The sequence below is a fragment of the Pseudophryne corroboree genome, assembly GCF_028390025.1.
Source record: "Pseudophryne corroboree isolate aPseCor3 chromosome 3 unlocalized genomic scaffold, aPseCor3.hap2 SUPER_3_unloc_63, whole genome shotgun sequence".
Classification (NCBI taxonomy): Eukaryota; Metazoa; Chordata; class Amphibia; order Anura; family Myobatrachidae; genus Pseudophryne; species Pseudophryne corroboree.
The window spans coordinates 226409-298031 of record NW_026967556.1 but is presented as its reverse complement, the minus strand read 5'-3'; the positions used below and the strand labels follow the sequence as shown (position 1 = coordinate 298031).

At 48.3% G+C, this 71623-nt stretch overlaps 1 protein-coding gene across 2 annotated transcripts; it reads right to left on the bottom strand.

Moving 5' to 3' along the window:
- Nucleotides 1–27040: 27040 nt before the first annotated feature.
- On the bottom strand, nt 27041–70915 carry LOC134984556 (zinc finger protein 665-like). Of its 2 annotated transcripts, none has more exons than XM_063950112.1 (7): nt 70836–70915; nt 64329–64477; nt 52665–52856; nt 51353–51431; nt 51137–51234; nt 50636–51038; nt 27041–29566 (listed from the first exon to the last, which is right to left on the bottom strand). In XM_063950112.1, the coding sequence occupies exons 2-7, from the start codon at nt 64404–64406 to the stop codon at nt 27309–27311; spliced, it is 3108 nt and encodes a 1035-aa protein (XP_063806182.1). In that variant the 5' UTR covers nt 64407–64477; nt 70836–70915; the 3' UTR covers nt 27041–27308. The 2 variants fall into 2 exon arrangements, with proteins under 2 accessions (XP_063806182.1, XP_063806183.1); XM_063950113.1 differs by having other exon boundaries at nt 27041–29563.
- Nucleotides 70916–71623: the final 708 nt, after the last annotated feature.

The window sequence follows — 71623 nt, the reverse complement described above, 5'->3', positions numbered from 1 at the left end:
GCAGAAGCTGCTTCTGGTAAATGGACCCTGGTCATGTAGGGCTGGGAGAGTCAGTAAGATTATGTAATAGGGGCCTACAGTAAGTCAGTAAGGAGGCAGAAGCTGCTTCTGGTACATGGACCCTGGTCATGTAGGGCTGGGAGAGTCAGTAAGATTATGTAATAGGGGCCTACAGTAAGTCAGTAAGGAGGCAGATGCTGCTTCTGGTACATGGACCCTGGTCATGTAGGGCTGGGAGAGTCAGTAAGATTGTGTAATAGGGGCCTACAGTAAGTCAGTAAGGAGGCAGAAGCTGCTTCTGGTACATGGACCCTGGTCATGTAGGGCTGGGAGAGTCAGTAAGATTGTGTAATAGGGGACTACAGTAAGTCAGTAAGGAGGCAGAAGCTGCTTCTGGTACATGGACCCTGGTCGTGTAGGGCTGGGAGAGTCAGTAAGATTATGTAATAGGGGCCTACAGTAAGTCAGTAAGGATGCAGAAGCTGCTTCTGGTACATGGACCCAGGTCATGTAGGGCTGGGAGAGTCCGTAAGATTATGTAATAGGGGCCTACAGTAAGTCAGTAAGGAGGCAGAAGCTGCTTCTGGTACATGGACCCTGGTCATGTAGGGCTGAGAGAGTCAGTAAGATTATGTAATAGGGGCCTACAGTAAGTCAGTAAGGAGGCAGAAGCTGCTCCTGGTACATGGACCCTGGTCATGTAGGGCTGGGAGAGTCAGTAAGATTATGTAATAGGGGCCTACAGTAAGTCAGTAAGAAGGCAGAAGCTGCTTCTGGTACATGGACCCTGGTCATGTAGGGCTGGGAGAGTCAGTAAGATTATGTAATAGGGTTCCTACAGTAAGGAGGCAGAAGCTGCTTCTGGTACATGGACCCTGGTCATGTAGGGCTGAGAGAGTCAGTAAGATTATGTAATAGGGGCCTACAGTAAGTCAGTAAGGAGGCAGAAGCTGCTTCTGGTACATGGATCCTGGTCATGTAGGGCTGGGAGAGTCAGTAAGATTATGTAATAGAGGCCTACAGTAAGTCAGTAAGAAGGCAGAAGCTGCTTCTGGTACATGGACCCTGGTCATGTAGGGCTGGGAGAGGCAGTAAGATTATGTAATAGGGGCCTACAGTAAGTCAGTAAGGAGGCAGAAGCTGCTTCTGGTACATGGACCCTGGTCATGTAGGGCTGGGAAAGTCAGTAAGATTAAGTAATAGGGGCCTACAGTAAGTCAGTAAGGAGGCAGAAGCTGCTTCTGGTACATGGACCCTGGTCATGTAGGGCTGGGAGAGTCAGTAACATTATGTAATATGGGCCTACATTAAGTCAGTAAGGAGGCAGAAGCTGCTTCTGGTACATGGACCCTGGTCATGTAGGGCTGGGAGAGTCAGTAAGATTATGTAATAGGGGCCTACAGTAAGTCAGTAAGGAGGCAGAAGCTGCTTCTGGTACATGGACTCTGCTCATGTAGGGCTGGGAGAGTCAGTAAGATTATGTAATAGGGGCGTACAGTAAGTCAGTAAGAAGGCAGAAGCTGCTTCTGGTACATGGACCCAGGTCATGTAGGGCTGGGAGAGTCAGTAAGATTCTGTAATAGGGGCCTACAGTAAGTCAGTAAGGAGGCAGAAGCTGCTTCTGGTACTTGGGCCCTGGTCATGTAGGGCTGGGAGAGTCAGTAAGATTCTATAATAGGGGCCTACAGTAAGTCAGTAAGGAGGCAGAAGCTGATTCTGGTACATGGACCCTGGTCATGTAGGGCTGGGAGAGTCAGTAAGATTATGTAATAGGGGCCTACAGTAAGTCAGTAAGGAGGCAGAAGCTGCTTCTGGTACATGGACCCAGGTCATGTAGGGCTGGGAGAGTCAGTAAGATTATGTAATAGGGGCCTACAGTAAGTCAGTAAGGAGGCAGAAGCTGCTTCTGGTACATGGACCCTGGTCATGTAGGGCTGGGAGAGTCAGTAAGATTATGTAATAGGGGCCTACGGTAAGTCAGTAAGGAGACAGAAGCTGCTTCTGGTACATGGGCCCTGGTCATGTAGGGCTGGGAGAGTCAGTAAGATTATGTAATAGGGGCCTACAGTAAGTCAGTAAGGAGGCAGAAGCTGCTTCTGGTACATGGACCCTGGTCATGTAGAGTTGGGAGAGTCAGTAAGATTCTGTAATAGGGTCCTACAGTAAGTCAGTAAGGAGGCAGAAGCTGCTTCTGGTACATGGACCCTGGTCATGTAGGGCTGGGAGAGTCAGTAAGATTATGTAATAGGGGCGTACAGTAAGTCAGTAAGAAGGCAGAAGCTGCTTCTGGTACATGGACCCTGGTCATGAAGGGCTGGGAGAGTCAGTAAGATTCTGTAATAGGGGCCCACAGTAAGTCAGTAAGGAGGCAGAAGCTGCTTCTGGTACATGGGCCCTGGTCATGTAGGGCTGGGAGAGTCAGTAAGATTCTATAATAGGGGCCTACAGTAAGTCAGTAAGGAGGCAGAAGCTGATTCTGGTACATGGACCCTGGTCATGTAGGGCTGGGAGAGTCAGCAAGATTATGTAATAGGGGCCTACAGTAAGTCAGTAAGGAGGCAGAAGCTGCTTCTGGTACATGGACCCTGGTCATGTAGGGCTGGGAGAGTCAGTAAGATTATGTAATAGGGGCCTACGGTAAGTCAGTAAGGAGACAGAAGCTGCTTCTGGTACATGGGCCCTGGTCATGTAGGGCTGGGAGAGTCAGTAAGATTATGTAATAGGGGCCTACAGTAAGTCAGTAAGGAGGCAGAAGCTGCTTCTGGTACATGGACCCTGGTCATGTAGGGTTGGGAGAGTCAGTAAGATTCTGTAATAGGGTCCTACAGTAAGTCAGTAAGGAGGCAGAAGCTGCTTCTGGTACATGGACCCTGGTCATGTAGGGCTGGGAGAGTCAGTAAGATTATGTAATAGGGGCCTACAGTAAGTCAGTAAGGAGGCAGAAGCTGCTTCAGGTACATGGACCCTGGTCATGTAGGGCTGAGAGAGTCAGTAAGATTATGTAATAGGGGCCTACAGTAAGTCCGTAAGGAGAAAGAAGTTGCTTCTGGTACATGGATCCTGGTCATGTAGGGCAGAGAGAGTCAGTAACATTATGTAATAGGGTCCTACAGTAAGTCAGTAAGGAGGCAGAAGCTGCTTCTGGTAAATGGACCCTGGTCATGTAGGGCTGGGAGAGTCAGTAAGATTATGTAATAGGGGCCTACAGTAAGTCAGTAAGGAGGCAGAAGCTGCTTCTGGTACATGGACCCTGGTCATGTAGGGCTGGGAGAGTCAGTAAGATTATGTAATAGGGGCCTACAGTAAGTCAGTAAGGAGGCAGATGCTGCTTCTGGTACATGGACCCTGGTCATGTAGGGCTGGGAGAGTCAGTAAGATTGTGTAATAGGGGCCTACAGTAAGTCAGTAAGGAGGCAGAAGCTGCTTCTGGTACATGGACCCTGGTCATGTAGGGCTGGGAGAGTCAGTAAGATTATGTAATAGGGGCCTACGGTAAGTCAGTAAGGAGACAGAAGCTGCTTCTGGTACATGGGCCCTGGTCATGTAGGGCTGGGAGAGTCAGTAAGATTATGTAATAGGGGCCTACAGTAAGTCAGTAAGGAGGCAGAAGCTGCTTCTGGTACATGGACCCTGGTCATGTAGAGTTGGGAGAGTCAGTAAGATTCTGTAATAGGGTCCTACAGTAAGTCAGTAAGGAGGCAGAAGCTGCTTCTGGTACATGGACCCTGGTCATGTAGGGCTGGGAGAGTCAGTAAGATTATGTAATAGGGGCGTACAGTAAGTCAGTAAGAAGGCAGAAGCTGCTTCTGGTACATGGACCCTGGTCATGAAGGGCTGGGAGAGTCAGTAAGATTCTGTAATAGGGGCCCACAGTAAGTCAGTAAGGAGGCAGAAGCTGCTTCTGGTACATGGGCCCTGGTCATGTAGGGCTGGGAGAGTCAGTAAGATTCTATAATAGGGGCCTACAGTAAGTCAGTAAGGAGGCAGAAGCTGATTCTGGTACATGGACCCTGGTCATGTAGGGCTGGGAGAGTCAGCAAGATTATGTAATAGGGGCCTACAGTAAGTCAGTAAGGAGGCAGAAGCTGCTTCTGGTACATGGACCCTGGTCATGTAGGGCTGGGAGAGTCAGTAAGATTATGTAATAGGGGCCTACGGTAAGTCAGTAAGGAGACAGAAGCTGCTTCTGGTACATGGGCCCTGGTCATGTAGGGCTGGGAGAGTCAGTAAGATTATGTAATAGGGGCCTACAGTAAGTCAGTAAGGAGGCAGAAGCTGCTTCTGGTACATGGACCCTGGTCATGTAGGGTTGGGAGAGTCAGTAAGATTCTGTAATAGGGTCCTACAGTAAGTCAGTAAGGAGGCAGAAGCTGCTTCTGGTACATGGACCCTGGTCATGTAGGGCTGGGAGAGTCAGTAAGATTATGTAATAGGGGCCTACAGTAAGTCAGTAAGGAGGCAGAAGCTGCTTCAGGTACATGGACCCTGGTCATGTAGGGCTGAGAGAGTCAGTAAGATTATGTAATAGGGGCCTACAGTAAGTCCGTAAGGAGAAAGAAGCTGCTTCTGGTACATGGATCCTGGTCATGTAGGGCAGAGAGAGTCAGTAACATTATGTAATAGGGTCCTACAGTAAGTCAGTAAGGAGGCAGAAGCTGCTTCTGGTAAATGGACCCTGGTCATGTAGGGCTGGGAGAGTCAGTAAGATTATGTAATAGGGGCCTACAGTAAGTCAGTAAGGAGGCAGAAGCTGCTTCTGGTACATGGACCCTGGTCATGTAGGGCTGGGAGAGTCAGTAAGATTATGTAATAGGGGCCTACAGTAAGTCAGTAAGGAGGCAGATGCTGCTTCTGGTACATGGACCCTGGTCATGTAGGGCTGGGAGAGTCAGTAAGATTGTGTAATAGGGGCCTACAGTAAGTCAGTAAGGAGGCAGAAGCTGCTTCTGGTACATGGACCCTGGTCATGTAGGGCTGGGAGAGTCAGTAAGATTGTGTAATAGGGGACTACAGTAAGTCAGTAAGGAGGCAGAAGCTGCTTCTGGTACATGGACCCTGGTCGTGTAGGGCTGGGAGAGTCAGTAAGATTATGTAATAGGGGCCTACAGTAAGTCAGTAAGGATGCAGAAGCTGCTTCTGGTACATGGACCCAGGTCATGTAGGGCTGGGAGAGTCCGTAAGATTATGTAATAGGGGCCTACAGTAAGTCAGTAAGGAGGCAGAAGCTGCTTCTGGTACATGGACCCTGGTCATGTAGGGCTGAGAGAGTCAGTAAGATTATGTAATAGGGGCCTACAGTAAGTCAGTAAGGAGGCAGAAGCTGCTCCTGGTACATGGACCCTGGTCATGTAGGGCTGGGAGAGTCAGTAAGATTATGTAATAGGGGCCTACAGTAAGTCAGTAAGAAGGCAGAAGCTGCTTCTGGTACATGGACCCTGGTCATGTAGGGCTGGGAGAGTCAGTAAGATTATGTAATAGGGTTCCTACAGTAAGGAGGCAGAAGCTGCTTCTGGTACATGGACCCTGGTCATGTAGGGCTGAGAGAGTCAGTAAGATTATGTAATAGGGGCCTACAGTAAGTCAGTAAGGAGGCAGAAGCTGCTTCTGGTACATGGATCCTGGTCATGTAGGGCTGGGAGAGTCAGTAAGATTATGTAATAGAGGCCTACAGTAAGTCAGTAAGAAGGCAGAAGCTGCTTCTGGTACATGGACCCTGGTCATGTAGGGCTGGGAGAGGCAGTAAGATTATGTAATAGGGGCCTACAGTAAGTCAGTAAGGAGGCAGAAGCTGCTTCTGGTACATGGACCCTGGTCATGTAGGGCTGGGAAAGTCAGTAAGATTAAGTAATAGGGGCCTACAGTAAGTCAGTAAGGAGGCAGAAGCTGCTTCTGGTACATGGACCCTGGTCATGTAGGGCTGGGAGAGTCAGTAACATTATGTAATAGGGGCCTACATTAAGTCAGTAAGGAGGCAGAAGCTGCTTCTGGTACATGGACCCTGGTCATGTAGGGCTGGGAGAGTCAGTAAGATTATGTAATAGGGGCCTACAGTAAGTCAGTAAGGAGGCAGAAGCTGCTTCTGGTACATGGACTCTGGTCATGTAGGGCTGGGAGAGTCAGTAAGATTATGTAATAGGGGCGTACAGTAAGTCAGTAAGAAGGCAGAAGCTGCTTCTGGTACATGGACCCAGGTCATGTAGGGCTGGGAGAGTCAGTAAGATTCTGTAATAGGGGCCTACAGTAAGTCAGTAAGGAGGCAGAAGCTGCTTCTGGTACTTGGGCCCTGGTCATGTAGGGCTGGGAGAGTCAGTAAGATTATGTAATAGGGCACTACAGTAAGTCCGTAAGGAGGCAGAAGCTGCTTCTGGTACATGGACCCTGGTCATGTAGGGCTGGGAGAGTCAGTAAGATTGTGTAATAGGGGCCTACAGTAAGTCAGTAAGGAGGCAGAAGCTGCTTCTGGTACATGGACCCTGGTCATGTAGGGCTGGGAGAGTCAGTAAGATTATGTAATAGGGGCCTACAGTAAGTCAGTAAGGAGGCAGAAGCTGCTTCTGGTACATGGACCCTGGTCATGTAGGGCTGGGAGAGTCAGTAAGATTATGTAATAGGGGCCTACGGTAAGTCAGTAAGGAGACAGAAGCTGCTTCTGGTACATGGGCCCTGGTCATGTAGGGCTGGGAGAGTCAGTAAGATTATGTAATAGGGGCCTACAGTAAGTCAGTAAGGAGGCAGAAGCTGCTTCTGGTACATGGACCCTGGTCATGTAGAGTTGGGAGAGTCAGTAAGATTCTGTAATAGGGTCCTACAGTAAGTCAGTAAGGAGGCAGAAGCTGCTTCTGGTACATGGACCCTGGTCATGTAGGGCTGGGAGAGTCAGTAAGATTATGTAATAGGGGCGTACAGTAAGTCAGTAAGAAGGCAGAAGCTGCTTCTGGTACATGGACCCTGGTCATGTAGGGCTGGGAGAGTCAGTAAGATTCTGTAATAGGGGCCCACAGTAAGTCAGTAAGGAGGCAGAAGCTGCTTCTGGTACATGGGCCCTGGTCATGTAGGGCTGGGAGAGTCAGTAAGATTCTATAATAGGGGCCTACAGTAAGTCAGTAAGGAGGCAGAAGCTGATTCTGGTACATGGACCCTGGTCATGTAGGGCTGGGAGAGTCAGTAAGATTATGTAATAGGGGCCTACAGTAAGTCAGTAAGGAGGCAGAAGCTGCTTCTGGTACATGGACCCAGGTCATGTAGGGCTGGGAGAGTCAGTAAGATTACGTAATAGGGGCCTACAGTAAGTCAGTAAGGAGGCAGAAGCTGCTTCTGGTACATGGACCCTGGTCATGCAGGGCTGGGAGAGTCAGTAAGATTATGTAATAGGGGCCTACGGTAAGTCAGTAAGGAGACAGAAGCTGCTTCTGGTACATGGGCCCTGGTCATGTAGGGCTGGGAGAGTCAGTAAGATTATGTAATAGGGGCCTACAGTAAGTCAGTAAGGAGGCAGAAGCTGCTTCTGGTACATGGACCCTGGTCATGTAGGGTTGGGAGAGTCAGTAAGATTCTGTAATAGGGTCCTACAGTAAGTCAGTAAGGAGGCAGAAGCTGCTTCTGGTACATGGACCCTGGTCATGTAGGGCTGGGAGAGTCAGTAAGATTATGTAATAGGGGCCTACAGTAAGTCAGTAAGGAGGCAGAAGCTGCTTCAGGTACATGGACCCTGGTCATGTAGGGCTGAGAGAGTCAGTAAGATTATGTAATAGGGGCCTACAGTAAGTCCGTAAGGAGAAAGAAGCTGCTTCTGGTACATGGATCCTGGTCATGTAGGGCTGAGAGAGTCAGTAACATTATGTAATAGGGTCCTACAGTAAGTCAGTAAGGAGGCAGAAGCTGCTTCTGGTAAATGGACCCTGGTCATGTAGGGCTGGGAGAGTCAGTAAGATTATGTAATAGGGGCCTACAGTAAGTCAGTAAGGAGGCAGAAGCTGCTTCTGGTACATGGACCCTGGTCATGTAGGGCTGGGAGAGTCAGTAAGATTATGTAATAGGGGCCTACAGTAAGTCAGTAAGGAGGCAGATGCTGCTTCTGGTACATGGACCCTGGTCATGTAGGGCTGGGAGAGTCAGTAAGATTATGTAATAGGGGCCTACAGTAAGTCAGTAAGGAGGCAGAAGCTGCTTCTGGTACATGGACCCTGGTCATGTAGGGCTGGGAGAGTCAGTAAGATTATGTAATAGGGGCCTACAGTAAGTCAGTAAGGAGGCAGAAGCTGCTTCTGGTACATGGACCCTGGTCATGTAGGGCTGGGAGAGTCAGTAAGATTATGTAATAGGGGCCTACAGTAAGTCAGTAAGAAGGCAGAAGCTGCTTCTGGTACATGGACCCTGGTCATGTAGGGCTGGGAGAGTCAGTAAGATTATGTAATAGGGTTCCTACAGTAAGGAGGCAGAAGCTGCTTCTGGTACATGGACCCTGGTCATGTAGGGCTGGGAGAGTCAGTAAGATTATGTAATAGGGGCCTACAGTAAGTCAGAAAGAAGGCAGAAGCTGCTTCTGGTACATGGGCCCTGGTCATGTAGGGCTGGGAGAGTCAGTAAGATTATGTAATAGGGGCCTACAGTAAGTCAGTAAGGAGGCAGAAGCTGCTTCTGGTACATGGACCCTGGTCATGTAGGGTTGGGAGAGTCAGTAAGATTCTGTAATAGGGTCCTACAGTAAGTCAGTAAGGAGGCAGAAGCTGCTTCTAGTACATGGATCCTGGTCATGTAGGGTTGGGAGAGTCAGTAAGATTCTGTAATAGGGTCCTACAGTAAGTCAGTAAGGAGGCAGAAGCTGCTTCTGGTACATGGACCCTGGTCATGTAGGGCTGGGAGAGTCAGTAAGATTATGTAATAGGGGCCTACAGTAAGTCAGTAAGGAGGCAGAAGCTGCTTCTGGTACATGGACCCTGGTCATGTAGTGCTGGGAGAGTCAGTAAGATTAAGTAATAGGGGCCTACAGTAAGTCAGTAAGGAGGCAGAAGCTGCTTCTGGTACATGGACCCTGGTCATGTAGGGCTGGGAGAGTCAGTAACATTATGTAATAGGGGCCTACAGTAAGTCAGTAAGGAGGCAGAAGCTGCTTCTGGTACTTGGGCCCTGGTCATGTAGGGCTGGGAGAGTCAGTAAGATTATGTAATAGGGGCCTACGGTAAGTCAGTAAGGAGACAGAAGCTGCTTCTGGTACATGGGCCCTGGTCATGTAGGGCTGGGAGAGTCAGTAAGATTATGTAATAGGGGCCTACAGTAAGTCAGTAAGGAGGCAGAAGCTGCTTCTGGTACATGGACCCTGGTCATGTAGAGTTGGGAGAGTCAGTAAGATTCTGTAATAGGGTCCTACAGTAAGTCAGTAAGGAGGCAGAAGCTGCTTCTGGTACATGGACCCTGGTCATGTAGGGCTGGGAGAGTCAGTAAGATTATGTAATAGGGGCGTACAGTAAGTCAGTAAGAAGGCAGAAGCTGCTTCTGGTACATGGACCCTGGTCATGTAGGGCTGGGAGAGTCAGTAAGATTCTGTAATAGGGGCCCACAGTAAGTCAGTAAGGAGGCAGAAGCTGCTTCTGGTACATGGGCCCTGGTCATGTAGGGCTGGGAGAGTCAGTAAGATTCTATAATAGGGGCCTACAGTAAGTCAGTAAGGAGGCAGAAGCTGATTCTGGTACATGGACCCTGGTCATGTAGGGCTGGGAGAGTCAGTAAGATTATGTAATAGGGGCCTACAGTAAGTCAGTAAGGAGGCAGAAGCTGCTTCTGGTACATGGACCCAGGTCATGTAGGGCTGGGAGAGTCAGTAAGATTATGTAATAGGGGCCTACAGTAAGTCAGTAAGGAGGCAGAAGCTGCTTCTGGTACATGGACCCTGGTCATGTAGGGCTGGGAGAGTCAGTAAGATTATGTAATAGGGGCCTACGGTAAGTCAGTAAGGAGACAGAAGCTGCTTCTGGTACATGGGCCCTGGTCATGTAGGGCTGGGAGAGTCAGTAAGATTATGTAATAGGGGCCTACAGTAAGTCAGTAAGGAGGCAGAAGCTGCTTCTGGTACATGGACCCTGGTCATGTAGGGTTGGGAGAGTCAGTAAGATTCTGTAATAGGGTCCTACAGTAAGTCAGTAAGGAGGCAGAAGCTGCTTCTGGTACATGGACCCTGGTCATGTAGGGCTGGGAGAGTCAGTAAGATTATGTAATAGGGGCCTACAGTAAGTCAGTAAGGAGGCAGAAGCTGCTTCAGGTACATGGACCCTGGTCATGTAGGGCTGAGAGAGTCAGTAAGATTATGTAATAGGGGCCTACAGTAAGTCCGTAAGGAGAAAGAAGCTGCTTCTGGTACATGGATCCTGGTCATGTAGGGCTGAGAGAGTCAGTAACATTATGTAATAGGGTCCTACAGTAAGTCAGTAAGGAGGCAGAAGCTGCTTCTGGTAAATGGACCCTGGTCATGTAGGGCTGGGAGAGTCAGTAAGATTATGTAATAGGGGCCTACAGTAAGTCAGTAAGGAGGCAGAAGCTGCTTCTGGTACATGGACCCTGGTCATGTAGGGCTGGGAGAGTCAGTAAGATTATGTAATAGGGGCCTACAGTAAGTCAGTAAGGAGGCAGATGCTGCTTCTGGTACATGGACCCTGGTCATGTAGGGCTGGGAGAGTCAGTAAGATTATGTAATAGGGGCCTACAGTAAGTCAGTAAGGAGGCAGAAGCTGCTTCTGGTACATGGACCCTGGTCATGTAGGGCTGGGAGAGTCAGTAAGATTATGTAATAGGGGCCTACAGTAAGTCAGTAAGGAGGCAGAAGCTGCTTCTGGTACATGGACCCTGGTCATGTAGGGCTGGGAGAGTCAGTAAGATTATGTAATAGGGGCCTACAGTAAGTCAGTAAGAAGGCAGAAGCTGCTTCTGGTACATGGACCCTGGTCATGTAGGGCTGGGAGAGTCAGTAAGATTATGTAATAGGGTTCCTACAGTAAGGAGGCAGAAGCTGCTTCTGGTACATGGACCCTGGTCATGTAGGGCTGGGAGAGTCAGTAAGATTATGTAATAGGGGCCTACAGTAAGTCAGAAAGTAGGCAGAAGCTGCTTCTGGTACATGGGCCCTGGTCATGTAGGGCTGGGAGAGTCAGTAAGATTATGTAATAGGGGCCTACAGTAAGTCAGTAAGGAGGCAGAAGCTGCTTCTGGTACATGGACCCTGGTCATGTAGGGTTGGGAGAGTCAGTAAGATTCTGTAATAGGGTCCTACAGTAAGTCAGTAAGGAGGCAGAAGCTGCTTCTAGTACATGGATCCTGGTCATGTAGGGTTGGGAGAGTCAGTAAGATTCTGTAATAGGGTCCTACAGTAAGTCAGTAAGGAGGCAGAAGCTGCTTCTGGTACATGGACCCTGGTCATGTAGGGCTGGGAGAGTCAGTAAGATTATGTAATAGGGGCCTACAGTAAGTCAGTAAGGAGGCAGAAGCTGCTTCTGGTACATGGACCCTGGTCATGTAGTGCTGGGAGAGTCAGTAAGATTAAGTAATAGGGGCCTACAGTAAGTCAGTAAGGAGGCAGAAGCTGCTTCTGGTACATGGACCCTGGTCATGTAGGGCTGGGAGAGTCAGTAACATTATGTAATAGGGGCCTACAGTAAGTCAGTAAGGAGGCAGAAGCTGCTTCTGGTACTTGGGCCCTGGTCATGTAGGGCTGGGAGAGTCAGTAAGATTATGTAATAGGGGCCTACGGTAAGTCAGTAAGGAGACAGAAGCTGCTTCTGGTACATGGGCCCTGGTCATGTAGGGCTGGGAGAGTCAGTAAGATTATGTAATAGGGGCCTACAGTAAGTCAGTAAGGAGGCAGAAGCTGCTTCTGGTACATGGACCCTGGTCATGTAGAGTTGGGAGAGTCAGTAAGATTCTGTAATAGGGTCCTACAGTAAGTCAGTAAGGAGGCAGAAGCTGCTTCTGGTACATGGACCCTGGTCATGTAGGGCTGGGAGAGTCAGTAAGATTATGTAATAGGGGCGTACAGTAAGTCAGTAAGAAGGCAGAAGCTGCTTCTGGTACATGGACCCTGGTCATGTAGGGCTGGGAGAGTCAGTAAGATTCTGTAATAGGGGCCCACAGTAAGTCAGTAAGGAGGCAGAAGCTGCTTCTGGTACATGGGCCCTGGTCATGTAGGGCTGGGAGAGTCAGTAAGATTCTATAATAGGGGCCTACAGTAAGTCAGTAAGGAGGCAGAAGCTGATTCTGGTACATGGACCCTGGTCATGTAGGGCTGGGAGAGTCAGTAAGATTATGTAATAGGGGCCTACAGTAAGTCAGTAAGGAGGCAGAAGCTGCTTCTGGTACATGGACCCAGGTCATGTAGGGCTGGGAGAGTCAGTAAGATTATGTAATAGGGGCCTACAGTAAGTCAGTAAGGAGGCAGAAGCTGCTTCTGGTACATGGACCCTGGTCATGTAGGGCTGGGAGAGTCAGTAAGATTATGTAATAGGGGCCTACGGTAAGTCAGTAAGGAGACAGAAGCTGCTTCTGGTACATGGGCCCTGGTCATGTAGGGCTGGGAGAGTCAGTAAGATTATGTAATAGGGGCCTACAGTAAGTCAGTAAGGAGGCAGAAGCTGCTTCTGGTACATGGACCCTGGTCATGTAGGGTTGGGAGAGTCAGTAAGATTCTGTAATAGGGTCCTACAGTAAGTCAGTAAGGAGGCAGAAGCTGCTTCTGGTACATGGACCCTGGTCATGTAGGGCTGGGAGAGTCAGTAAGATTATGTAATAGGGGCCTACAGTAAGTCAGTAAGGAGGCAGAAGCTGCTTCAGGTACATGGACCCTGGTCATGTAGGGCTGAGAGAGTCAGTAAGATTATGTAATAGGGGCCTACAGTAAGTCCGTAAGGAGAAAGAAGCTGCTTCTGGTACATGGATCCTGGTCATGTAGGGCTGAGAGAGTCAGTAACATTATGTAATAGGGTCAGTAAGGAGGCAGAAGCTGCTTCTGGTAAATGGACCCTGGTCATGTAGGGCTGGGAGAGTCAGTAAGATTATGTAATAGGGGCCTACAGTAAGTCAGTAAGGAGGCAGAAGCTGCTTCTGGTACATGGACCCTGGTCATGTAGGGCTGGGAGAGTCAGTAAGATTATGTAATAGGGGCCTACAGTAAGTCAGTAAGGAGGCAGATGCTGCTTCTGGTACATGGACCCTGGTCATGTAGGGCTGGGAGAGTCAGTAAGATTATGTAATAGGGGCCTACAGTAAGTCAGTAAGGAGGCAGAAGCTGCTTCTGGTACATGGACCCTGGTCATGTAGGGCTGGGAGAGTCAGTAAGATTATGTAATAGGGGCCTACAGTAAGTCAGTAAGGAGGCAGAAGCTGCTTCTGGTACATGGACCCTGGTCATGTAGGGCTGGGAGAGTCAGTAAGATTATGTAATAGGGCCCTACAGTAAGTCAGTAAGAAGGCAGAAGCTGCTTCTGGTACATGGACCCTGGTCATGTAGGGCTGGGAGAGTCAGTAAGATTATGTAATAGGGTTCCTACAGTAAGGAGGCAGAAGCTGCTTCTGGTACATGGACCCTGGTCATGTAGGGCTGGGAGAGTCAGTAAGATTATGTAATAGGGGCCTACAGTAAGTCAGAAAGAAGGCAGAAGCTGCTTCTGGTACATGGGCCCTGGTCATGTAGGGCTGGGAGAGTCAGTAAGATTCTGTAATAGGGTCCTACAGTAAGTCAGTAAGGAGGCAGAAGCTGCTTCTGGTACATGGACCCTGGTCATGTAGGGCTGGGAGAGTCAGTAAGATTATGTAATAGGGGCCTACAGTAAGTCAGTAAGGAGGCAGAAGCTGCTTCTGGTACATGGACCCTGGTCATGTAGGGCTGGGAGAGTCAGTAAGATTAAGTAATAGGGGCCTACAGTAAGTCAGTAAGGAGGCAGAAGTTGCTTCTGGTACATGGATCCTGGTCATGTAGGGCTGGGAGAGTCAGTAAGATTATGTAATAGAGGCCTACAGTAAGTCAGTAAGAAGGCAGAAGCTGCTTCTGGTACATGGACCCTGGTCATGTAGGGCTGGGAGAGTCAGTAAGATTATGTAATAGGGGCCTACAGTAAGTCAGTAAGGAGGCAGAAGCTGCTTCTGGTACATGGACCCTGGTCATGTAGGGCTGGGAGAGTCAGTAAGATTAAGTAATAGGGGCCTACAGTAAGTCAGTAAGGAGGCAGAAGCTGCTTCTGGTACATGGACCCTGGTCATGTAGGGCTGGGAGAGTCAGTAACATTATGTAATAGGGGCCTACATTAAGTCAGTAAGGAGGCAGAAGCTGCTTCTGGTACATGGACCCTGGTCATGTAGGGCTGGGAGAGTCAGTAAGATTATGTAATAGGGGCCTACAGTAAGTCAGTAAGGAGGCAGAAGCTGCTTCTGGTACATGGACCCTGGTCATGTAGGGCTGGGAGAGTCAGTAAGATTATGTAATAGGGGCGTACAGTAAGTCAGTAAGAAGGCAGAAGCTGCTTCTGGTACATGGACCCTGGTCATGTAGGGCTGGCAGAGTCAGTAAGATTCTGTAATAGGGGCCCACAGTAAGTCAGTAAGGAGGCAGAAGCTGCTTCTGGTACATGGGCCCTGGTCATGTAGGGCTGGGAGAGTCAGTAAGATTCTATAATAGGGGCCTACAGTAAGTCAGTAAGGAGGCAGAAGCTGATTCTGGTACATGGACCCTGGTCATGTAGGGCTGGGAGAGTCAGTAAGATTCTATAATAGGGGCCTACAGTAAGTCAGTAAGGAGGCAGAAGCTGCTTCTGGTACATGGACCCAGGTCATGTAGGGCTGGGAGAGTCAGTAAGATTATGTAATAGGGGCCTACGGTAAGTCAGTAAGGAGGCAGAAGCTGCTTCTGGTACATGGACCCTGGTCATGTAGGGCTGGGAGAGTCAGTAAGATTATGTAATAGGGGCCTACGGTAAGTCAGTAAGGAGACAGAAGCTGCTTCTGGTACATGGGCCCTGGTCATGTAGGGCTGGGAGAGTCAGTAAGATTATGTAATAGGGGCCTACAGTAAGCCAGTAAGGAGGCAGAAGCTGCTTCTGGTACATGGACCCTGGTCATGTAGGGTTGGGAGATTCAGTAAGATTCTGTAATAGGGTCCTACAGTAAGTCAGTAAGGAGGCAGAAGCTGCTTCTGGTACATGGACCCTGGTCATGTAGGGCTGGGAGAGTCAGTAAGATTATGTAATAGGGGCGTACAGTAAGTCAGTAAGAAGGCAGAAGCTGCTTCTGGTACATGGACCCTGGTCATGTAGGGCTGGGAGAGTCAGTAAGATTATGTAATAGGGGCGTACAGTAAGTCAGTAAGAAGGCAGAAGCTGCTTCTGGTACATGGACCCTGGTCATGTAGGGCTGGGAGAGTCAGTAAGATTATGTAATAGGGGCCCACAGTAAGTCAGTAAGGAGGCAGAAGCTGCTTCTGGTACATGGACCCTGGTCATGTAGGGCTGAGAGAGTCAGTAAGATTATGTAATAGGGGCCTACAGTAAGTCAGTAAGGAGAAAGAAGCTGCTTCTGGTACATGGATCCTGGTCATGTAGGGCTGAGAGAGTCAGTAACATTATGTAATAGGGTCCTACAGTAAGTCAGTAAGGAGGCAGAAGCTGCTTCTGGTACATGGACCCTGGTCATGTAGGGCTGGGAGAGTCAGTAAGATTATGTAATAGGGGCCTACAGTAAGTCAGTAAGGAGGCAGAAGCTGCTTCTGGTACATGGACCCTGGTCATGTAGGGCTGGGAGAGTCAGTAAGATTATGTAATAGGGGCCTACAGTAAGTCAGTAAGGAGGCAGAAGCTGCTTCTGGTACATGGACCCTGGTTATGTAGGGCTGGGAGAGTCAGTAAGATTATGTAATAGGGGCCTACAGTAAGTCAGTAAGGAGGCAGAAGCTGCTTCTGGTACATGGACCCTGGTCATGTAGGGCTGGGAGAGTCAGCAAGATTATGTAATAGGGGCCTACAGTAAGTCAGTAAGGAGGCAGAAGCTGCTTCTGGTACATGGACCCTGGTCATGTAGGGCTGGGAGAGTCAGTAAGATTATGTAATAGGGGCCTACAGTAAGTCAGTAAGGAGGCAGAAGCTGCTTCTGGTACATGGACCCAGGTCATGTAGGGCTGGGAGAGTCAGTAAGATTATGTAATAGGGGCCTACAGTAAGTCAGTAAGGAGGCAGAAGCTGCTTCTGGTACATGGACCCTGGTCATGTAGGGCTGGGAGAGTCAGTAAGATTATGTAATAGGGGCCTACAGTAAGTCAGTAAGGAGGCAGAAGCTGCTTCAGGTACATGGACCCTGGTCATGTAGGGCTGAGAGAGTCAGTAAGATTATGTAATAGGGGCCTACAGTAAGTCCGTAAGGAGAAAGAAGCTGCTTCTGGTACATGGATCCTGGTCATGTAGGGCTGAGAGAGTCAGTAACATTATGTAATAGGGTCCTACAGTAAGTCAGTAAGGAGGCAGAAGCTGCTTCTGGTAAATGGACCCTGGTCATGTAGGGCTGGGAGAGTCAGTAAGATTATGTAATAGGGGCCTACAGTATGTCAGTAAGGAGGCAGAAGCTGCTTCTGGTACATGGACCCTGGTCATGTAGGGCTGGGAGAGTCAGTAAGATTATGTAATAGGGGCCTACAGTAAGTCAGTAAGGAGGCAGATGCTGCTTCTGGTACATGGACCCTGGTCATGTAGGGCTGGGAGAGTCAGTAAGATTATGTAATAGGGGCCTACAGTAAGTCAGTAAGGAGGCAGAAGCTGCTTCTGGTACATGGACCCTGGTCATGTAGGGCTGGGAGAGTCAGTAAGATTATGTAATAGGGGCGTACAGTAAGTCAGTAAGAAGGCAGAAGCTGCTTCTGGTACATGGACCCTGGTCATGTAGGGCTGGGAGAGTCAGTAAGATTCTGTAATAGGGGCCCACAGTAAGTCAGTAAGGAGGCAGAAGCTGCTTCTGGTACATGGGCCCTGGTCATGTAGGGCTGGGAGAGTCAGTAAGATTCTATAATAGGGGCCTACAGTAAGTCAGTAAGGAGGCAGAAGCTGATTCTGGTACATGGACCCTGGTCATGTAGGGCTGGGAGAGTCAGTAAGATTATGTAATAGGGGCCTACAGTAAGTCAGTAAGGAGGCAGAAGCTGCTTCTGGTACATGGACCCAGGTCATGTAGGGCTGGGAGAGTCAGTAAGATTATGTAATAGGGGCCTACGGTAAGTCAGTAAGGAGGCAGAAGCTGCTTCTGGTACATGGACCCTGGTCATGTAGGGCTGGGAGAGTCAGTAAGATTATGTAATAGGGGCCTACGGTAAGTCAGTAAGGAGACAGAAGCTGCTTCTGGTACATGGGCCCTGGTCATGTAGGGCTGGGAGAGTCAGTAAGATTATGTAATAGGGGCCTACAGTAAGTCAGTAAGGAGGCAGAAGCTGCTTCTGGTACATGGACCCTGGTCATGTAGGGTTGGGAGATTCAGTAAGATTCTGTAATAGGGTCCTACAGTAAGTCAGTAAGGAGGCAGAAGCTGCTTCTGGTACATGGACCCTGGTCATGTAGGGCTGGGAGAGTCAGTAAGATTATGTAATAGGGGCGTACAGTAAGTCAGTAAGAAGGCAGAAGCTGCTTCTGGTACATGGACCCTGGTCATGTAGGGCTGGGAGAGTCAGTAAGATTCTATAATAGGGGCCTACAGTAAGTCAGTAAGGAGGCAGAAGCTGCTTCTGGTACATGGATCCTGGTCATGTAGGGCTGGGAGAGTCAGTAATATTATGTAATAGGGGCCTACAGTAAGTCAGTAAGGAGGCAGAAGCTGATTCTGGTACATGGACCCTGGTCATGTAGGGCTGGGAGAGTCAGTAAGATTATGTAATAGGGGCCTACAGTAAGTCAGTAAGGAGGCAGAAGCTGCTTCTGGTACATGGACCCAGGTCATGTAGGGCTGGGAGAGTCAGTAAGATTATGTAATAGGGGCCTACGGTAAGTCAGTAAGGAGGCAGAAGCTGCTTCTGGTACATGGACCCTGGTCATGTAGGGCTGGGAGAGTCAGTAAGATTATGTAATAGGGGCCTACGGTAAGTCAGTAAGGAGACAGAAGCTGCTTCTGGTACATGGGCCCTGGTCATGTAGGGCTGGGAGAGTCAGTAAGTTTATGTAATAGGTGCCTACAGTAAGTCAGTAAGGAGGCAGAAGCTGCTTCTGGTACATGGACCCTGGTCATGTAGGGTTGGGAGAGTCAGTAAGATTCTGTAATAGGGTCCTACAGTAAGTCAGTAAGGAGGCAGAAGCTGCTTCTGGTACATGGACCCTGGTAATGTAGGGCTGGGAGAGTCAGTAAGATTATGTAATAGGGGCCTACAGTAAGTCAGTAAGGAGGCAGAAGCTGCTTCTGGTACATGGACCCTGGTCATGTAGGGCTGAGAGAGTCAGTAAGATTATGTAATAGGGGCCTACAGTAAGTCAGTAAGGAGAAAGAAGCTGCTTCTGGTACATGGATCCTGGTCATGTAGGGCTGAGAGAGTCAGTAACATTATGTAATAGGGTCCTACAGTAAGTCAGTAAGGAGGCAGAAGCTGCTTCTGGTACATGGACCCTGGTCATGTAGGGCTGGGAGAGTCAGTAAGATTATGTAATAGGGGCCTACAGTAAGTCAGTAAGGAGGCAGAAGCTGCTTCTGGTACATGGACCCTGGTCATGTAGGGCTGGGAGAGTCAGTAAGATTATGTAATAGGGGCCTACAGTAAGTCAGTAAGGAGGCAGAAGCTGCTTCTGGTACATGGACCCTGGTTATGTAGGGCTGGGAGAGTCAGTAAGATTATGTAATAGGGGCCTACAGTAAGTCAGTAAGGAGGCAGAAGCTGCTTCTGGTACATGGACCCTGGTCATGTAGGGCTGGGAGAGTCAGCAAGATTATGTAATAGGGGCCTACAGTAAGTCAGTAAGGAGGCAGAAGCTGCTTCTGGTACATGGACCCTGGTCATGTAGGGCTGGGAGAGTCAGTAAGATTATGTAATAGGGGCCTACAGTAAGTCAGTAAGGAGGCAGAAGCTGCTTCTGGTACATGGACCCAGGTCATGTAGGGCTGGGAGAGTCAGTAAGATTATGTAATAGGGGCCTACAGTAAGTCAGTAAGGAGGCAGAAGCTGCTTCTGGTACATGGACCCTGGTCATGTAGGGCTGGGAGAGTCAGTAAGATTATGTAATAGGGGCCTACGGTAAGTCAGTAAGGAGACAGAAGCTGCTTCTGGTACATGGGCCCTGGTCATGTAGGGCTGGGAGAGTCAGTAAGATTATGTAATAGGGGCCTACAGTAAGTCAGTAAGGAGGCAGAAGCTGCTTCTGGTACATGGACCCTGGTCATGTAGGGTTGGGAGAGTCAGTAAGATTCTGTAATAGGGTCCTACAGTAAGTCAGTAAGGAGGCAGAAGCTGCTTCTGGTACATGGACCCTGGTCATGTAGGGCTGGGAGAGTCAGTAAGATTATGTAATAGGGGCCTACAGTAAGTCAGTAAGGAGGCAGAAGCTGCTTCAGGTACATGGACCCTGGTCATGTAGGGCTGAGAGAGTCAGTAAGATTATGTAATAGGGGCCTACAGTAAGTCCGTAAGGAGAAAGAAGCTGCTTCTGGTACATGGATCCTGGTCATGTAGGGCTGAGAGAGTCAGTAACATTATGTAATAGGGTCCTACAGTAAGTCAGTAAGGAGGCAGAAGCTGCTTCTGGTAAATGGACCCTGGTCATGTAGGGCTGGGAGAGTCAGTAAGATTATGTAATAGGGGCCTACAGTAAGTCAGTAAGGAGGCAGAAGCTGCTTCTGGTACATGGACCCTGGTCATGTAGGGCTGGGAGAGTCAGTAAGATGATGTAATAGGGGCCTACAGTAAGTCAGTAAGGAGGCAGATGCTGCTTCTGGTACATGGACCCTGGTCATGTAGGGCTGGGAGAGTCAGTAAGATTATGTAATAGGGGCCTACAGTAAGTCAGTAAGGAGGCAGAAGCTGCTTCTGGTACATGGACCCTGGTCATGTAGGGCTGGGAGAGTCAGTAAGATTATGTAATAGGGGCCTACAGTAAGTCAGTAAGGAGGCAGAAGCTGCTTCTGGTACATGGACCCTGGTCATGTAGGGCCTGGAGAGTCAGTAAGATTATGTAATAGGGGCCTACAGTAAGTCAGTAAGAAGGCAGAAGCTGCTTCTGGTACATGGACCCTGGTCATGTAGGGCTGGGAGAGTCAGTAAGATTATGTAATAGGGTTCCTACAGTAAGGAGGCAGAAGCTGCTTCTGGTACATGGACCCTGGTCATGTAGGGCTGGGAGAGTCAGTAAGATTATGTAATAGGGGCCTACAGTAAGTCAGTAAGAAGGCAGAAGCTGCTTCTGGTACATGGGCCCTGGTCATGTAGGGCTGGGAGAGTCAGTAAGATTATGTAATAGGGGCCTACAGTAAGTCAGTAAGGAGGCAGAAGCTGCTTCTGGTACATGGACCCTGGTCATGTAGGGTTGGGAGAGTCAGTAAGATTCTGTAATAGGGTCCTACAGTAAGTCAGTAAGGAGGCAGAAGCTGCTTCTAGTACATGGATCCTGGTCATGTAGGGTTGGGAGAGTCAGTAAGATTCTGTAAGAGGGTCCTACAGTAAGTCAGTAAGGAGGCAGAAGCTGCTTCTGGTACATGGACCCTGGTCATGTAGGGCTGGGAGAGTCAGTAAGATTATGTAATAGGGGCCTACAGTAAGTCAGTAAGGAGGCAGAAGCTGCTTCTGGTACATGGACCCTGGTCATGTAGGGCTGGGAGAGTCAGTAAGATTAAGTAATAGGGGCCTACAGTAAGTCAGTAAGGAGGCAGAAGCTGCTTCTGGTACATAGATCCTGGTCATGTAGGGCTGGGAGAGTCAGTAAGATTATGAAATAGAGGCCTACAGTAAGTCAGTAAGAAGGCAGAAGCTGCTTCTGGTACATGGACCCTGGTCATGTAGGGCTGGGAGAGTCAGTAAGATTATGTAATAGGGGCCTACAGTAAGTCAGTAAGGAGGCAGAAGCTGCTTCTGGTACATGGACCCTGGTCATGTAGGGCTGGGAGAGTCAGTAAGATTAAGTAATAGGGGCCTACAGTAAGTCAGTAAGGAGGCAGAAGCTGCTTCTGGTACATGGACCCTGGTCATGTAGGGCTGGGAGAGTCAGTAACATTATGTAATAGGGGCCTACATTAAGTCAGTAAGGAGGCAGAAGCTGCTTCTGGTACATGGACCCTGGTCATGTAGGGCTGGGAGAGTCAGTAAGATTATGTAATAGGGGCCTACAGTAAGTCAGTAAGGAGGCAGAAGCTGCTTCTGGTACATGGACCCTGGTCATGTAGGGCTGGGAGAGTCAGTAAGATTATGTAATAGGGGCGTACAGTAAGTCAGTAAGAAGGCAGAAGCTGCTTCTGGTACATGGACCCTGGTCATGTAGGGCTGGGAGAGTCAGTAAGATTCTGTAATAGGGGCCCACAGTAAGTCAGTAAGGAGGCAGAAGCTGCTTCTGGTACATGGGCCCTGGTCATGTAGGGCTGGGAGAGTCAGTAAGATTCTATAATAGGGGCCTACAGTAAGTCAGTAAGGAGGCAGAAGCTGATTCTGGTACATGGACCCTGGTCATGTAGGGCTGGGAGAGTCAGTAAGATTATGTAATAGGGGCCTACAGTAAGTCAGTAAGGAGGCAGAAGCTGCTTCTGGTACATGGACCCAGGTCATGTAGGGCTGGGAGAGTCAGTAAGATTATGTAATAGGGGCCTACGGTAAGTCAGTAAGGAGGCAGAAGCTGCTTCTGGTACATGGACCCTGGTCATGTAGGGCTGGGAGAGTCAGTAAGATTATGTAATAGGGGCCTACGGTAAGTCAGTAAGGAGACAGAAGCTGCTTCTGGTACATGGGCCCTGGTCATGTAGGGCTGGGAGAGTCAGTAAGATTATGTAATAGGGGCCTACAGTAAGTCAGTAAGGAGGCAGAAGCTGCTTCTGGTACATGGACCCTGGTCATGTAGGGCTGGGAGAGTCAGTAAGATTATGTAATAGGGGCGTACAGTAAGTCAGTAAGAAGGCAGAAGCTGCTTCTGGTACATGGACCCTGGTCATGTAGGGCTGGGAGAGTCAGTAAGATTCTGTAATAGGGGCCCACAGTAAGTCAGTAAGGAGGCAGAAGCTGCTTCTGGTACATGGGCCCTGGTCATGTAGGGCTGGGAGAGTCAGTAAGATTCTATAATAGGGGCCTACAGTAAGTCAGTAAGGAGGCAGAAGCTGATTCTGGTACATGGACCCTGGTCATGTAGGGCTGGGAGAGTCAGTAAGATTATGTAATAGGGGCCTACAGTAAGTCAGTAAGGAGGCAGAAGCTGCTTCTGGTACATGGACCCAGGTCATGTAGGGCTGGGAGAGTCAGTAAGATTATGTAATAGGGGCCTACGGTAAGTCAGTAAGGAGGCAGAAGCTGCTTCTGGTACATGGACCCTGGTCATGTAGGGCTGGGAGAGTCAGTAAGATTATGTAATAGGGGCCTACGGTAAGTCAGTAAGGAGACAGAAGCTGCTTCTGGTACATGGGCCCTGGTCATGTAGGGCTGGGAGAGTCAGTAAGATTATGTAATAGGGGCCTACAGTAAGTCAGTAAGGAGGCAGAAGCTGCTTCTGGTACATGGACCCTGGTCATGTAGGGTTGGGAGATTCAGTAAGATTCTGTAATAGGGTCCAACAGTAAGTCAGTAAGGAGGCAGAAGCTGCTTCTGGTACATGGACCCTGGTCATGTAGGGCTGGGAGAGTCAGTAAGATTATGTAATAGGGGCGTACAGTAAGTCAGTAAGAAGGCAGAAGCTGCTTCTGGTACATGGACCCTGGTCATGTAGGGCTGGGAGAGTCAGTAAGATTCTGTAATAGGGGCCCACAGTAAGTCAGTAAGGAGGCAGAAGCTGCTTCTGGTACATGGGCCCTGGTCATGTAGGGCTGGGAGAGTCAGTAAGATTCTATAATAGGGGCCTACAGTAAGTCAGTAAGGAGGCAGAAGCTGATTCTGGTACATGGACCCTGGTCATGTAGGGCTGGGAGAGTCAGTAAGATTATGTAATAGGGGCCTACAGTAAGTCAGTAAGGAGGCAGAAGCTGCTTCTGGTACATGGACCCAGGTCATGTAGGGCTGGGAGAGTCAGTAAGATTATGTAATAGGGGCCTACGATAAGTCAGTAAGGAGGCAGAAGCTGCTTCTGGTACATGGACCCTGGTCATGTAGGGCTGGGAGAGTCAGTAAGATTATGTAATAGGGGCCTACGGTAAGTCAGTAAGGAGACAGAAGCTGCTTCTGGTACATGGGCCCTGGTCATGTAGGGCTGGGAGAGTAAGTAAGATTATGTAATAGGTGCCTACAGTAAGTCAGTAAGGAGGCAGAAGCTGCTTCTGGTACATGGACCCTGGTCATGTAGGGTTGGGAGAGTCAGTAAGATTCTGTAATAGGGTCCTCCAGTAAGTCAGTAAGGAGGCAGAAGCTGCTTCTGGTACATGGACCCTGGTAATGTAGGGCTGGGAGAGTCAGTAAGATTATGTAATAGGGGCCTACAGTAAGTCAGTAAGGAGGCAGAAGCTGCTTCTGGTACATGGACCCTGGTCATGTAGGGCTGAGAGAGTCAGTAAGATTATGTAATAGGGGCCTACAGTAAGTCAGTAAGGAGAAAGAAGCTGCTTCTGGTACATGGATCCTGGTCATGTAGGGCTGAGAGAGTCAGTAACATTATGTAATAGGGTCCTACAGTAAGTCAGTAAGGAGGCAGAAGCTGCTTCTGGTACATGGACCCTGGTCATGTAGGGCTGGGAGAGTCAGTAAGATTATGTAATAGGGGCCTACAGTAAGTCAGTAAGGAGGCAGAAGCTGCTTCTGGTACATGGACCCTGGTCATGTAGGGCTGGGAGAGTCAGTAAGATTATGTAATAGGGGCCTACAGTAAGTCAGTAAGGAGGCAGAAGCTGCTTCTGGTACATGGACCCTGGTTATGTAGGGCTGGGAGAGTCAGTAAGATTATGTAATAGGGGCCTACAGTAAGTCAGTAAGGAGGCAGAAGCTGCTTCTGGTACATGGACCCTGGTCATGTAGGGCTGGGAGAGTCAGCAAGATTATGTAATAGGGGCCTACAGTAAGTCAGTAAGGAGGCAGAAGCTGCTTCTGGTACATGGACCCTGGTCATGTAGGGCTGGGAGAGTCAGTAAGATTATGTAATAGGGGCCTACAGTAAGTCAGAAAGGAGGCAGAAGCTGCTTCTGGTACATGGACCCAGGTCATGTAGGGCTGGGAGAGTCAGTAAGATTATGTAATAGGGGCCTACGGTAAGTCAGTAAGGAGGCAGAAGCTGCTTCTGGTACATGGACCCTGGTCATGTAGGGCTGGGAGAGTCAGTAAGATTATGTAATAGGGGCCTACGGTAAGTCAGTAAGGAGACAGAAGCTGCTTCTGGTACATGGGCCCTGGTCATGTAGGGCTGGGAGAGTCAGTAAGATTATGTAATAGGGTCCTACAGTAAGTCAGTAAGGAGGCAGAAGCTGCTTCTGGTACATGGACCCTGGTCATGTAGGGTTGGGAGAGTCAGTAAGATTCTGTAATAGGGTCCTACAGTAAGTCAGTAAGGAGGCAGAAGCTGCTTCTGGTACATGGACCCTGGTCATGTAGGGCTGGGAGAGTCAGTAAGATTATGTAATAGGGGCCTACAGTAAGTCAGTAAGGAGGCAGAAGCTGCTTCTGGTACATGGACCCTGGTCATGTAGGGCTGGGAGAGTCAGTAAGATCGTGTAATAGGGGACTACAGTAAGTCAGTAAGGAGGAAGAAGCTGCTTCTGGTACATGGACCCTGGTCATGTAGGGCTGGGAGAGTCAGTAAGATTATGTAATGGGGGCCTACAGTAAGTCAGTAAGGAGGCAGAAGCTGCTTCTGGTACATGGACCCTGGTCATGTAGGGCTGGGAGAGTCAGTAAGATTGTGTAATAGGGGACTACAGTAAGTCAGTAAGGAGGAAGAAGCTGCTTCTGGTACATGTACCCTGGTCATGTAGGGCTGAGAGAGTCAGTAAGATTATGTAATAGGGGCCTACAGTAAGTCAGTAAGGAGAAAGAAGCTGCTTCTGGTACATGGATCCTGGTCATGTAGGGCTGAGAGAGTCAGTAACATTATGTAATAGGGTCCTACAGTAAGTCAGTAAGGAGGCAGAAGCGGCTTCTGGTACATGGACCCTGGTCATGTAGGGCTGGGAGAGTCAGTAAGATTATGTAATAGGGGCCTACAGTAAGTCAGTAAGGAGGCAGAAGCTGCTTCTGGTACATGGACCCTGGTCATGTAGGGCTGGGAGAGTCAGTAAGATTATGTAATAGGGGCCTACAGTAAGTCAGTAAGGAGGCAGATGCTGCTTCTGGTACATGGACCCTGGTCATGTAGGGCTGGGAGAGTCAGTAAGATTATGTAATAGGGGCCTACAGTAAGTCAGTAAGGAGGCAGAAGCTGCTTCTGGTACATGGACCCTGGTCATGTAGGGCTGGGAGAGTCAGTAAGATTATGTAATTAGGGGCCTACAGTAAGTCAGTAAGGAGGCAGAAGCTGCTTCTGGTACATGGACCCTGGTCATGTAGGGCTGGGAGAGTCAGTAAGATTATGTAATAGGGGCCTACAGTAAGTCAGTAAGGAGAAAGAAGCTGCTTCTGGTACATGGATCCTGGTCATGTAGGGCTGAGAGAGTCAGTAACATTATGTAATAGGGTCCTACAGTAAGTCAGTAAGGAGGCAGAAGCTGCTTCTGGTACATGGACCCTGGTCATGTAGGGCTGGGAGAGTCAGTAAGATTATGTAATAGGGGCCTACAGTAAGTCAGTAAGGAGGCAGAAGCTGCTTCTGGTACATGGACCCTGGTCATGTAGGGCTGGGAGAGTCAGTAAGATTATGTAATAGGGGCCTACAGTAAGTCAGTAAGGAGGCAGAAGCTGCTTCTGGTACATGGACCCTGGTCATGTAGGGCTGGGAGAGTCAGTAAGATTATGTAATAGGGGCCTACAGTAAGTCAGTAAGGAGGCAGAAGCTGCTTCTGGTACATGGACCCTGGTCATGTAGGGCTGGGAGAGTCAGTAAGATTATGTAATAGGGGCCTACAGTAAGTCAGTAAGGAGGCAGATGCTGCTTCTGGTACATGGACCCTGGTCATGTAGGGCTGGGAGAGTCAGTAAGATTATGTAATAGGGGCCTACAGTAAGTCAGTAAGGAGGCAGAAGCTGCTTCTGGTACATGGACCCTGATCATGTAGGGCTGGGAGAGTCAGTAAGATTGTGTAATAGTCACCATCTTATAGGCAGCCGGTGAAAGGAACAGAGAATGGGTGTTATGTGGCAAGTCTGGTTGGTTTGCAAAGCTGAGCTGTAGCCCTGCCCTTTGTTGGTGAGCTTCTACCATATGGACCTGTTTCACCAGGACTGAGTCACAGCCAACTGGCATCACCCACACCTGGAGCTCAGCTAGACAACCATTTAGGATTGGTACTGGGTACTCAGTACCCGGAGCAAAGAACAGGTCATCTGCATAGCATTGGTAGATAAGGGCATGACATCTGGTTATTTCAGAAACAAAAGATGACTACTTGCGCTATAATACTAAATGGTGTATATATGAATGAAGACGCCTGTATAATAAATAACCATCTGGTTTTATTCAAGACAAAACATTTTTTTTTTTACAACAAACTACTTTCACTATGTAAAATTCCCGTACACGTCATCTAACATTTTTCCTATTTTCAACAACCATTAAAAATCACCTGGCATGTGTTACCATGATAACTATTTCCAGAAATAGATCTTTCATAATATGTCCCGCAAGTGTGTTTTAGAAGAAAATACGCTTAAATGTGCTGTCCCAAATTGTGGTTGCTGCTCATATGCTATGTGCACACAGCCTAGCACCCCATAAAGCAGGCATATCCAAACTGCGTCCCTCCAGCTGTTGTGAAACTACATATCCCAGCATGCCCAGACACAGTTTTGCTGTCAGAGAATGCTAAAGCTGTGTCAGGGCATGCTGGGATGTGTAGTTTCTCAACAGCTGGAGGGCCGCAGTTTGGACATGCCTGCCATAAAGCATATATTGCTGTACGTGGTGTGAAGATTATTTCACCCACCGGTAGCATGTATATTGCAAAAAGCATAGGAGATATGATAAGAACCTTGAAGAACAACGCATGGCAATGATAAGTATACTCCAGAAGATTAAAATGGTTCCTCACCTGAGTGATGCCTATTGTGTGCAACAAGAGATGATTTATTTCTCAGAGTATGGAAATGGCTTCTCACCTGTGTGACTTCTGTGATGTGTAAGTAAATCACATCTTGTTAGACAACATTTCCCACACTCAGAGCAAGAAAATGGATTCTTACCTGTATGACTTCTGAGATGTATAACAAGATTTGATTTGAGTGCAAAACATTTCCCACACTCAGAGCAAGAAAATGGCCTCTCACCTGTGTGACTTCTCTCATGATTAATAAGATGTGATTTCTGTGCAAAACATTTCCCACACTCCGAGCAAGAAAATGGCCTCTCACCTGTGTGACTTCTCTCATGATTAATAAGATGTGATTTCTGTGCAAAACATTTCCCACACTCCGAGCAAGAAAATGGCTTCTCACCTGTGTGACTTCTCTGATGTCTAACAAGATCTGATTTGAGTGCAAAACATTTCCCACACTCAGAGCAAGAAAATGGCTTCTCACCTGTGTGACTTCTCTGATGTCTAACAAGATCTGATTTGAGTGCAAAACATTTCCCACACTCAGAGCAAGAAAATGGCCTCTCACCTGTGTGACTTCTCTCATGATTAATAAGATGTGATTTCTGTGCAAAACATTTCCCACACTCAGAGCAAGAAAATGGCTTCTCACCTGTGTGACTTCTTTGATGTCTAACAAGATTGGATATGAGTGCAAAACATTTCCCACACTCAGAACATGGAAATAGATTCTCACCTGTGTGAGTTTGCTGATGTCTAAAAAGAACTGATTTCCGTGTAAAACATTTCCCACACTCAGAGCAAGAAAATGGCTTCTCACCTGTGTGACTTCTCTGATGTCTAACAAGAACTGATTTGAGTGCAAAACATTTCCCACACTCAGAGCAAAAAAATGGCTTCTCACCTGTGTGACTTCTCTGATGTCTAACTAGATCTAAGTTGAGTGCAAAACATTTCCCACACTCAGAGCAAGAAAATGGCTTCTCACCTGTGTGACTTCTCTGATGTCTAACAAGATCTGATTTGAGTGCAAAACATTTCCCACACTCAGAGCAAGAAAATGGCTTCTCACCTGTGTGACTTCTCTGATGTCTAACAAGATCTGATTTGAGTGCAAAACATTTCCCACACTCAGAGCAAGAAAATGGCCTCTCACCTGTGTGACTTCTCTCATGATTAATAAGATGTGATTTCTGTGCAAAACATTTCCCACACTCAGAGCAAGAAAATGGCTTCTCACCTGTGTGACTTCTTTGATGTCTAACAAGATTGGATATGAGTGCAAAACATTTCCCACACTCAGAACATGGAAATAGATTCTCACCTGTGTGAGTTTGCTGATGTCTAAAAAGAACTGATTTCCGTGTAAAACATTTCCCACACTCAGAGCAAGAAAATGGCTTCTCACCTGTGTGACTTCTCTGATGTCTAACAAGAACTGATTTGAGTGCAAAACATTTCCCACACTCAGAGCAAAAAAATGGCTTCTCACCTGTGTGACTTCTCTGATGTCTAACTAGATCGAAGTTGAGTGCAAAACATTTCCCACACTCAGAGCAAGAAAATGGCTTCTCACCTGTGTGACTTCTCTGATGATTAATAAGATGTGATTTCCGTACAAAACATTTCCCACACTCAGAGCAAGAAAATGCCCTCTCGCCTGCGTGACTTTTCTGATGTATAACAAGATGTGATTTCCGTGCAAAACATTTTCCACACTCAGAGCAAGAAAATGGCTTCTCACCTGTGTGACTTCTCTGATGTATAACAAGATGTGATTTCCATGCAAAACATTTCACACACTCAGAGCAAGAAAATGGCCTCTCACCTGTGTGACTTCTCTCATGATTAATAAGATGTGATTTCCGTACAAAACATTTCCCACACTCAGAGCAAAAAAATGGCCTCTCGCCTGTGTGACTTTTCTGATGTATAACAAGATGTGATTTGTATGTAAAACATTTCCCACACTCAGAACATAGAAATGGCCTCTCACCTGCCTTACCTGTCTGTGGGTTAATAGGCTTTGTGTTCTGTGTAAAACATTTGGCATCTATAGAACACGGAAACACTGTATCTACTCTCAGAGCTGTAACAGATGCACCAATATCAGAGTGATCAGGAGAACATTTTCCAGGATCAGGGGGATCAGCTGATAGAGCTGGATGTATAATTGGGGTAATGGGGTTATCTCCTGGAGAATCCTGTCTACTGTCATTATCTTTTATGTCACAATCCGGGGATAACATTAGATGTCCTTCTGAGATATTCTTGCTTGTGTGTCCATCTGCTGGAAATAAAATAGATTATGGAAATGTGACATTTTCTGTAACAATATTAATCTTGTAAACAATAGGAGAAGACGACTCTCTGGGTCACTTAATTGTAAATGTGTGTGTATAATAAAACATAACTTTTAATGAAGGCTTTATAATATTGTGTCTCAGATTATCATTGTGTCCACCCTCGTGAGAACACTCACAATAACAAATGTAATATTATAATAAGACTTAGATATATCGCTCTCTCTTGTACTGGTAACGAACCATGAAGTATAATTGGAGACGTAGTCACTCGGCAAGTCCTATGTCAGCAACAATGTAAAACAATGGATGGGGAACATATCGTATGAATTGGAGATTCTAGATGAACAATAACATCAGTCATATGAGCTGATGGATCAGAGAAATGTCTCCTAACGTTACTCCTGGAAGCATTGGTAAGGTAGCATTCCTTTATGTGTGCGCTCATATATTGGTAAGCCTGTACATGTGTTACTCACCCTTATATAAGGTATATTGCTATAGCAGAGTAGGTGTGGAACAAGGAATTTTACATGCAATACACCATATAATACACTGCAATCATCATCATCATCATCTGCTAGGTTATAATACCCTGTTACACCCCTATCATCAGTGTCTTACCTCTATACTCTCAATAGTAATAAGGATGATGGTGTGCACAGTAAGTATGATACAGAGAATTACATATCAGAATCTATACAGCTGCCGCCATACTTCTGCTTCTCATACGTGTGCTACTGGCAGCAGTGAACATCTGAGTGAGAGTGCAGGGAAGACAGCAGAGTCTGATGAGAAAGAGATTGGATCTGCCTTTGCAGGGCTGTACCACACCTGTCACCCCTGTTAGTATATAAAATAATAAATAAGAGGAGTGTGGTCCATCCAGACGTGCTTTCTGGAGCTCTCCTCACTAAGTGGCTTCTTATCTACCCTACCTGATAACTCTCAGCCGCCGCTGGGACCAAGACCCAATCTATTAATTCCACCACTCCTGCTGCCCTAAAGCTGCTCGCTGTGCATACTCCAGTCACTGTTCACTGCCACAGCCTAGCAACGCCGCTGAAGCCATTGGCTGAATTCTGGGGCTAAGTGTGCAATAGGACACGAGGACATGCACTGAGACTGGAGGGGGGGAGGTTCAGGGGAAATTTGCGGAAAAATTATTTCACAGAAAGGGTAGTGGACAAGTGGAATAGCCTCCCATCAGAGGTGGTAGAGGCTAAGACAGTAGAGCAATTTAAACATGCATGGGATAGACATAAGGATATCCTTACAAAGAAATAAGGATCAAATAAGGTTAATGATAAAAAAAAAATAATATATAAAAAAAAAAAAAAAAAAGGGGCAGACTAGATGGGCCAAGTGGTTCTTATCTGCCGACAAATTCTATGTTTCTATGTTTCTATGTTTCCTGCACGCTCCGGCCACCTGACTTGGAGGCGCTTTTGGCTCAGGCGGGAGCACTTACTCTCCTGCTAACACAGGTGCGCAGCTCCCGTTACTGCTGGGGACAGAAGGGTCTGCCCACAGTCACCGAGCCCTGCGGTGATATTGGGAGGTGAGGTGGCTGCCATTTTGGATCCTGGTGCCCGGCCATCGCATGCTTTGCCTTCTGCCTTCAATAATGTGTAAAATTGATATAAACTGCTAAATAAGTGTCCTGGCGGCTGGACCGGGGTCACTACACTAAATTGAAGCATTTGCCTGGAGGTGAAACTACCTTCTATTTATATGGTACCACTATCATCTACTTCCTCTCAGTCTACATGCAGAGCCCAGTATCAAGTATCGTCTGAGTACAGCTCATTACACTCTGATTACAACCTCACAGTATATTATTTTGTGGATTTATCCACTGAATATATATTGCCATTTGTGTCTCTCTGTGTCGAGAGCTTCACGTCTGTATCACGCTGACCTCTAGTGGAATTTATCGGTCACTACTGTGTTATTTGCGTTGCATTACATCATGTTTAAGCTTTGAGGTCTGATATTAGTGAGATTGGCATTCGTACAGACTAAAATGAAAGAGATTGTTGCGTCTCACAAAGATCTGATTTCAGCACATGACACCCTTCAGGAAGACACGGTCTCTATTCGTGATAAAGTCATTGATTTAGAAGACAGGTCTCGGAGAAATAATATCAGAATAATGGGCATGACGGATTCTGTTACAAATGCTGAGCTTTATGATTATGCCACGGTCCTCTTGTCAGAAACTTTCACCGAAGGCTTCTGCCGCGGACCTTCTTATTGATAAGATCCATAGGCTCCCAAAGTCCAAACAGGCCCCTATCCAAGCTCCGAGGGACACTCTACTCAGGGTCCACTTTTATCATATTAAAGAACGTATCCTACAGGCTGCTTTGTCTTCCTCATCCACAGCTGAGTGCCTGGATAATATGCAGCTATTTACGGATATTTCTCCTGTGACGCTGGCCAAAAGGCGTCTATTCCACCCAAGGGAATATACGTTATGGTAAGAACTTACCGTTGATATCGGTATTCTTCCTAAGTCCACAGGATCCACAAAATAACAATGGGATATGATGAAGCGACAGCCTCCCAGCTTGCAACGGGTCCCGTCCATATATCCCCGCCTCCTTGCTCAGGCAAATCAGTTGTATTCCAAAGCTCAAGGCAGGAGCATCATAGAGAGCCTTAATCAGGCGATAAGAACACACAAGCACACCCTTCCGTACAAGAAGGAAGAGGCCATTGAGTAAAAGGATCCTCAAATCAGGTGAGTCAGGGTGGGATCCCTATGGATCCTGTGGACTTACCATAATGTATATTTCTCTGGCAGGGTCCACAGTTATCCACAGGATAACAATGGGATTTCCCAAAGCAATTTAGTGAAGGGGACGCTCCAGACTGGAAAGGAGAATCCTTCGCCCGAATGCAGTATCCTGAGGCAAAGGTATCAAAGGCATAATGTCTAATGAATGTGTTAATGGAAGACCTTGTGGCTGCCTTACATATGTGTTCCGCTGAAGCACCACGTTGTGCTGCCCACGACGGACCTACCTTACGAGTAGAGTGAGCAGAGACACTAGCTGGATTAGGGAGATCAGCTTGAGAATATGCTTCTGAAATCGTCATTCTAAGCCACCTCGCTAGTGTTTGCTTGTCAGCAGGCCATCCTCTCTTGTGAAATCCGTAGAAAACAAAGAGAAAATCTGTCTTTCTGATGGCACTGGTACGATCCACGTTGATCCTTAAAGCCCTGACTACATCCAAAGATGCATCTCCCACAGAAAGACCTGGCCCTTGAAAAGTTGGTACAACAATTTCTTCCTTAAGGCGGAATTTAGTCACCACCTTAGCAAGATATCCAGATTTAGTTCTGAGAACCGTTCTATCTGGATGAAATATCAGAAAAGGAGAGCGACATAACAATGCCCCTAAATCTGAATCTCTTCTAGCTGAGGCAATAGCAAGTAGAAAGAGAACTTTAGCTGTCAACCATTTAAGATCCACTTTATTAAGTGGTTCAAATGAGGCAACTTGAAGGGCTTTCAGGACTAGACTTAAGTCCCAAGGCACTGTAGGAGGAACAAAAAAAGGTTGAATGTGCAGCATTCCCTGGAAAAAAGTACGCACATCCTGTAAATTGGCAATTTTCTTTTGGAACCATACAGTCAATGCCAACACTTGCACTCTCAAGGAAGCCACCTTCAAACCTTTATCCATTACAGCCTGAAGGAATGCTAAGACCCTGGAAACTCTGAAAGCCTTAGGGTCCATTTTCAATTCACTGCACCAATGAATATAGGTTTTCCATATTCGGTGATAAATGCAAGCTGAGGAAGGTTTCCTTGCTCTGAGCATAGTCTGAATTACCTGTTGTGAGAATCCTCTTGACTTCAGGATAGATGTTTCAAGAGCCACGCCATCAAAGACAGTCGATCCAGATGTCTGTGATAACAAGGACCCTGCATCAGTAGATCTGGATGTTGAGGGAACAGAAGTGGAACACCCATCGACATACTCAGCAGATCTGTGTATCAATGTCTTCTGGGTCAAGCCGGAGCTATTAGTATCACGGCACTTTTCCCTTGCTTTATCTTTCTCACCACCATGGGTAATAGGGTGATTGAAGGAAACACATAAACCAGATGAAAGTCCCATGGGACCGACAGGGCATCCACAAAGATCGCTCTGGGATCCTTTGTTCTTGCCCCATAAGCAAAAACTTTGTTGTTCAGATGGGATGCAATGAGATCTATCTCTGGAAACCCCCACTTGTCTACTAGCGTCTGGAAGTCCTCCGGGTGTAGAGACCATTTATTTTCCTGAATGGCGTGTCGACTGAGAAAGTCCGCTTCCCAGTTTAGGACTCCCAGTACGAACACTGTGGACAAGGCTGGATGATGAAGTTCTGCCCACTTTAGTATGTGACTTACCTCCTCCATCGCTTTCCGGCTTCGAGTTCCTCCCTGATGGTTGAGGTACGCTACTGCCGTTGCATTGCCTGAGCAGATCTGGACTGGTTTTCTCCGAAAAATGTCCTTTGCCTGAATTAGTGCCATATATATGGCCCAAAGTTCCAATATGTTTATTGGCAGGCAACTTTCTTCCCTGGTCCATTGCCCCTGAAAACACATTTCTGACACTGCTCCCCAGCCCTGAAGACTGGAATCTATCATCAGAATTTCCCAATCTGATATCCAAAGGGGTCTACCCTTGTCCAGATGGGATGTCTGTAGCCACCGGGCTAATGACCTTCTTACTTCTATTGTAAGAGACAGGGTCTGTGTTTTTATTGTCTGATGCAACCCATGCCATTTGGCAAGAATCAGAAGCTGCAGAGGCCTTGAGTGGAATTGTGAATACTCCACCATGTCGAACGTTGATACCATCAAACCCATCACCCGCATTGCTGCGTGAATGGATACCATTTCACTGTGTAACAAGTCCTGAATCCTTGAGTGAACCTTGGATATCTTGTTCGGATTTAAACTTACTCTCTGAAGACCTGAATCCAGTACCAGCCCCAAGTGAGTCATCTGTTGTGACGGAACCAGAAACAATTTTTCCCAATTTATGAGCCACCCATGGTTCTGCAGACATGTTATTGTCTGTCGCAGATTACATAAGAGCAACTCCTGCATCTGTGTCAGGATTAAAAGATCACCGAGGTATGGAAAAAGTATTTTCTCATACGTCCTAGAGGATGCTGGGGTCATCATAGAACCATGGGGTATAGACGGGATCCGCAGGAGACATGGGCACTTTAAGACTTTGAAAGGGTGTGAACTGGCTCCTCCCTCTATGCCCCTCCTCCAGACTCGTTTTATAATTGTGCCCAGTGAGACTGGACGCACTGCAGGGAGCTCTACAGAGTTTCTCTGACAAGACTTATGTTAGGTTTTTTATGTTCAGGGAGGCTGCTGGCAACAGACTCCCTGCTTCGTGGGACTTAGGGGAGAGGAGTATCACCCACTTCCAGTGAGCTCAAGGGCTCTGCTTCTGGCTACAGGACACCATTAGCTCCTGAGGGTGCTGATCGCTGGGTATGCCTAGATGCTCACACCCGCAGCCCGCCGTCACCCCCTTTCAGAGCCAGAAGTCAGAAGACAGGTGAGTAGATGAAGAAAAGAAGACTTCAGTGACGGCATTTATCTGAGATACTGCAGCGTGCGGACGCTGCGTGCCAAGCTCCCACATGCAGCACTACAGGGTGCAGGGTGTGCGGGGGGGGGGCGTCCTGGGCAGCTAATAAATCCTCAGCGGACACTGGCAAGAGGGGACATTAGTGCAGAGGTACTGTCCCAAAACCCCCGCCATTATAATCATACAAGAAGCGGTACTGAAGCTTCGTCCTCACAGCTCACTCTGCGCCATTTTCTCTCCATCAGGCTGCAGAGACGCTGGTCCTTCCTTCACACTGACAAGTATCAGGGTGCAAAACGGGGGAGGGGGGGGCACTGGCTAAATTTGGTGCAATATACTTTATATAAAAAGCGCTTATTTGGCATTTATTGGGCGCTGGGGTGTGAACTGGCAAATCCCCTCTGTGTCTCTCTGACAGGCTTTACTGTGGGTCTGTCCCCTGTGTCTGTGGGTGTTTGGTGCACGTGTGTCGACATGTCTGAGGCTAAAGGCTCTTCCCAAGAGGAGGCTGTATTAGGGACACAAACGGCTGTTCCTCCACAACAAAAGAAAAAGCATCACTATCAGATGCAGTCCTTTCGGCCCAATAAATACAGGAAGGGCCGAGGTTCTTCCTTCCTTGCTACTAGAGGAAGGGGAAGAGGTAAATGATCACCAGCCTTGTCAGGCTCCCAGGAGCAGAAGTCCTCCCAGGCTTCTTCCAATTCAACCGCATGACGTTGGGGCTCATATGCGGGAGTCCGCACCGGTGGGGGCACGTCTCAAACTCTTCAGTCAGTTTTGGGTTCGTTCAGACCTAGACCCATGGGTTTTACAAATAGTATCCCAAGGGTAGAAGCTGGAGTTTCAAGACGTTCCCCCTCGCCGTTTTTTCAAATCGGCCTTACCAGCTTCTCTTCCGGACAGGGAGGTAGTTTGCGACGCAATACAAAAGTTGTGTCAAAATCAAGTTATCGTCAGGGTTCCCCAGTCACAACAGGGAGAAGGCTTTTATTCGAGCCTGTTTGTGGTCCCGAAGCCGGACGGTTTGGTCAGACCAATCCTAAACCTGAAATCCCTAAATTTCTACCTAAAGAAATTCAAATTGAAGATGGAGTCTCTCCGAGCAGTGATCTCCAGTCTGGAGGAAGGGGATTTTATGGTGTTGGTGGACATAAAACATGCCTACTTATATGTTCCCATTTATCCTCCGCATCAGGCTTACCTGAGGTTTGCAATTCAGGATTGTCATTACCAATTTCAAACACTGCCGTTTGGTCTGTCCACGGCTCCGAGGATTTTCACCAAAGTGATGGCGGAGATGATGGTTCTCCTTCGCAAGCAAGGAGTCACGATTACCCCATACTTAGACGATCTCCTGATAAAGGCGAGATCCAGGGACCAGTTGGTGCAAAACGTTGCACTCTCCCTGACAGTTCTTCAGCAGCATGGTTGGCTCCTAAATTTGCCAAAATCCCAGTTGATTCCGATGACGCGGTTGTTTTTTTTGGGAATATTGGACACAGAACTACAGAGAGTCTTTCTTCCAGTGGACAAGGCTCTGGAACTTCAGAGTCTGGTCAAACAAATTCTGAAACCAGCAAGAATGTCAATCCATTAATGCATTCAGTTGCTGGGGAAGACGGTTGCGGCCTACGAGGCCATTCAGTTTCGCAGGTTCCATGCAGAGTGTTCCAGTGGGACCTGTTGGACAAGTGGTCCAGGTCCCACCTACACCGGAGGATAATCCTGTCTTCCAAGACCAGGATATCACTCCTGTGGTGGCTGCACAGCTCTCACCTCCTAGAGGGGCGCAGGTTCGGGATACAGGACTGGATCCTGGTGACCACGGATGCAAGCCTCCGAGGCTGGGGGGCAGTCACAATGGGAGAAAACTTCCAAGGAAGATGGTCAAGTCAGGAAACTTGTTTCCACATAAATGTTCTGGAGTTAAGGGCCTATTACAACAGGGGCCGTGCGTGTATCAGGACTTACCGCGCTTCGTTTGACGGCATGGCGGTTGAGCGCAAAATCCTAGCCTGTAAGGGTATTCCCAGTGAAGTCATTCCCACACTTATTCAGCCAGAAAAGGTAACGTCTAAACATTACCACCGTATTTGGAGAAAATATGTTTCTTGGTGTGAATCCAAGGGGGCTCCTACGGAATAGTTTCGACTAGGACATTTTCCCCATTTTCTACAAGCAGGTGTGGATGCGGGCCTAAAATTGGGCTCAATTAAGGTACAGATTTTGGCCTTATCGGTTTTATTTCAGAAACAATTGGCCTCCCTTCCAGAAGTTCAGACTTTCGTAAAAGGAATGTTGCACATCCAACCTCCATTTGTGCCTCCAGTGGCACCATGGGATCTTAATGTGGTGTTACAGGTCCTTCAATCACATTGATTTGAACCTTTACGGAAGGTGGAGTTGAAATTCCTCACTTGGAAAGTGGTCATCCTGTTGGCCTTGGCATCTGCAAGGTGGGTGTCTGAGTTGGCGGCCTTGTCTCACAAGGGCCCTTATATGATCTTCCATGTAGATAGAGCTGAATTGAGGACACGTCAACAATTTCTACCGAAAGTGGTTTCCTCTTTCCACATGAACTAACCTATTGTGGTGCCTGTGGCTACTGACGCCTTCGCTGAGTCAAAATCTCTGGATGTGGTCAGAGCTTTGAAGATTTATTTCGCCAGAACGGCTCAGATTAGGAAAACAGAGGCTCTGTTTGTCCTGTATGCTCCCAACAAGGGCCCTCATTCCTAATTGATCGGTCGCAAGGCGAATTTAGCAGAGTTACACACGCTAAGCCTACGCCTACTGGGAGTGTATCTTAGCATCTTAAAAGTGCGAACGATGTATTCGCAATATTGTGATCACAAACTACTTAGCAGTTTTAGAGTAGCTCCACACTTACTCTGCCTGTGCGATCAGTTCAGTGCTTGTCGTTCCTGGTTTGACGTCATAAACACTCCCAGCGTTCGCTCAGACACTCCCCCGTTTCTCCGTCCACTCCTGCGTTTTTTCCGGAAACGGTAGCGTTTTCAAACACACGCCCCTAAAACGCCGTGTTTCCGCCCAGTAACACCCATTTCCTGTCAATCACACTACGAACGCCGGTGCAATGAAAAAGCCGTGAGTAAAAATACTATCTTCATTGTTAAATTACTTGGCGCAGTCGCAGTGCGAATATTGCGCATGCGTACTAAGCGGATTTTCACTGCGATGCGATGAAAAATAACGAGCGAACAACTCGGAATGAGGGCCAAGGTTGGGTGTCCTGCTTCCAAGCAGACCATTGCACGCTGGATCTGTAACACGATTCAGCATGCTCATTCCACGGCTGGATTGCCGTTACCGGAATCGGTGAAAGCCCATTCTGCTAGAAAGATGGGCTCATCCTGGGCGGCTGCCCGGGGGGTCTCGGCATTGCAACTTTGCCGAGCAGCTACTTGGTCTGAGTCAAACACATTTGCAAAGTTCTACAAGTTTGACACCTTGGCCAATGAAGACCTTCAGTTGTTCAATCGGTGCTGCAGAGTCATCCGCACTCTCCCGCCGTTCTAGAGCTTTGGTATAACCCCATGTTTCTATGATGACCCCAGCATCCTCTAAGACGTATGAGAAATAGACGTTATGGCAAGAACTTACCGTTGATAACGTAATTTCTCTTATGTCCACAGGTATCCACAGGATAACATTGGGATATGCTGGAGCGACAGCGGAAATGGCACCAAACAGTCACAAGCTTTCTGGCCTCCCAGGATGCATCGGGGCTTCACCATATAATCCCTCCCACTCACTCAGTCAAATCAGTTCTTTCCACAGCGATTAGGCAGGAGCATCAGGTAGAAACCTATTTAGGCGATAAGAACACACACCCTTCCATACAAGAGGGAAGAGGTTTAATGATTGTCAAGATCCTCAAATCAGGTGCGTCAGGGTGGGACCCCTGTGGATACCTGTGGATATAAGAGAAATTACGTTATCAACGGTAAGTTCTTACCATAATGTCTATTTCTCTGGCTGGGTCCACAGGTTATCCACAGGATAACATTGGGATTCCCAAAGCCAGTTTTAGTGGTGGGGACGCTCCTGATTACACAGGAGGACCTTTCGCGCGAAGTCTGCATCATGAGAGGCAAAAGTATCCAAGGCATAATGTTTGATGAATGTGTTTATGGAAGACCATGTGGCTGCCTTACAAATCTGTTCTGCTGAAGCACCCTGTTGTGCTGCCCAAGAAGGACCTACCTTACGTGTAGAATGTGCAGAGACATTAGCCGGAATAGGGAGATCTGCATGAGAATAAGCTTCTGATATTACCATTCGGAGCCATCTTGCGAGCGTCTGTTTACTAGCAGGCCATCCTCTTCTATGAAATCCGTAGAGGATAAAGAGAGAGTCTGTTTTTCTGATGGCACTAGTACGATCTATGTAGATTCTTAAAGCTCGGACTACATCCAGCGACGCTTCTCCCGCAGAAAGTCCCGATACCTGAAAAGCTGGGACTACAATCTCTTCATTAAGGTGAAACTTTGACACCACCTTCGGAAGATAACCAGATCTAGTTCTGAGAACTGCTCTGTCTGGAAAAAATTTTAGTAAAGGAGACTTACATGATAATGCTCCTAAATCTGACTCTCTTCTGGCTGACGCCATTGCCAATAGAAAAAGTACTTTAGCCGTTAACCATTTAAGATCTGCTCTCTTAAGTGGTTCAAACGGAGGTTCCTGGAGAAATTTAAGAACTAAATTCAAATCCCAGGGAGCTGCAGGAGGAACAAATGGAGGTTGAATATGTACCACTCCCTGAAAGAAAGTATGTACATCCTGTAAATCAGCAATCTTTCGCTGAAACCATACAGTTAACGCTGATACTTGGACTCTCAAGGAAGCTACTTTCAAACCTTTATCCAATCCTGCTTGAAGGAAATCCAAAATCCTGGATACTTTAAAAGATCTCGGATTCAAACTTTTTTCAGTACACCAATCAATATAGGCTTGCCATATTTTATGATACACACGAGCTGAAGAAGGCTTTCTTGCTCGGAGCATAGTTTGGATTACTTGTTTTGAAAATCCTATAGCTTTTAGGATAGAGGTTTCAACAGCCACGCCGTCAAAGACAGACGATCCAGATGACTGTGACAACAAGGACCCTGCATTAGCAGATCAGGACGTTGAGGGAGCAGTATTGGTGCTTCCACGGACATTCTCAGTAGATCTGTGTACCAATGCCTTCTTAGCCAAGCTGGAGCTATTAGAATTATTGCTCCCTGTGCTTGCTTTATTTTTCTCACTACTCTGGGTAACAGAGATATTGGAGGGAACAGATATGCCAGATTAAATTTCCATTCTACTGACAGTGCGTCTACAAGGACCGCTCCGGGATCCTTGGTTCTTGATCCGTACTTCAGAACTTTGTTGTTTAGACGAGACGCCATGAGGTCTATCTCTGGTAGACCCCATCTGTTCGCTATTGTCTGAAACACTTCTGGGTGTAATGCCCATTCGGTTTCCTGAATGGTGTGTCGACTGAGAAAATCCGCTTCCCAGTTCAGTACACCCGGGACAAACAGTGCTGACAATGCTGGGAGATTGAGTTCTGCTCATCTTAGAATGGGAGTTACTTCCTCCATCAATCTTTTGCTGTGAGTTCCTCCTTGATGATTGAGGTACGCAACTGCTGTCGCATTGTCTGAGCGAATCTGGACCGGTCTTCCTTGCAGACTGTCCTTTGCCTGAACTAGAGCCATATAAATGGCCCTTATTTCCAACAGATTTATTGGCAGGCGACTTTCCCTTACGGTCCATTTTCCCTGGAACCAAAGGCTTCCGAGTACCACATCCCAGCCTTGCAGACTGGCATCTGTTGTCAGGACTTGCCACTCTTTTATCCAAAAGGGTCTCCCCTTGTTTAAATGGTCTGTCTGTAGCCACCACGCTAGAGACCTTTTTACATTTACTGGAAACGTTATCATCTGCTTTTTTATCGTCTGATGATTTCCGTTCCATTTGGTCAGAATAAGGTGCTGTAATTGTCTGGAGTGGAATTGCGTATATTCCACCATGTCGAAGGTTGATACCATCAGACCCAACAGTGGCATTGATGCATGGACTGACATTGTCTGGGTGTGCAACGCTTCCTGAGTCATGAACTGCACCTTGACCATCTTTTTCTCTGGTAAGAAAACTCTCTGTAGGTCTGAATCCAATATGGCCACCAAATGAACCATCCGCTGTAATGGATCCATAGACGACTTTTCCCATTTTATGAGCCACCCGTGTCTCTGTAGACAAACTATTGTCTGTTGAAGATGGCTCAAAAGTAAATCTTGCGATGTGCTAAGATTAACAGGTCGTCGAGGTATGGGAATATTCTTATCCCCTGTTTGCGCAGACAAGCTGCCATAACCACCATGATCTTGGTAAACACCCTGGGTGCTATTGCTAGCCTGAAGGGCAGAGCTTGGAACTGAAAATGTTCCTGGAGGATGGCAAACCTGAGGTAACACTGATGAGACAGTGCTATAGGCACATGTAGGTAAGCATCCCGTACACCCAGAGATACCATGTAATCTCCCGGTTCCATGGCCAACATTATGGAGCGCAACGTCTCCATGTGGAACTTCGGGATCCAATGTATTTGTTTAACATTTTTAGATTGAGAATTGGTCGATATGACCCATTTGGCTTCTGTATAAGAAATAGATTGGAGTAAAACCCCTGTCCCCTTTGTGATGGAGGTACTGGGACAATCACACCAGACTGCAGTAATTTTTGGACTGCTGCTTGCAAGGCATTGGCCTTTGACTCTATACGAGACGGGCTGGTGCAAAAAAATCTTTGAGGAGGCTGCCTCCTGAATGGGAACCCATACCCCTGAGATACCACCTTCTGCACCCAAGCAACTGTTGTTGACTGTTGCCATATGTGTGCAAAAATGAAGGAGTCGGCCCCCAACCCTGGCATCCTCCAGGCGGAGGCCTGTCTCTTCAGGCTGATGGTTTCTGTTCAGGCTTGGAAGCTGGCTTTTTGCTAGCCCACTGCTTCCTACCCCTGGTTTTGAACTGGGGTTGCTTAGACTCCTCTTTAGCTTTCGCTTTACTTTGCCAACGAAATGAGCAAAACTTTAAACCCTTGGACTTAGGGTTATAAATAGCCGGAAATCTGACCTTCTTTGATTCAGCCTCTGATTCTAGGATATCAGAAAATGGTTTCCCAAACAATATATTACCAACGAAAGGCAATGCTTCCAATTCTTTCTTGGATTCCGCATCTGCTTTCCAGGTACGTAGCCAAACTGCTCTGCGAGCAGCTACTGTCAAGGCTGAAGCTTTAGAAGCAACTGTACCCATATCAATTGCTGCTTGTTCTAAGTATTGGGCAGATTGTCTCAAACGGCTTAAAAGGTACTCTTGCTCCGAAGTAGGAGAAGAGATGTCATTTCTAGTTCCTCTATCCATTCGCCCATTGCCTTTGCTACCCAGGCTGAAGCCATAGCAGGTCTTACCACTGCTCCTACTAGAGAAAATAAATGTTTCCAAAAACTATCTACCCTTCTGTCAGTGACATCATTTAGCGAGGTAGATGACAGTGGTAAAGCAGATTTATGCACAATCGCAGAACATGTGCATCTACTTTTAGAGGAACTTCTCTTTACGAACAATCCGCAGCTGGAAATGGATAATAAGAATTCCATCTTTTCGGAATCTTATATTTCTTACTGGGCGTCGCCCAAGACTCATCCATCATTTCTGTCAGTTCGTTTGACGCTGGGAATTCAGTTTTCACTGATTTTGTTCGTTTAAACACAGGTGCTTTAGATTTTATCACTGTTTTAGCTGGCTCTTCCAAAGAGAGAACAGCCTTCACAGCATCAGTAAGTTCAGCTACATCCTCTGAACTAAAGCTCTGCGACTGATCACCATACGGATTATTTGAATATACTGTATCATCATCTGTTGTATCATCTTATGTAGTCTGCCACATAGACGCATCTGTCTTAGTCTTACCTGTCCCTTGGTTGCTTGTAGAGGCTACTGGAACCAAGCCGTAGGAAGGGAGCTGCATGTATGGGTTCATAGTGTAACCTAACCCTTGAGGTGGTGCTACCGGAGCTAACCTGTCCGCTATTGAAGATAGAGTCTTTGCGACCATATTCCATGGTGGCTCTGTTGGTGGTTGAACTAACTCCTGTTTTTTACTTCGCTGAAAAGCGAAACAGTTTGCACACAACCCCTCATAAGTGACCAATTGATCCACATCAATTAACCCTGTCTTATAAGATAAGCATGTTAGGGATGTAGGAGTGCCTGATAAATTCTCCTCATCACTTTTGCCGCTCACAGACATGGTAATAATCTGTTAATGACTACAGAGGGTCAGAACAGGACTGACATTACACAGAAAAGTCAGCACACATACTAGCAGTCAGTCACATGTTAAAGCATTAGACATTGTCATATGAGACTACAATCACCATCATAACAACTTATACATTAGTAGGAAAATTGTACTTCTGTTTCTAACTGGTTCTTTTCCAACATAACATGCAGAAAACACAGTAATATACAGGTCTCATATGCAATAGGTACTAAAAATTAACAATTCAAACTAAGAAGTAGAAGGAATTTTTAGTACTGTATACCCTGCCTTCAGAGAGCGGGATACAAGGAGACTCACCACACTTCCATATCCAAGCAAATACACTCGTAAGACGCTGAGTGGATTCAGACGCTACTGATGTACACTACCGCTCATGATAACTGACACAGTCGCTCCTGCGGACACGGACGCTCAGCGACTTCCACGTGTATGCAGACGCTAAGGCCTGCGACTAGGTCTGGGCGGGATCTCTAGTGTACACAACCGCAGCGTCTAAGTTGCGACCGAGTACCCTCGTGGTAGCATCTGAGCCGGAAGTGAGGTCATTCAGTTCATGAAACGAGAGACACGTGGAAACTGGTCATGAACTCGGAGGAGGGGCGGCCAGGAGAGCGTCTGAATCCCCCTGCTGACTTAAACCCTAAGGATCGTGGCCTCTACCTAGTCCTGGCGCCTATGATCCCCGGAGCGTAGCGCTGTTGCCCCAGAGAGTGTTCGGCGCATCAACACACTGTTTGTAGTCTCCACCAAAGGCAGCGTAGCTGTGTCCTGACCCCTCTAGTAAGAGGAAGTCCATAGACTCACCGTCTCCCCATGCTCCGGCCACAGCCTGGTTACGTCTGCTGGACCTGCTAGAACATCCGACACAGACGCCCATCGAGACAGCACTAATACCCGAAGGTAAGCGTTGTTGCGACCCGGTGAGGAGTTGTTGGAGCGACTCTTTCTAGCATGCGTTTAAGACGCTATTAACAAAAGTCGCTCAAAAAAACATAGTAAGTCTATAAAAATGAAATAATAAAAGCTTGAGGCTATTCTCACAGCAGCTCTGTGACCATGAGGCTTCCTGCCGCACCAAGCAAAAAACTGATCTGACTGAGTCAGTGGGTGGGACTATATGGTGAAGGCCCCGATGCATCCTGAGAGGCCAGAAAGATTGTGACCATGTTGGTGCCATTTCCGCTGTCCCTCAACCATATCCCAATGTTATCCTGTGGACCCAGCCAGAGAAAGTCACAGTTTGTACAATGCAGAGGTTATTACTGACAATAATACTGCACTGGACTAGCTTATATTGCTAAATAGTCAATAGATATAACACTACACAGTAAGAACTGGATGTATATCACAGGGTAATTGTACTATAAAACCCTGCCTAAATGCACTCTCTTACTAACACTGACTAAAAAGGCAGGTAGAATACTTAAGTGTCATGTAAAGTCACAGCGCTGACAACCAGGCGGCTTTACATAGGAGGATTTGCCCAAGCAGTCCCAGGAACAGTGAGCTGAGGGATAATGGCGCCGCAGACACTGACAGGGAGTGAGGAAAAGACAGAGATGCAGCTCCAGGGCGGGAACACTTGCTGGAAATGGCGCCCTGGGGCTGGGGGAGGGGCTTCAGGTCTAAGCCTTATCCCCTCTGCTGGCAAAACCACCGGGTAGTGTGGGCGATATAAAAACTGGTTTAGAGAGAAAAGCTGACCTGCGCCCATGCCCTGGTGATCTAGTGGGATTGCCTGTACTGCCGAAGTGTCCACCGCCAGCGTGCACGGCCCGCCTCCCACTGACCGCACCGGATCGCGATAAAGTCAGGGTCCCGCGAGCGGGACCCACTTACCACCTCCCGAAGCGCGGCCACGCGATCCCGGAGAGCCCCAGCCGTGTGTGTCTAACGTGAAGAAACCTGGAGCCTCCGCTGTAGGTACCCGGCAACCAGGGCTCGGGAGTGTACAGCACCGCTGGGGAGAGCTGGAGCTGCAGCAGAGAATGTCACAAGACATTTACCACCGCTGCTGCCATTGAAGTCTTCACTTTTTACTTCATAAAAAGCTTTTCTCAGGGCTGCTTGGAGCAGCCCCTCTGTTAACTGCCTGCTTACTGCAGCACCAACTTACAAAACTGAGCTCCTGTGCGGAGGGGCGGGGTTATAGAGGAGGCGGGGCTGTGCATTCTGGGAACAGTCTAAGCTTTGAGCCTGTTGGTGCCTCGGATCAAGAGCCTACTCTACACCCCCATTGTCCAATCCTTGTGGAGCCCAGTGTACCCCGCAGCTGAAATCCTGTTTTCTCATACATCCTAGAGGATGCTGGGGTCCACTTCATGACCATGGGGTTTATACCAAAGCTCCAGTACGGGCGGGAGGGAGAGTGCGGATGACCCTGCAGCACCGATTGACCAAACTTGAGGTCTTCATTGGCCAAGGTGTCAAACTTATAGAATTTAGCAAATGTGTTTCACCCTGACCAAGTAGCTGCTCGACAAAGTTGCAATGCCGAGACCCCCCGGGCAGCCGTTATAACGGCAATCCAGCCATAGAATGAGCTTGCTGAATCGTACCTCTGATCCAGCGTGCAATAGTCTGCTTGGAAGCAGGACACCCAATTTTGTTGGGAGCATACAGGACAAACAAAGACTCTGTTTTCCGTATTCTAGCTGTTCTAGCGACATAAATCTTCAAAGCCCTAACCACATCTAGATACTTTGACTCAGTGAATGTGTCAGGAATTACTGGCACCACAATAGGTTGGTTTATGTGGAAAGATGAAACCCCCTTTGGAAGAAAATGTTGACGAGTTCTCAACTCTGCCCTATCTTCATGGAAGATCAGGTAAGGGCTCTTGTGAGATAAGGCCCCCAATTCAGACACCCGCCGTGCGGATGCCAATGCCAAAAGCATCACCACTTTCCAAATGAGAAACTTCTACTCTATCTCTTGTAGAGGCTCAAACCAATCCGATTGAAGGAACTGCAATACCAGAGTAAGGTCCCATGGTGCCACTGGAGGCACAAATGGAGGCTGGATGTGCAGAACCCCTTTCACGAAGGTCTGAACCTCTGGAAGAGAGGCCAATTGTTTTTGGAAGAACACTGACAAGACCAAAATCTGGACCTTGATTGATCGCATTCGGAGGCCCGCCTCCACACCAGCCTGCAGAAAATGGAGAAAACGTCCCAACTGAAACTCTTCCGTAGGAGCCTTCTTGGATTCACACCAAGATACATATTTTCTGCAAATACGGTGGTAAAGTTTCAACGTTACTCCTTTCCTGGCCTGAATAAGAGTGGGGACGATTTCCTTGGGAATACCCTTTCGGGCTAGGATTCGCCGCTCAACAACCATGCCGTCAAACGTAGCTGCGGTAAGTCTTTATACACGCACGGCCCCTGCTGTAACAGGTCCTCGCGAAGAGGAAGAGGATCTTCTATGAGCTACTCCTGAAGATCTGGGCACCAAGCCCTCCTTGGCCAGTCTGGGGCAATGAAGATTGCTCGAACTCCTGTTCTTCTAATGATCCTGAGCCCTTTTGGGATCAGCGGAAGTGGAGGAAAGACATACACTGACCGGAAAACCCACTGGGCCACTAGCGCATCCACCGTTAATGCTTGAGGTTCTCTCGACCTGGAACAATATCTCTGAAGCTTCTTGTTGAGACGAGATGCCATCATGTCTACTTGAGGAACTCCCCAAAGACTTGTCACCTCTGCGAAGACTTCTTGGTGGAGGCCCCACTCTCCTGGATGGAAATCAGGTCTGCTGAGGAAGTCTGCTTCCCAGTTGTCTACTCCCGGAATGAAAATTGCTGACAGAGCCTTTAGATGTCTTTCTGCCCAGAGGAGAATCTTCGTCACCTCTGCCATTGCCGCTCTGCTTTTCGTTACACCCTGCCTGTTTATGTACGCGACTGCTGTTACATTGTCCGACTGGATCTGCATGGGATGATCTTGAAGATGTACCGCTTGTTGAAAGCCGTTGTAAATGGCTCTCAATTCCAGCACGTTTATGTGAAGGCAGGCTTCCTGACTAGACCATTTCCCTTGGAAGCTTCCTCCCTGAGCGACAGCTCCCCAGCCTCGGAGACTTGCATCCGTGGTCACCAGGAGCCAGTCCTGAATCCCGAATCTGCGTACCTCCAGTAGGTGAGAGCTGTGTAACCACCACAGGAGTGAAATCCTAGCTTTTGACGACAGGATTATCTTTCGGTTCATGTGTAGGTGGGAACCCGACCATTTGTCCAACAGGTCCTACTGGAAAACTCTGACATGGAACCTGCCAAACTGTATGGCCTCGTAGGCCGCCACCATTTTCCCCAACAACCGAATGCACTGATGGATCGACACACTTGTTTCGAAAGGGCTTTCTACGTAATCTCCTATTGTACAGTCATACTAACCTACAGTTTCTTAGATCTTTAAATTGCGGACGTTATAGAGAATGAAAATACACAGACATTTTCACCAGAGAATGTTAGTATCATTTAATTTTTCTCCAGACGAAAGATCCGCTATAAATGGGAGATTAACTAGGCTTTTTTAGTGATCACCTGCTGCCCAGGGGCCTGACCGGATCGTTCCTCTAGCCAGGGGCAAAACCGGACCGTTCCTCCTGCCAGGGGCAAAACCGGACCCCATGCTCTAGCCCAGAGGCAAAACCGGAACGATCCTCTAGCCAGGGGCAAAACAGGACCGTTCCTCTAGCCAGGGGCAAAACAGGACCGTTCCTCTAGCCAGGGGCAAAACCGGACCGATGCTCTAGCCCAGGGGCAAAACCGGAACGATACTCTAGCCCAGGGGCAAAATCGGACCGATCCTCTAGCCAAGGGACGTAACAGGACCGATCCTCTAGCCAAGGGACGTAACAGGACCGATCCTCTAGCCAAGGGGCGTAACCAGACCATTCTTCTATCAAGGTGTCTATCCCTCTCTACATGATCTCAACTCTGTATAACAGGGATTGTCTAGATACCTTCTCCAGGACATCTGTACAGAATATCACTCCCCATAATCAATCTGTTTGCTCATGAAGGATGAACTTTTCTATCTATGAGGTCTCTACTTGCAGACATACTAGCAATGAAGTACCTATATTAAGGAATGAAGACCATCCTGTCACATACACTTCCCATTACTCTGCTTTAGAAAATAAGAACTATTAAGAGGTTCCAATTCTTAATTAAAGCATGGTCCACTAAATCCAGTGACCTCCTATTATGCATTACTCATCCGTGTGCTGAAGACCAATGTCACGGCCTACTCGAAAAAGGAGACTGGCGTTCCAGGGCAGAGAGCTCAGTTCTCAGCTTGCCTTCTTATTGCCGAGACTCAACACCATGTTAGTTACAGAAAACAAATCCTACCTGACCTCAGTGACATGATACGAAGACTATGGGATTAATATGTGCTGATGGCTCCTGATGTATGAGATATACCAGAGAGTGTGGGGAGGAGACTGGTCAGATCTCTGGGCTAGTAACACACAGTGACATGATGTGAGGAGGAGAGCAGGAGTATAATAGGGGCTGATGGCTCCTGATGTATGAGATATACCAGAGAGTGTGGGGAGGAGACTGGTCAGATCTCTGGGCTGGTAACACACAGTGACATGATGTGAAGGGGGAGAGCAGGAGTATAATAGGGGCTGATGGCTCCTGATGTATGAGATACACCAGAGAGTGTGGGGAGGAGACTGGTCAGATCTCTGGGCTGGTAACACAGTGACATGATGTGAGGGAGAGAGCAGGAGTATAATAGGGGCTGATGGCTCCTGATGTATGAGATATGCCAGAGAGTGTGGGGAGGAGATTGGTCAGATCTCTGGGCTGGTAACACAGTGACATTATGTGAAGGGGAGAGCAGGAGTATAATAGGGGCTTAAGTCTTCTGATGTATGAGATACACCAGAGAGTGTGGGGAGGAGACAGGTCAGATCTCTGGGCTGGTAACACACATACATGATGTGAGGCGGAGAGCTGGAGTATAATAGGGGCTGATGGCCACTGATGTACAATACACCCCAGAGAGTGTGGGGAGGAGACTGGTCAGATATCTGGGCTGGTAACACACAGTGACATGATGTGAGGAGGAGAGCAGGAGTATAATAGGGGCTGATGTCTCCTGATGTATAAGATACACCAGAGAGTGTGGGGAGGAGACTGTTCAGATCTCTGGGCTGGTAACACAGTGACATGATGTGAAGGGGAGAGCAGGAGAATAATAGGGGCTGATGACTCCTGATGTATGAGATACACCAGAGAGTGTGGGGAGGAGTCTGGTCAGATCTCTGGGCTGGTAACACACAGTGACATGATGTGAGGGGGAGAGCAGGAGTATAATAGGGGCTTAAGTCTTCTGATGTATGAGATACACCAGAGAGTGTGGGGAGGAGACTGGTCAGATCTATGGGCTGGTAACACAAAGTGACATGATGTGAGGAGGAGAGCAGGAGTATAATAGGGGCTGATGGTTCCTGATGTATGAGATACACCAGAGAGTGTGGGGGGGAGACTGGTCAGATCTCTGGGCTGGTAACACACAGTGACATCATGTGAGGGTGAGAGCAGGAGTATAATAGGGGCTGATGTCTCCTAATGTATAAGATACACCAGAGAGTGTGGGAAGGAGACTGGTCAGATCTCTGGGCTGGTAACACACAGTGACATGATGTGAGGAGGAGAGCAGGAGTATAATAGAGGCTGATATCTCCTGATGTATGAGATACACCAGAGAGTGTGGGGAGGAGACTGGTCAGATCTCTGGGCTCGTAACACACAGTGACATGATGTGAGGGGGAGAGCAGGAGTATAATAGAGGCTGATGGCTCCTGATGTATGAGATACACCAGAGAGTGTGGGGAGGAGACTGGTCAGATCTCTGGGCTGGTAACACACAGTGACATGATGTGAGGGGAGAGCAGGAGTATAATAGAGGTGATGGCTCCTGACTCCACACTGGGAAAAAACAAATTCCTCATTAGTTTTTACTGACAGAGGAGGGTGTAGGATAAGAGATTGCTGTAGTGACTGAGGAAGGAGAATATGTGACACTTTCCTGTAATAAGTGTTTATTACTCACCTGTGCTGATATCTGTAGGGATTTCCTCCTCCTTAGACTGCTGATCACCCCTCACATACGTCTCTTCTTCTGCCTCTGTATCTTCTACCTTTATATCAGTAACATACGTCTCCTCTTCTCCCTCTGTATCTTCTGCCGTTATATCAGTCACATACGTCTCTTCTTCTCCCTCTGTATCTTCTGCCTTTATATCAGTCACATACGTCTCTTCTTCTCCCTCTATATCTTCTGCCTTTATATCAGTCACATACGTCTCTTCTTCTCCCTCTGTATCTTCTGCCTTCATATCAGTCACATACGTCTCTTCTTCTCCATCTATATCTTCTGCCTTTGTATCAGTCACATATGTCTCTTTTTCTCCCTCTGTATCTTTGATATTAATATTATTTAATTGGGCTTCATCCTATGTAAACAAGACAAATATAATGACACACAGCTCCTCTACAGATCATATAGTGACAGTCACTTTGATTTATTGGGGAGACCCTAAATACCACCTACCTGATCCTCCTGTGGGATCCTGTGATTCTCCTCTGTACAATCCTGGGAATACAGAGGACGGGGACATCTCTCTGGGGTATCTCTGTTACTGGGCCCATCTGTAGGAGACACACAGTGACTGAGTACAGTGTATATATGTGATTATCAGATGATGTGTGTATATAGGGGCCCCCATACCTGCTCTCCCTTGTACAAAACATGACAGTCTCCTCTTACCCAGTGATGTGAGGGGCCGGTGATTCTCCATCATCAAGTCCTTGTACAGACCCCTGTGTTCCTCTATATACTCCCCCTCCTGCATGGAGACATAGACAGTGACATCATGACACCTTATAGGAACCTGACACACACAGTGATACAGTCATCACCCAGACACATCCCCTGGTGTTACTGTATAATGTCCCATTCCCAGCAGTCACCTCTCCAGTCATCACCCAGACACATCCCCTGGTGTTACTGTATAATGCCCCATTCCCAGCCGTCACCTCTCCAGTCATCAACCAGACACGTCCCCTGATGTTACTGTATAATGTCCCATTCTCTGCAGTCATCTCTCCAGTCATCACCCAGACACGTCCCCTGGTGTTACTGTATAATGTCCCATTCCCAGCAGTCACCTCTCCAGTCATCACCCAGACACATCCCCCGGTGTTACTGTATAATGTCCCATTCCCAGCAGTCACCTCTCTAGTCATCACCCAGACAGATGCCCTGGTGTTACTGTATAATGTCCCATTCCCAGCAGTCGCCTCTTCAGTCATCGCTCAGACACATCCCCTGGTGTTACTGTATAATGTCCCATTCCCAGCGGTCACCTCTCCAGTCGTCACCCAGAAACTTCCTCTGGTGTTACTGTATAATGCCCCATTCCCAACAGTCACCTCTCCAGTCATCACCCAGACACGCCCCCTGGTGTTACTGTATAATGCCCCATTCCCAGCAGTCACCATCCAGACACATCCCCTGGTGTTACTGTATAATGTCCCATTCCCAGCAGTCACCTCTCCAGTCATCACCCAGACACATCCCCTGGTGTTACTGTATAATGTCCCATTCCCAGCAGTCACCTCTCCAGTCCTCACCCAGACACATCCCCTGGTGTTACTGTATAATGTCCCATTCCCAGCAGTCACCTCTCCAGTCATCACCCAGACACATCCCCCTGTGTTACTGTTTAATGTCCCATTCCCAGCAGTCACCTCTCCAGTCACCACCCAGACACATACCCTGGTGTTACTGTATAATGCCCTATTCCCAGCAGTCACCTCTCCAGTCATCACCCAGACACATCCCCTGGTGTTACTGTATAATGTCCCATTCCCAGCAGCCACCTCTCAGTCATCACCCAGACACGTCCCCTGGTGTTACTGTATAATGTCCCATTCCCAGCAGTCACTTCTCCAGTCATCACCCAGACACATCCCCTGGTGTTACTGTATAATGTCCCATTCCCAGCAGTCACTTCTCCAGTCATCACCCAGACACATCCCCTGGTGTTACTGTATAATGTCCCATTCCCAGCAGCCACCTCTCCAGTCAGCAACTGAATGATCTTGTTGGTGAGTTCCAGGATTTTCTGGTCATTGTGTCTCTCATGTATCAGTGAGTGAGGTGTAGGCACCGTGATTGGGCTTTGGGTTCTACTCAGTCCTCCTGACACACGGGGCTGGCTGTTGAGTATCTCACACTCACTGGATGTCTTCTTCACTACTGTGTAATCCTGTGTAATGGAGGAGACATCAAATATCAATATATACACTCCCAGACCCACCCCCCCCATCACCTCCCCAGTCCTGTCCCTGTATTATTATTATTATAGTATTATTACTATAGACATAAGTTACATCACAGTGACGCTTCCATATCCCCTCACCTCCCTGTATTATTACTATAGATATATGTGATGTCACTGTGACACTCCCAGATCCCCTCACCTCCCCAGTCATGCCCCTGTATTATTACTATAGATAAGTGATGTCACTGTGATGCTCCGAGATTCCCTCACCTCCCCAGTAAAATACCTGTATTAGTACTATAGATATAAGCGATGTCACAGTGAGGCTGCCAGATCCCCTCACCTCCCAATTCAGGTCCCTGAATTATTACTATAGATATATAAGTGTTGTTAATGTGACAGTCCCAGATCCCCTCACCTCCCCAGTCATATACCTGTATTGTTACTATAGATATAAGTGATGTTACTGTGCCAGTCCCAGATCCCCTCACCAACCCCAGTCATGTCCCTGTATTAGTACGATAGATATGTGATGTCACTGTGACGCTCCCAGATCACCTCACCTCCCCAGTCATGTCCCTGTATTATTACTAGATATATGTGATGTCTCTGTGACACTCCCAGATTCACTTACCTCCAGTTATGTCCCTTTATTATTACTATAGATATAAGTGATGTCACTGTGACGTTCCCAGATCTCCTCATCTCCCCAGTCATGTCCCTGTTTTATTACTAAAGATAAAAGTGATGTCACAGTGATGCTCCCAGATCCCCTCACCTCCCCAGTCATGTCCCTGTATTATTACTATAGATATCAGATCATAATGATGCTCCCATATCCTCTCACCTCCCCAGTCATGTCCCTCTATTATGACTATAGATATTAGTGATGTCACTGTGACGCTCCCAGATCCCCTTACCTCCCCAGTCATGTCCCTCTATTATGACTATAGATATTAGTGATGTCACTGTGACGCTCCCAGATCCCCTCACCTCCCCAGTCATGTCCCTGTATTATTACTAGAGATATATGTGATGTCACTGTGACACTTCCAGATCCAGTCATGTCCCTGTATTATTACTAGAGATATATGATGCCACTGTGACACTTACAGATCCCCTCAACTCCCCAGGCATGTCCCTGTATTATTACAGGAGATATATGTGATGTCACTGTGACACTTCCAGATTCCCTAACATTCCCAGTATTATTACTATAGATGTAAGTGATGTTACTGTGACACTCCCAGATTCCCTCACCTCCCCGTCATATACATATATTATTACTATACATATAAGTGATGTAACTGTGACAGTCCCAAATCCCCTCCCCTCCCCCAGTCATGTCCCTGTATTAGTACGATAGATATGTGATGTCACTGTGACGCTCCCAGATCACCTCACCTCCCCAGTCATGTCCCTGTATTATTACTATAGATATAAGTGATGTCTCTGTGATACTCCCAGATCCCCTCACCTCCCCAGTCATATACCTGTATTATTACTATAGATAACAGTGACATCACTGTGACGCTCCCAGATCCCCCTCACCTCCACAGTCATGTCTCTGTTTTATTACTATAGATTTAAGTGATGTCACTGTGACACTCCCAGTACCCCTCACGTCCACAGCCATGTCCCTGTATTATTACTAGAGATAAATGTGATGTCACTGTGACACTTCCAGATCCAGTCATGTCCCTGTATTATTACTAGAGATATATGATGCCACTGTGACACTTACAGATCCCCTCAACTCCCCAGGCATGTCCCTTACAGGAGATATATGTGATCTCACTGTGACACTTCCAGATCCCCTACAGTCATGTCCCTGTATTATTACTATAGATATAAGTGATGTCACTGTGACGCTCCCAGATCTCCTCATCTCCCCAGTCATGTCCCTGTTTTATTACTATAGATTTAAGTGATGTCACTGTGACACTCCCAGTACCCCTCACGTCTACAGTCATGTCCCTGTTTTATTACTATAGATATAAGTGATGTCACTGTGACACTCCCAGATCCCCTCACCTCCCCAGTCATGTCCCTGTATTATTACTATAGATATAAGTGATGTTACTGTGACACTCCCAGATCTCCTCATCTCCCCAGTCATGTCCCTGTTTTATTACTATAGATTTAAGTGATGTCCCTTTGACACTCCCATTACCCCTCACGTCTACAGTCATGTCCCTGTTTTATTACTATAGATAATAAGAATTTACTTACCGATAATTCTATTTCTCGTAGTCCGTAGTGGATGCTGGGGACTCCGTAAGGACCATGGGGATCAGCGGCTCCGCAGGAGACTGGGCACAAAAGTAAAGCTTTAGGACAACCTGGTGTGCACTGGCTCCTCCCCCTATGACCCTCCTCCAAGCCTCAGTTAGGATACTGTGCCCGGACGAGCGTACACAATAAGGAAGGATTTTGAATCCCGGGTAAGACTCATACCAGCCACACCAATCACACCGTATAACTTGTGATCTAAACCCAGTTAACAGCATGATAACAGAGGAGCCTCTAGAAAAGATGGCTCACTACAGCAATAACCCGATTTTTGGTAACAATAACTATGTACCAGTATTGCAGACAATCCGCACTTGGGATGGGCGCCCAGCATCCACTACGGACTACGAGAAATAGAATTATCGGTAAGTAAATTCTTATTTTCTCTGACGTCCTAGTGGATGCTGGGGACTCAGTAAGGACCATGGGGATTATACCAAAGCTCCCAAACGGGCGGGAGAGTGCGGATGACTCTGCAGCACCAATGAGAGTACTCCAGGTCCTCCTCAGCCAGGGTATCAAATTTGTAGAATTTTACAAACTTATTTGCTCCTGACCAAGTAGCTGCTTGGCAAAGTTGTAAAGCCGAGACCCCTCGGGCAGCCGCCCACGATGAGCCCACCTTCCTCGTGGAGTGGGCATTGACAGATTTTTGGCTGTGGCAGGCCTGCCACAGAATGTGCAAGCTGAATTGTACTACAAATCCAACGAGCAATAGTCTGCTTAGAAGCAGGGGCACCCAGCTTGTTGGGTGCATAGAGGATAAACAGCGAGTCAGATTTTCTGACTCCAGCCGTCCTGGAATATATATATTCAGGGCCCTGACAACGTCTAGCAACTTGGAGTCCTCCAAGTCCCTAGTAGCCGCAGGCACCACAATAGGTTGGTTCAGGTGAAACGCTGAAAACCACCTTAAGGAGAAACTGAGGACGAGTCCTCAATTCCGCCCTGTCCGAATGAAAAATCAAATAAGGCTTTTACAGGATAAAGCCGCCAATTCTGACACGCACCTGGCCCAGGCCAGGGCCAACAGCATGATCACTTACCACGTGAGATATTTTAACTCCACAGATTTAAGTGGTTCAAACCAATGTGACTTTTGGAACCCAAAAACTACATTGAGATCCCAAGGTGCCACTGGAGGCACAAAAGGAGGCTCTCCCTTGACAAACATCTGTACTTCAGGGACTGCAGCACTCCCTTGACAAACATCTGTACTTCAGGGACTGAAGCTAGTTCTTTCTGGCAAAAAATTGACAGGACCGAAATTTGAACCTTAATGGACCCCAATTTCAGGCCCATAGACACTCCTGTTTGCAGGAAATGTAGGAATCGACCCAGTTGAAATTCCTCCGTCGAGCCTTACTGGCCTCGCACCACGCAACATATTTTCGCCAAATGCGGTGATAATGTTTTGCGGTTACATCCTTCCTGGCTTTGATCAGGGTAGGGATGACTTATCCGGAATGCCTTTTTCTGCTAGGATCCGGCGTTCAACCGCCATGCCGTCAAACGCAGCAGCGGTAAGTCTTGGAACAGACAGCGTCCTTGCTGGAGCAGGTCCCTTCTTAGAGGTAGAGGCCACGGATCCTCCGTGAGCATCTCTTGAAGTTCCGGGTACCAAGTCCTTCTTGGCCAATCCGGAGCCACGAATATAGTGCTTACTCCTCTCCGTCTTATAATTCTCAGTACCTTGGGTATGAGAGGTAGAGGAGGGAACACATACACTGACTGGTACACCCACGGTGTTACCAGAGCGTCTACAGCTATTGCCTGAGGGTCCCTTGACCTGGCACAATACCTGTCGAGTTTTTCCCAACGGTTTATAATCATGTGGAAGACTTCTGGGTGAAGTCCCCACTCTCCCGGGTGGAGGTCGTGTCTGCTGAGGAAGTCTGCTTCACAGTTGTCCACTCCCGGAATGAATACTGCTGACAGTGCTATCACTGCCATTGCCCTCCTGCTTCTTGTGCCACCCTTGTTTACGTGGGTGACTGCCGTGATGTTGTCCGACTGGATCAACACCGGCTGACCTTGAAGCAGAGGTCTTGCTAAGCTTAGAGCATTGTAAATGGCCCTTAGCTTCAGGATATTTATGTGAAGTGCTGTCTCCAGGCTTGACCATAAGCCCTGGAAATTTCTTCCCTGTGTGACTGCTCCCCAGCCTCGCAGGCTGGCATCCGTGGCCACCAGGACCCAGTCAGTGTTCACAAATACGCGCTATAGCGCGTATTTTACCCGGATCTGAAGGCGGGGACTCACTTTTCAAAAATGGGAGGGTCCCCGGGTCGCGCTCCGCTGCAGCCAACTACTTGTAAATTGAAGGGGACGGCGCTTCTTGCCCGTACAGAGTGGAGCCTTACCACTGGCAGTCTGGCGGTGCCCCCTCCCCCTCTTGGTCACGTGCAGTGACCAGGAGGGGGAGGGGGCACCGCCACACTGCCTGTGGTAAGGCTCCACTCTGTACAGGCAGGAAGCGCCGTCCCCTTCAATTTACAAGTAGTTGGCTGCAGCGGCTTCACACGGGAGCCGGGCCGAGAGAGAAGACGGCTCTGCGGCTGCTGTACGCTGCGGGCAGGCGGGCGGTGACTCGCCAACTGCAGCTCCCTCCCAACCCGATATCTGCCTCCCTCTCGGCTGCCTCCGGTGTGCTCTCCCGCGATCTGTGTGAAGGAGAGCAGCGGTGACCGGCCAGGAACCTCACCTCCAGCCCCTGCCGTGCTCTGCCACCATGCTGCTGGGGAGAAGAGCGGGCTGCACCATTACCATCAGGTGTCCCCAGCATCCCTACGGACGCCCAGCTAGCGGGCCTGTGACAGGAGAGCCAGTTCCCGAGGTGGCCGCATTGGGTACACCCCCCCTCAAACTTCTTCTCACTTCTTTTGCCTGACGGAAGCAGCGGTGACAGCGCATGGCCCTGGTGGTGCGGAAGGTACGTGCTCTACCTGGCGCAGTATGTATAACGGGGTGCTCTACCTGGTGCAATGTGTATAACGGGGTGCTCTACCCGGTGCAATGTGTATAACGGGGTGCTCTACCTGGCGCAATATGTATAACGGCGTGCTCTACCTGCGCAATGTGTATAACGGGGTGCTCTACCTGGCGCAATGTGTATAAAGGGGTGCTCTACCTGGCGCAATGTGTATAACGGGGTGCTCTACCTGGTGCAATGTGTATAACGGGGTGCTCTACCTGGCGCAATATGTATAACGGCGTGCTCTACCTGGCGCAATGTGTATAACGGGGTGCTCTACCTGGCGCAATGTGTATAAAGGGGTGCTCTACCTGGCGCAATGAGTATAACGGCGTGCTCTACCTGGCGCAATGTGTATAACGGGGTGCTCTACCTGGTGCAATGTGTATAACGGCGTGCTCTACCTGGCGCAATGTGTATAACGGGGTGCTCTACCTGGTGCAATGTGTATAACGGGGTGCTCTACCTGGCGCAATGTGTATAACGGGGTGCTCTACCTGGCGCAGTGTGTATAACGGCGTGCTCTACCTGGCGCAATGTGTATAACGGGGTGCTCTACCTGGTGCAATGTGTATAACGGGGTGCTCTACCTGGCGCAATATGTATAACGGCGTGCTCTACCTGGCGCAATGTGTATAACGGGGTGCTCTACCTGGCGCAATGTGTATAAAGGGGTGCTCTACCTGGCGCAATGAGTATAACGGCGTGCTCTACCTGGCGCAATGTGTATAACGGGGTGCTCTACCTGGTGCAATGTGTATAACGGGGTGCTCTACCTGGCGCAATATGTATAACGGCGTGCTCTACCTGGCGCAATGTGTATAACGCTACCTGGTGCAATGTGTATAACGGGGTGCTCTACCTGGCGCAATGTGTATAACGGAGTGCTCTACCTGGCGCAGTGTGTATAACGGCGTGCTCTACCTGGCGCAATGTGTATAACGGGGTGCTCTACCTGGTGCAATGTGTATAACGGGGTGCTCTACCTGGCGCAATGTGTATAACGGGGTGCTCTACCTGGCGCAATATGTATAACGGTGTGCTCTACCTGGCGCAATGTGTATAACGGGGTGCTCTACCTGGTGCAATGTGTATAACGGGGTGCTCTACCTGGCGCAATGTGTATAACGGGGTGCTCTACCTGGCGCAGTGTGTATAACGGCGTGCTCTACCTGGCGCAATGTGTATAACGGGGTGCTCTACCTGGCGCAATGTGTATAACGGGGTGCTCTACCTGGCGCAATATGTATAACGGCGTGCTCTACCTGGCGCAATGTGTATAACGGGGTGCTCTACCTGGTGCAATGTGTATAACAGGGTGCTCTACCTGGCGCAATGTGTATAACGGGGTGCTCTACCTGGCGCAGTGTGTATAACGGCGTGCTCTACCTGGCGCAATGTGTATAACGGGGTGCTCTACCTGGTGCAATGTGTATAACGGGGTGCTCTACCTGGCGCAATATGTATAACGGCGTGCTCTACCTGGCGCAATGTGTATAACGGGGTGCTCTACCTGGTGCAATGTGTATAACGGGGTGCTCTACCTGGCGCAATATGTATAACGGCGTGCTCTACCTGGTGCAGTGTGTATAACGTGCTCTACCTGGCGCAGTGTGTATAACGTGCTCTACCTGGCGCAGTGTATATAGGAGGTTCTACCTGGTGCAATGTGTATAAGCGGCATTACAGTGTGGTGTAATGTGAATTGGCACTATTATGTGGTCACGCCCCTTCTCCATGAAGCCATGTCCCTAAATTTTTGCGGCGCGCCTGCGGCGCGCACCACCTGTTGTTTCGGATCTGGGAGGTGGAACTCCAATTCACTTTCTGCCAAAGGGCACCAAAATATCTAGTTAAAGCTCTGGGGCAGAGTGTCCTGCATGCTACACACCCCAGCAGCACTGTCACCCCATTCCCCCACCTTGCAACACTTCTGTAGTGTCCAAATAAGATTAATATGAATAAAAAACTTAATTCCGATGGGACCCAGAAAAGAACCGGTAGGACCCCAATTTTTAAAAGTTAGGGGTCCCTGGGACCCACTTTTTTTTGGGCTCAGCGCGATCACTGCCAGTCCTGAATGCTGAATCTGCGGCCCTCTAGAAGATGAGCACTCTGCAACCACCACAGGAGGGACACCCTTGTCCTTGGTGACAGGGTTATCCGCTGATGCATCTGAAGATGCAACCCGGACCATTTGTCCAGCAGGTCCCACTGGAAAGTTCTTGCGTGGAAACTGCCGAATGGGATTGCTTCGTAGGAAGCCACCATTTTTCCCAGAACCCTTGTGCATTGATACACTCTTGGCTCGGTTTTAGGAGGTTCCTGACTAGCTCGGATAACTCCCTGGCTTTCTCCTCCGGAAGAAACACCTTTTTCTGGACTGTGTCCAGGATCATCCCTAGGAACAGAAGACGAGTCGTCGGAACCAGCTGCGATTTTGGAATATTGAGAATCCAACCGTGCTGTCGCAACACTACCTGAGATAGTGCTACTTCGACCTCCAACTGTTCTCTGGATCTTACCCTTATCAGGAGATCGTCCAAGTAAGGGATAACTAAAACTCCCTTCCTTCAAAGGAGTATTATCATTTCGGCCATTACCTTGGTAAAGACCCGGGGTGCCGTGGACCATCCAAACAGCAGCGTCTGAAACTGATAGTGACAGTTCTGTACCACAAACCTGAGGTACCCTTGGTGAGAAGGGTAAAATGGGACATGAAGGTAAGCATCCTTGATGTCCAGAGACCATGTAGTCCCCTTCTTCCAGTTTCGCAGTCACTGCTCTGAGTGACTCCATCTTGAATTTGAACTTCTGTATGTAAGTGTTCAAAGATTTTAGATTTAAAAATCGGTCTCATCGAGCCGTCCGGCTTCGGTTCCACAACAGTGTGGAATAATAATACCCCTTTCCCTGTTGCAGGAGGGGTACCTTGATGATCACCTGCTGGGAATACAGCTTGTGAATGGCTTCCAAAACTGCCTCCCTGTCGGAGGGAGACGTCGGTAAAGCCGACTTTAGGAAACGGCGAGGGGGAGACATCTCAAATTCCAATTTGTACCCCTGAGATACCACCTGAAGGATCCAGGGGTCTACTTGCGAGTGAGCCCACTGCGCGCTGAAATTCTTGAGACGGGCCCCCACCGTGCCTGAGTCCGCTTGTAAAGCCCCGGCGTCATGCTGAGGGCTTAGCAAAAGCGGGAGAGGGCTTCTGTTCCTGGGAACTGGCTGATTTCTGCAGCCTTTTTCCTCTCCCTCTGTCACGGGGCAGAAGTGAGGAACCTTTTGCCCGCTTGCCCTTATGGGAACGAAAGGACTGCGCCTGAACTTATGTTGAGAGGCGACCTGGGGTAAAAACGTGGAATTCCCAGCTGTTGCCGTGGCCACCAGGTCTGAAAGACCGACCCCAAATAACTCCTTCCCTTTATAAGGCAATACTTCCATATGCCGTTTGGAATCCGCATCACCTGACCACTGTCGTGTCCATAACCCTCTTCTGGCAGAAATGGACAACGCACTTACTCTTAATGCCAGTCGGCAAATATTCCGCTGTGCATCACGCATATATAGAAATGCATCTTTTAAATGCTCTATAGGCAATAATATACTGTCCTTGTCCAGGGTATCCATCTTTTCAGTCAGGGAATCCGACCACGCCAACCCAGCACTGCACATCCAGGCTGAGGCGATTGCTGGTCGCAGTATAACACCAGTATGTGTGTAAATACATTTTAGGATACCCTCCTGCTTTTCTATCAGCAGGATCCTTAAGGGCGGCCATCTCAGGAGAGGGTAGAGCCCTTGTTTTGACAAGCGTGTGAGCGCTTTATCCACCCTAGGGGGCGTTTCCCAACGCACCCTAACCTCTGGCGGGAAAGGATATAATGCCAATAACTTTTTATTGGGGGAAACCCACGCTACATCACACACCTCATTTAATTTCTCAGATTCAGGAAAACTACAGATAGTTTTTCCTCACGGAACATAATACCCCTTTTTGGTGGTACTCGTATTATCAGAAATGTGTAAAACATTTTTCATTGCCTCAATCATGTAACGTGTGGCCCTACTGGAAGTCACATTTGTCTCTTCACTGTCGACACTGGAGTCAGTATCCGTGTCGGCGTGTGTATCTGCCATCTGAGGTAACGGCCGCTTTAGAGCCCCTGACGGCCTATGAGACGTCTGGACAGGCACAAGCTGAGTAGCCGGCTGTCTCATGTCAACCACTGTCTTTTATACAGAGCTGACACTGTCACGCAATTCCTTCCAACAGTTCATCCACTCAGGTGTCGACCCCCTAGGGGGTGACATCACTATTACAGGCAATCTGCTCCGTCTCCACATCATTTTTCTCCTCATACATGTCGACACAAACGTACCGACACACAGCACACACACAGGGAATGCTCTGATAGAGGACAGGACCCCACTAGCCCTTTGGGGAGACAGAGGGAGAGTTTGCCAGCACACACCAGAGCGCTATTTATATACAGGGATAACCTTATATAAGTGTTTTTCCCCTTATAGCTGCTATATTGTTAATACTGCGCCAATTAGTGCCCCCCCCTCTCTTTTTTAACAGTTTCTGTAGTGTAGTGACTGCAGGGGAGAGCCAGTGAGCTTTCCACCAACGGAGCTGTGAGGGAAAATGGCGCCAGTGTGCTGAGGAGATAGGCTCCGCCCCCTTCTCGGCGGCCTTATCTCCCGTTTTTCTGTGTATTCTGGCAGGGGTTAAATTCATCCATATAGCCCAGGAGCTATATGTGATGCATTTTTCGCCATCCAAGGTGTTTTTATTGCGTCTCAGGGCGCCCCCCCCCCCCAGTGCCCTGCACCCTCAGTGACCGGAGTGTGAAGTGTGCTTAGAGCAATGGCGCACAGCTGCAGTGCTGTGCGCTACCTTGTTGAAGACAGGACGTCTTCTGCCGCCGATTTTCCGGACCTCTTCTGTCTTCTGGCTCTGTAAGGGGGCCGGCGGCGCGGCTCTGGGACCCATCCATGGCTGGGCCTGTGATCGATCCCTCTGGAGCTAATGTCCAGTAGCCTAAGAAGCCCAATCCACTCTACACGCTGGTGAGTTCGCTTCTTCTCCCCTTAGTCCCTCGATACAGTGAGCCTGTTGCCAGCAGGTCTCACTGAAAATAAAAAACCTAACACTAAACTTTTCACTAAGCAGCTCAGGAGAGCCACCTAGTGTGCACCCTTCTCGTTCGGGCACAAAAATCTAACTGAGGCTTGGAGGAGGGTCATAGGGGGAGGAGCCAGTGCACACCAGGTAGTCCTAAAGCTTTACTTTTGTGCCCAGTCTCCTGCGGAGCCGCTGATCCCCATGGTCCTTACGGAGTCCCCAGCATCCACTAGGACGTCAGAGAAAAAAGTGATGTCACAGTGATGCTCCCAGATCCCCCTCACCTCCACAGTCATGTCTCTGTTTTATTACTATAGATTTAAGTGATGTCACTGTGACACTCCCAGTACCCCTCACGTCCACAGCCATGTCCCTGTATTATTACTAGAGATAAATGTGATGTCACTGTGACACTTCCAGATCCAGTCATGTCCCTGTATTATTACTAGAGATATATGATGCCACTGTGACACTTACAGATCCCCTCAACTCCCCAGGCATGTCCCTGTATTATTACAGGAGATATATGTGATCTCACTGTGACACTTCCAGATCCCCTAACATCCCCAGTCATGTCCCTGTATTATTACTATAGATATAAGTGATGTCACTGTGACGCTCCCAGATCTCCTCATCTCCCCAGTCATGTCCCTGTTTTATTACTATAGATTTAAGTGATGTCACTGTGACACTCCCAGTACCCCTCACGTCTACAGTCATGTCCCTGTTTTATTACTATAGATAAAAGTGATGTCACAGTGATGCTCCAAGATCCCCTCACCTCCCCAGTGATGTCCCTGTATTATTACTATAGATATAAGGTCACAATGATGCTCCCAGATCCTCCCAGCTCCCCAGTCATGTCCCTGTATTATTACTATAGATATAAGTGATGTCACTGTAGTGCTCCCAGAATCCCTCACCTCCCCAGTCATGTCCCTGAGTTATTACTATGATATAAGGTCACAGTGATGTTCCCATATCCTATCACCTCCCCATTCATGTCCCTGTATTATTACTATAGATATAAGGTCACTGTGACGCTCCCAGATCCACTCACCTCCCCAGTAAGCAGGTAGATGATCTCCAGGGTGATTTTTATTATGCTCTCAGTCCTGTGACTACTGTCCTTGTCCATCCTCCGTCAATCAGAGATAATACAGAACGTGTGATGTGTAATAAAGACTCCGTTCCCCACAGCTGGAGTTCCTGGAATAAATAGAACACATAAAACATATTGCACATGTAACATAGTAAATGTGGAATAGAGTGGTCATTTAATCTCCTATTTCCCCACAGCCATAGAGTCCTGGTCAGTGTCTCCAAGGTTCCTGTGACCCAGCCCCATAATGCTGTACTGCATAGTGATCCTGATCTAGAATGTAGTGCTATTGTGGGTGGAGTCACAATGAACTGATGTGCAGTACATTGTGAAGGAACAGGGTCTCCTGGAAAGGCGGCCGGAGACAGGCAGGGGGAAGGCGGCAGGAGACAGGCAGGGGAAAGGCGGCAGGAGACAGGCAGGGGAAAGGCGGCAGGAGACAGGCAGGGGAAAGGCGACAGGAGACATGCAGGGGAAAGGCGACAGGAGACAGACAGGGGAAAGGCAGCAGGAGACAGGCTGGGGAAACGCGGCAGAGACAGACAGGGGGAAGGCAGCCGGACACAGACAGGGGAGCAGCCGCATGGAGTAACATGAGTTGGGGCTTGGACGGGGTCAGCAGCAGCAGCCATTAGCGGGGTACAGTGCCAGCTGCCTGCAGGCTATAACCCGGCCCTCCCATACCAGATGCTCCTGCCATGCTAGACCCGCAGCCCCTGCCTCCTACCCACACCCTCTGCAGCCTAGGAAGGATGAGCTGCTGGGAGCCCCCTGAGGCGGATGAGTGAGGAAGCCCCCTGGAGGAGTAACTGCCGCTCTCTGTGCCTGCTTCTACATGCTGCCCTCCCCTACTTGCTGCATGGGTGCAGATGTTGGCAGCGCACACAGCATGAAAACACAAGGTTTGTTGGCGCTGGGCAGGTCTGTGATGGAATACATTTTAGGATTAGCAGCCACCTGGAGAGGGGTAGCCGGCCTCCTCATACAGAGACAAATGTGGGGATACCAGGTAGGCGCTCTATCCAAATGATGCAGCCAAAAAATAATGAAAAAATAAGAATTTACTCACCGGTAATTCTATTTCTCGTAGTCCGTAGTGGATGCTGGGAACTCCGAAAGGACCATGGGGAATAGCGGGCTCCGAAGGAGGCTGGGCACTCTAAAAAAGATTTATGACTACCTGGTGTGCACTGGCTCCTTCCACTATGACCCTCCTCCAAGCCTCAGTTAAGACACTGTGCCCGGACGAGCGTACACAATAAGGAAGGATTTTGAATCCCGGGTAAGACTCATACCAGCCACACCAATCACACCTGGATACTATATCCAGTTTGACAGTATTAAAACAACTGAGCCTCTCAACAGATGGCTCAACAATAACCCTTTAGTTAGCAATAACTATGTACAAGTATTGCAGACGATCCGCACTTGGGATGGGCGCCCAGCATCCACTACGGACTACGAGAAATAGAATTACAGGTGAGTAAATTCTTATTTTCTCTGACGTCCTAGTGGATGCTGGGAACTCCGAAAGGACCATGGGGATTATACCAAAGCTCCCAAACGGGCGGGAGAGTGCGGATGACTCTGCAGCACCGAATGAGAGAACTCCAGGTCCTCCTCAGCCAGGGTATCAAATTTGTAGAATTTTGCAAGTGTGTTTGCCCCTGACCAAGTAGCCGCTCGGCAAAGTTGTAAAGTTGAAACCCCTCGGGCAGCCGCCCAAGATGAGCCCACCTTCCTTGTGGAGTGGGCATTTACAGATTTTGGCTGTGGCAGGCCTGCCACAGAATGTGCAAGCTGAATTGTACTACAAATCCAACGAGCAATAGTCTGCTTAGAAGCAGGAGCACCCAGCTTGTTGGGTGCATATAGGATAAACAGCGAGTCAGATTTTCTGACTCTAGCCGTCCTGGAAACATATATTTTCAGGGCCCTGACCACGTCTAACAACTTGGAGTCCTCCAAGTCCCTAGTAGCCGCAGGCACCACAAATGGCTGGTTCAGGTGAAACGCTGACACCACCTTAGGGAGAAACTGGGGACGAGTCCTCAATTCTGCGGCCCTCCAGAAGATGAGCACTCTGCAGCCACCACAAAAGAGACACCCTGGTTCTTGGAGACAGGGTTATCAAGCGATGCATCTGAAGATGCGATCCGGACCACTTGTCCAACCGGCCCCACTGAAAGATTCTGGCATGGAACCTGCCGAATGGAATTGCTTCGTAAGAAGCTACCATCTTTCCCAGGACCCGCGTGCAGTGATGCACCGATACCTGTTTTGGTTTCAGGAGGTCTCTGACTAGAGAAGACAACTCCCTGGCTTTCTCCTCCGGGAGAAACACTTTTTTCTGGACTGTGTCCAGAATCATCCCCAGGAACATTAGACGAGTCGTCGGAACCAGCTGTGACTTTGGGATATTCAGAATCCAGCCGTGCTGGTGCAGCACTTCCTGAGATAGTGCTACTCCCACCAACAACTGTTCCTTGGACCGTGCCTTTATTAGGAGATCGTCCAAGTACGGGATAATTAAAACTCCCTTTTTTCGAAGGAGTATCATCATTTCCGCCATAACCTTGGTAAATACCCTCTGTGCCGTGGAGAGTCCAAACGGCAGCGTCTGGAATTGGTAATGGCAATCCTGTACCACAAATCTGATGTACTCCTGGTGAGGATGGTAAATGGGGACATGCAGGTAAGCATCCTTGATGTACAGGGATACCATGTAATCCCCCTCGTCCAGGCTTGCAATAACCGCCCTGAGCGATTCCATCTTGAACTTGAATTTTTATATGTATGTGTTCAAGGATTTCAAATTTAAAATGGGTCTCACCGAACCGTCCGGTTTCGGCACCACAAATAGTGTGGAATAGTAACCCCGGCCTTGTTGAAGTAGGGGTACCTTGATTATCACCTGCTGGGAATACAGCTTGTGAATTGCCGCAAGCACCGCCTCCCTGTCTGAGGGAGCAATCGGCAAGGCAGATTTTAGGAACCGGTGGGGTGGAGCCGCCTCGAATTCCAGCTTGTACCCCTGAGATACTATTTGAAGGATTCAGGGATCCACCTGTGAGCGAGCCCACTGATCGCTGAAATTCTTGAGGCGGGCCCCCACCGTACCTGGCTCCGCCTGTGGAGCCCCACCGTCATGCGGCGGACTTGGAAGAAGAAGCGGGGGAGGACTTTTGCTCCTGGGAACCTGCTGTTTGTTGCAGCCTTTTTCCCCTACCTCTGCCTCTAGACAGAAAAGACCCTCCTTTTCCTCGCTTGTTTTTCTGGGTCCGAAAGGACTGCACCTGATAAAATGGCGCCTTCTTAGGCTGTGAGGGGACATGGGGTAAAAATGCTGACTTCCCAGACGTTGCTGTGGAAACTAGGTCCGAGAGACCATCCCCAAATAATTCCTTCCCCTTATAAGGCAAAACTTCCATGTGCCTTTTGGAATCTGCATCTCCTGTCCACTAGCGAGTCCATAAGCATCTCCTAGCAGAGATGGATAATGCACTTACTTTAGATGCCAGCCGGCAGATTTCCCTCTGTGCATCTCTCATGTATAAGACTGAGTCTTTGATATGGTCTATGGTTAGCAGAATCGTGTCTCTGTCTAGTGTGTCAATATTTTCTGACAGTTTATCTGACCACGCAGTGGCAGCACTGCACATCCATGCTGACGCAATAGCTGGTCTAAGTATAATGCCTGAGTGTGTGTATACAGACTTCAGGATCGCCTCCTGCTTTCTATCAGCAGGTTCCTTAAGGGCGGCCAAGGTGTTAATATTGCTGCTCAGGGCGCCCCCCCCAGCGCCCTGCACCCTCAGTGACCGGAGTGTGAAGTGTGTATGAGGAGCAATGGCGCACAGCTGCAGTGCTGTGCGCTACCTTGGTGAAGACTGATGTCTTCTGCCGCCGATTTTCCGGACCTCTTCTTGCTTCTGGCTCTGTAAGGGGGACGGGGGCGGTCCCTCTGGAGCTAATGGTGTCCAGTAGCCTAAGAAGCCCAATCCGGCTGCAAGCAGGTGAGTTCGCTTCTTCTCCCCTTAGTCCCTCGCTGCAGTGAGCCTGTTGCCAGCAGGTCTCACTGAAAATAAAAAATAAAATAAAAATATACTTTCTTTCTAGGAGCTCAGGAGAGCCCCTAGTGTGCATCCAGCTCGGCCGGGCACAAAAATCTAACTGAGGCTTGGAGGAGGGTCATAGTGGGAGGAGCCAGTGCACACCAGGTAGTCTAAGATCTTTCTAGAGTGCACAGCCTCCTTCGGAGCCCGCTATTCCCCATGGTCCTTTCGGAGTTCCCAGCATCCACTAGGATGTCAGAGAAAATAAGAATTTACTTACCGACAATTCTATTTCTCGTAGTCCGTAGTGGATGCTGGGCGCCCATCCCAAGTGCGGATTGTCTGCAATACTTGTATATAGTTATTGTTGCCAAAAATTCGGGTTTTGTTGTAGTGAGCCATCTGTTCTGGAGGCTCCTCATGTTATCATACTGTTAACTGGGTTTAGATCACAAGTTATATGGTGTGATTGGTGTGGCTGGTATGAGTCTTACCCGGGATTCAAAAATCCTTCCTTATTGTGTACGCTCGTCTGGGCACAGTATCTTAACTGAGGCTTGGAGGAGGGTCATAGGGGGAGGAGCCAGTGCACACCAGGCAGTCCTAAAGCTTTTACTTTTGTGCCCAGACTCCTGCGGAGCCGCTATTCCCCATGGTCCTGACGGAGTCCCAGCATCCACAAGGACATCAGAGAAACACTGTTTATTACACACAAGAGCCAGTCTGCATTATCAACTTTGTGCCGCAGAGACTACCAACACTGGTGCAGTGAGTACTAACTACCAACACATCTATACACATGTAACTCACTTTGTTGTTACACCGGAACTAAGCGGATGGACAATTACCATATAAAGGTCATTCTGGTTCAGGGCACATTCCTGTATGAACCATATCAGCTGGAGGATTTCTTCTCACTCACACTGTGCGCTGCTAATTTACTATAAGAGACGGACAAAACCTCTGAGAGTCTCCTATGTAGAAGGATCAGCGTTTTCCTTTTACATTGATTTTATCAGTGATACCTTTGTGTATACTCATTGTGTATATCATGTATACCAGAGATATCATATACCTCAGGGTAACACCCATTAGTATATGTTTTGCTCTATATTACGGTTTATATTGTTTTTATCTTTGGTTGCATCATTTGGATAGAGCGCTACCTGGTATTCCCCACATTTGCACACAGCACGGGGCACAGTAACAGGCCGGCTGCCGGCACGTATACAAAATAATAGGTTCCCTATAGAATAATAGTAAACGCCAGGCACAGCTGCTGCAGAAACTCTTGTTACATACATGACGTCAGTCTCTTCTGATACCGGCATTATATAATACAACCCGGTGTCTCTACAGCAGATGGCCGTCGTTATACGTGTGGCGCCTCCTAGCGGGCATTTCACATGTTACACCATTATAGTGACGTGACTGCTGGGGGGGACGGCAATGAGGGGCTCAGCCTGCAGCTGTCACACTGCCAGTGGTGTAGTAATGCTCTGCAGCTGTCACACTGCCAGTGGTGTAGTAATGCTCTGCAGCTGTCACACTGCCAGTGGTGTAGTAATGCTCTGCAGCTGTCACACTGCCAGTGGTGTAGTAATGCTCTGCAGCTGACACACTGCCAGTGGTGTAGTAATGCTCTGCAGCTGTCACACTGCCAGTGGTGTAGTAATGCTCTGCAGCTGTCACACTGCCAGTGGTGTAGTAATGCTCTGCAGCAGTCACACTGCCAGTGGTGTAGTAATGCTCTGCAGCTGTCACACTGCCAGTGGTGTAGTAATGCTCTGCAGCTGTCACACTGCCAGTGGTGTAGTAATGCTCTGCAGCTGTCACACTGCCAGTGGTGTAGTAATGCTCTGCAGCTGTCACACTGCCAGTGGTGTAGTAATGCTCTGCAGCTGTCACACTGCCAGTGGTGTAGTAATGCTCTGCAGCTGTCACACTGCCAGTGGTGTAGTAATGCTCTGCAGCTGTCACACTGCCAGTGGTGTAGTAATGATCTGCAGCTGACATAATAATAATAATAATAATAATAATAATAATAACAGGACACCACAGGCTGCTCCCCCTGTATAGTAATAATAACAGGACACCACAGGCTGCTCCCCCTGTATAGTAATAATAACAGGACACCACAGGCTGCTCCCCCTGTATAGTAATAATAACAGGACACCACAGGCTACTCCCCCTGTATAGTAATAATAACAGGACACCACAGGCTGCTCCCCCTGTATAGTAATAATAACAGGCAACCACAGGCTGCTCACCCTGTATAATAATAATAACAGAACACCACATGCTGCTCCCCCTGTATAGTAATAATAACAGGCAACCACAGGCTGCTCCCCCTGTATAATAATAACAGGACACCACATGCTGCTCCCCCTGTATAGTAAGACGCCATTACCTGATCTCCACGGACACTGGGAGGCTGCAGCAGTCGATGAAAACTCACTTCCTGCATGTGGACCGCACAGTCCGGAAGTAAGGTGGAACGCACAGGCAGGAAGTAGGGCATGATTGGCAAAGGCTGCTTACTGGTTACTGGGTCCTCCGCTACTACACCCCGCCCACAGCCCCGGTATATTCAAGCTATGTTAACACACATGTCCTCAGTGCAGGAGGCCGGCGGCCATTTTCTTGTAGACCAGTCCGGCAGCAGCAATAGGTTCCCTGGCCGTGTAGTGACGTCAGGAGCGGCGGCCATTTTCCCCTGGTCTGAGCTCCGCCTTCCTTCTATCATTCCCACAAGGCAGCAGGAGCAGAGAGCAGCCATTGCTGTGTCTGGCAGGCAGGTAATGATATTATTATTATTATTATTCTATAGGCTGAGCAGCTCTGGTGTCAGGTTCTGTACTACAGGGGGAGCAGCCTCTGGTGCCTTGTTATAGTGCAGCTGGAGCAGCCTCTGGTGCTGCATTATCCCTGTACAGGTGGCTGACACTCTAGTGTCCTATTACCGTAATACAGGTGGCGCAGACCCCGCCGTTACCGTAATACAGGTGGCGCAGACCCCGCAGTTACCGTAATACAGGTGTCGCAGACCCCGCCGTTACCGTAATACAGGTGTCGCAGACCCCGCCGTTACCGTAATACAGGGGGCGCAGACCCCGCCGTTACCGTAATACAGGTGGCGCAGACCCCACCGTTACCGTAATACAGGTGGCGCAGACCCCGCCGTTACCGTAATACAGG

Coding starts and splice junctions, on each gene's coding strand:
- LOC134984556 (XM_063950112.1), bottom strand. CDS start 64,406: ATGGACAAGGACAGTAGTCACAGGACTGAGAGCATAATAAAAATCACC. Junction 51,432..52,664: donor TTCAGTTGCTGACTGGAGAG/GTGGCTGCTGGG, acceptor GTCTCCATGCAG/GAGGGGGAGTATATAGAGGA. Junction 51,039..51,136: donor GGATCCCACAGGAGGATCAG/GTAGGTGGTATT, acceptor TTGTTTACATAG/GATGAAGCCCAATTAAATAA.